A 68,747-nucleotide genomic window follows, 5' to 3' on the forward strand; every position below is an offset into this window, starting at 1 on the left:
CAAAATGTATGGAAAACTCCACTGGTCCAAACACAAGTTGTTCCATAATCCAAACGAAAGGTTCATCTTCATAGAGTTCATAGTCCATTAAATAAGAAAGTCTCATCCCTATAATCCAAAACAAACGATCATCTTCGTGAAGTTCATAAGTCATTTCAGTCAAAGAAAAGTCGTATTTAAATAGTATTTGCCTCATTTGTACTGTTCCAAGTCTTTGACGTCCCTTACCGTGATCACTCGTGCTTGTTCAGGCGTTCCATTTAGACGAATGAAAACACGACCATTCCTGGTCCATGTCGCTTGTATTTTCTTTTGTTTCCACAGAATTCGCGCATGTCTTGCAATATCTGCGTTCTTGCTGGTGAGGTGTTCATTAATGTACACCATGCTCCCCTTTAGCTTGCGTGCCTGGCGCAGCAGATCCACTTTGTGCTTTCTGTTCACAAAGCGAACCACTATCGCAGGTTTGGCATCGCTACGCTTCCGGGGAAGCAGGTGGCAGGCCGAAATCTCCTTCGGATCCACTTTAATGTCTTTAGTTGAGAGAAATGTAACTACTTGTTGCTCCAGTGTTAGCAACTCCTCCACCGGTGCGTCCGGTCCCACCATGGCACCGGCGCCAGCAGCTGCTCGTGCGTAATTGCGATGTTTTGTTTCTAGCCCATTAATAATTACGTCCTCCATTCGTGTGTATTGTTCAAGGTCATCAATACGTCTTTCCAATCCATTAATGACCCGATCTTTTTCCTCTAGACGTTCCCGTAGCTCTTTAACTTCATCCACCAGTGCCACTAGCTTCACTTGCTGCTGCGTCACGGTGGCGATATCTTTAGACAAGCCGTTTAGCGATGCCTTGATTTCGTCCAAGTCTTGGACAACTTCCATCAGAGGATCTGATTTCTTTGGTGGCATTATGGTTTTAAGTTTGTTGAGTTGAGAAATATGACACAAAAGGAACCAAATGTACTAACGTTAGTTTATATCTATCTCTTTTTTCAGAGGGAATGCAGGCATACTGATAGTTTCAGGACCCTTACATTGATACCTCTCACGGTCTCTGTGCGGCGAAGCCGCAAACTGTAGCTAGAATTTCAGAAATCTCCCATATTTAAAATTTCTGCCGTTTGCGCAGATAAAGTCCGAATTGCGTCAAATTAGAATCAGTTGTTAAACTCTTTGCCCTAAACCTACTTGAAGTGAAATAAATTCATTTGGCGCCACAGCGCCCCCTACAGATTTTATATGGAGGTTAAATGTTTAGTTTTGCGAAATTATATGAAATTTGACACACAACTCAATTTTAGCATCCCCATCAAAAAAGTCAATGACTCATGTCATAATTGTTATGGCGTTGCCGTAACGATGACCGAAACCTTTCATGTTATTCCAATGGGGAAATCGCCAGAACATGTTTACACTTTAGACTTTCACAAACTCCTCCCAGGGCGTCAGCCCTATTAACCTGAAATTTGGTGAGACTCATCTTCAAGACCATCAAAAGTTATCCACATTTTCATTCAAAGAGTCACGGTGTCTGTGCGGCAAAGCCGCACATTTTGCCAAGAATTCAAAATAAAATTGCTTTTTGATGGTAAAACAAAGGGGAGAAGATGTGACAGCGTCACAGATTCAGCAGTAGGCGTAATAAAAGGACAATTGGGGCGCGTTAGCGCCCCCTCCTCTTGCGGCGTGGCGGCGGTGTGGCGGCGGCGTGGCGGCGGCGTGGCGAGGGCCGATCATTGCCGCTTGCGGCTATATTTATTATTATTTTCTATTATTTTTTGAAGGATTCATTGTGATCTGAACAATCACAATAATCGATAAATAACCAATTGATCTTGACATCCCGTGACAAACCTCTTCTCGGTGGTGGTCAGAAAAGCAAGACACATGTGCACGTCACCCAGCCACACACCTGGATTTATTTCCCCTGTTGAAAGCAATGAGCTTGTTCATAAAAACGCTTTATCCCCTGTAACCTTCATAACTCGCACATTCTTTAAATTGACCCCAACCTTAACCCTAATCCTTGTCTCTCGTGTTTGACATTATCCGTCCATAAAGGATCTCTATTGGCGCAAGATTTACGAGCCCTGGGCACTCGTCTCTTACCTGCGCGGGGCGGAGTGTCAACGTGGAGAGGTAATTATTTGCTTGGCCAGTCTTAAGCTTCTGGACGCTCAAGGGCAGTGCTGACCATATGTGTGGGTTTGGATTTGTGTGCCATGAAGCGTTGTCGGGACGCTCGCAGAATCTATAGTAGCTTGTGATTTGTGTGTGTGTGTGTGTGTGAACAATGGCTCCGGTGACTTTGTCCCTCTGGATGTTGTGTGCACCTCAGGGAGTCATAGCCGTCCTCACACTCAAACATCTCCTTTGCATACAGAAGATAATGGCAGAAGTGAAAGAATGGTGGTATGAAAGGAGAGAAGGGAGTGAGGACAGCAAATGAAAAGTGGAAGTACAAAGATTCACTTCACTGAGAGGCATTTGATCATAGCTATTTTAAATACTGCGAAAAATGCCAGCGAAATATTCAATATATTGTTTATTATACCAAGAGCAATGCAAGTACTTTCCTCCGCTTTAACGGATGAAATGAATAGATAAGTCTGCACGGTCATGAAAACCATGATCTCATTTCCGACTAAATCATTGGGAAAAACGAACCGAAGTTTAAACCACAACCAGAACCGAAGCAGGACTGTAAACTGAGGTGGAACCAGGAACTACAGACAAAACTGTGGTAGATCAGGACAGATCAGTAGGTCCAATTTAACATATTTTGTAAACCAGGACTGACTACAAAGAACACTTAATTTAATATTCACTAGCAAGGACCACGCCGCAAAAAGGAAATATGACAGAATGCTTATTGATAATAGTAATGATGACGATGATGAATCGATAATGGACCGATGAAAGCAATGAGTTTGTTCATAAAAACAACCCAGAGTGGGCTGGGTGGAGACTCAGGATGGGGGCTCCATCTGAGGTAATCAGCCCAGCCAATTCAGACCCCCCTTTCCTCAGATGGTTATGTGTTAAGATGAAGGTGATGGGACGGTGTGGTCGAGAGAGCAGAGACAAGAAGAGATGCTGGGATAGGCCTGTATAAGTAGGGCTTCTGGGTAATTAGAGGTGTGGTTCAAGCTCGAAGGAGGAGAAGGAGGTTGAGGCGTGGTCCACAACTATAGTAGAGTATAATTTTGTATGTGGCAGCACTCACCTTTAGACACTCATCAATCCTGCGAGATCACCCAATCATCACCACAGCAGACAGATAATGTTTCTCTTTCTAGACCCATAAAAATGTTTTTCACGACTGCTCTCTGGGGCACTGCTACCTGTTTATGTTCTCCTTATTATTTGGCACTGACTTGTATCTGTAATGTGCGCGCACCCCTGCAGACTACAAAGTGGGCATAAATTGATACCATTACCGTGTGAGGCAGATCCCATATATGTTTTTTGGTTGGTGGGCGTACGTACACGATGCATTTGGAGTGCGGAGTCTGTGCAAATGCGATTTCATGGTGTCGTTTCCAGGGTGCCAAGGCGGCGCGGTCGTAAATCTGAACCAGAGGATTTTTGAGTGACGGTCTCAAGCAACTGCAGCCGAGAGAGCAATAATAAAAGCAGCCGGCTCAAGGTGGCTCCTGCCAAGTGGCCAATGATTAGACCAGAGTGAAGGAGAGTCTGTTTGAATGGCTCCTCATTTCTGCTTCATTCCCCTCCAGAGGCTCGTTTTCAGCCACCACCAGCTTCAATACGGCACTTTCATCTTGTGGCGGCCAGAGTTTAGGTTCAGAGCATTTTTTTTAGGTATTGTTGTGGTGTGTTAGGTCAGTTAAACTTAAAATGTTTAATGTAATCATTGCAATATTGTGGTAGTTTATTGTAGTGCCCACATGATAATACCCAAGTACCCACTCTTTAGTCATTATAAATCAGTTTACTACCATATACCATTATATTTTCTTGTTTTAATTATGTTAAAATATATCTTATAGAAATATTATTCAGAATATTAAATGTACCACAGAGAACATTTTAGATTAAAATGCTACTTAACTCCACCTTACTTTTATATTTAAAATAATTCCCAGTTTCCCCTTGTGCTGGGAAAACATCATTACAACTCTGATTTATTTTGGTTTCTGAATGAAGTTATGGGTTGTGTTCACATGAAAACCCTCTAGAATGATCTGTAATTATCATCATCAATAGTTTAAAAGTGGAACTGTAGCAGGTCAGAATTCTATGGTGGAATTGCAGATTTGATGACCTGTAATGACCGGACCAATTCACGCCATCTCTGACGACACAAATAAGTAATGCCATTTTACAACTCCAAAGATGTGATTGTGATCAGTTGAACAGACTTCAGGCCATGAGATTAATATAGTTTTAGAGCCAATCACTAACAAATGGATCAACATTTGTGGTATATTATTTAAAGATCAGACATTTTTGGGTTTGATTAACTATATAAAGTTCCTTCTTGAAATATGATCCCCCATTTTGTTGTTACACCTATTAATACAGCGGCTGTTCAGATTTTGATGCAGCTGCTGTTTGTGTATATGCTTTGTTTGGGGCTTTTGTGTCTATTGACCCTGTAGCATTGATCCAGCAACAGTGGGCAGGTCCTGCTCATAATCTTCATCCTGCAATGGAGCAAAGGCAGCTTGCTCTTCAGGTCTGGCAAACACAGTCTGTAAAATCAAAACGGACTGAATCATCTGCTCCCTGTGAAGCCTTATTTATGGGAGAAATTAGTCTCAGTGCTTGCCATTAGTCTGCCTGTGCCAATTTATGACGAACGCATGTCACTGGCCTCGCCTCCTTGACTTATTGATTCTACCTAAAGGGGGGGTCCTAAAACATCTCATCCCTAATGCTGGCGGGAGTCCAGGGTGAATAAACTTCAGCACGTGCAGGCTGTGGAGGTTGCATCAAGGTGAGGCCGGTTCTGGTAGACTGTCTGCTGCTGCTGAGGGAAAGGGCTCCCAGAAGACCCTCTCCCACTGGTCATTGTGTCTCTGAATAGCTGCTGCATTGCAGATGGAGGAAGTGGAAAGAAGTGGAAGAGTGGTAAAGATGTGGATGAGGAGGAGAGATATTTGTTATGAATCAGGAGTCAGAATATTCAGTATAATGGTCAGTCACTGGTCACACAGCCAGGCCTACAAATACTATACAAATCAAATGATATAAACCTGGGCCATTTCAGCTAATGTAACTATAATAATTACATTTGATGAAGAAAACACAGACAACAAATCCAGCCCTGGCGGGATATCACAGCTCACATTAGACAGGACCCTCCCTCTCTCTGCTCATACTCTCCGCTGCCTGCGCTCACCTCTTCCAGTCTCGTTTACCGTTACCGGAGAGACGCGTGCTCTGTGTGGCTTTAACGGCAGAGCGGCTCGTGCTCTCCCCGCCATTTCCTCTCCTGAGCCTGGAATGTCGAGCAGCGGCTCGACCTCGCGGAAGGAGTTTGACGTGAAGCAGATACTCCGGATCCGATGGAGGTGGTTCGGCCACACCGCCCTGTCCCCCACCCACTCTCCGCCACTGGATCACTTTACCGGGAGGAGAGCGGGCGGCAGTCCCGGAGACAGAGCGTCTGTGAGCAGCTGTAGCGCTTCTTCTGTCGGCATCAGCTCCAGCGTGAGCGGTCCAAGCGGTCTGGTGTCCAGCGGCAGCGCCGGTTCTAATCTGTGCCACGGGAACAGCAACAGAAAGTTTGGAGAAGCAGCGGGGAGTCGAGCCGCAGCTGGAGCCGCGGCAGGGAGCTCCTGTCCCCGCTCCCTGAGCCAGCCCGAGTGCAAAAGCTCCACCGCGGCTCTGTCGTGGGACTCTCCCCCACCACACCGACGACCCCGTCCGCTCTCGTGCATGGAGCCATCGGGAGATCTGCCCCCAGAGCCCTCCGCTCAGCCCGGGCTGGAGGAGGAGGCAGCGGCGACGGGTTCAGCGGCTGCGGGCGCCGAAGACAACAACAACAACCCCGCGGAAACAGACTCCAGCTCCTGCAGGTAAGAAGCCCGCAGCGGACAACCCGCGCGCCAAAAGTTTGGAGTCTTCGCGGAGGTAGAGAAGACTTATTTACCTGCGTCATGTTTTACTGTTATGATGGTGTCATAAACCTATAGTGAAGTTAGTGGCTTTCATGTGACATAAAGGCATGACTATCTGACTGGCATCTGACTTGTGGTGAACCATCACTGAATTATAACGTCTCCTAAAGACTTTTATATTTCAACATAGTCTTGGTTTAGTGTGTATGTTGGAGCATTGTTGAAGGGCAGGGCAACATCTATTGATTATTTTTGGAATGGTTCATCTGTCAATATTCCCCCCTTGATTCGTGGTTTAATCACTTAATGCCAGTGAATTTAAGAAGTTTTTTTTTTTACCTATGTCATTTTGTAATTCATTCTGAGTCGTAAAACCATTATTACCTCAATTATATCAGTAATAATTTAGTTATTTATCTGATTAGTTGTTTCAGCCATAGTGTCATATGGGTGGAGTCCGGTGCAGCAGCAAATTACTTAGTCTTAAATCAATGGACAGATTTGGAGCGTTCATAAAGACTACAGATATTACGCTATATGTAACATGAGCCTTGTACATCAGGCCTTTGCTCGGATCATTCCTGCATCATACAGCTTTGGATGCACTGGAGAGCGTGTGCAGTCATATGAGCTTGTGTCCCTCTGTTGCTATGTACAGTCTGAGCGCACACGGGTGGCTGAGTCTCAAATGGGATCATGGTGGGAGATGTGCACTGAATGCCATAGTGGATGGACAGGGATCTGAGCCCAACCCATCGCTTCCTCTCAACTCTCCCTCCCAATGCACCCTGCAGGCGTTCCATGAAAGTCTATTATTGTTGCATCTGTTAACAACCAACAGAGCAGCACAGGAACAAATGTAACCTCTTTGTCATCTGCATTTGACCCTTCTCTATTGCTGCTTGGGGAAGGGGCAGCAAGTGACCACCAGGAGACTTAGATCGAGAGGAGCAATTCATTGTTTTCTGTAGAAAACTAGAGAAACATTGGGAAAACAAACTGTAAACACAGTGTACTCATCTGCTCTAGGGATTGACTCCACCATCCATTTAAACTTAATTCATGGAATATTATCTGCTTTTTCTTTTCATGGTGGTTTAAATGCACATCAAAATCATCTAATTATTATGTGATTTCTGGACGTTTTAGATGATTTAAATGACATATAAACATCAGTCTGATGACAGTAATCAGAGGGACCACGATCAGAAAGAAATCAGATGTTTTTGTTGCTTGTCTGTCATTTTAATCTTTTATAACTCCAAAATTCGTATGATACACAGCTATTTCAAAGTGCATGATTTTTTTCGTTTTTAAACTCAAAGAACCCGATGGGAGTGTTTGTTTTGCACGCACTGACAGCTGAGTGTGCCCTTGCCTCAGTTGGCTGGCAAAACGTTTTCAAAATCTGTGGGTATGTTGTGTGCACCACCGAAAACACCCTCTGTCTCTGTTCTTTGGTCCGTGTTTGAAGTTTAAGAAAGGCTGTCTTTTCAATGCTCTTAATTGAGCCTGGCAGCCGTTCAAAGTCTTCTCCTCTGGCAGCATTTAGCCATATCTTGTCTGCTCACACACACTGGGACAAACGTGTAGGGACGCTGGCCTCGGAGATATGCACAACGATAAACACGAGGACGAGATGGAGTAATGGATGAGATTGGACAGATGAAGTGAATGAGAACAGGGACAAGAACAGGATTGCAATGTGTGCCTCGAAGGACATGTTTTACCTTAGGGTTATACCTTCTCTTTACCAATTCAGGCAAGTGTATTGGACTTTTAATATTATACAACCATTTTGGCTGGTTCAAAGATGGAGAAAAAAGTCCACGTTTACCATTTTGGTAATGTAACAATAACCAAATCTCACGGCCCTGAAATAAAGCAAAAGATCACGTCTATGTACTATCAAAAAAACAATGAATTTTGGAGAAAGAGCTCGTTATTCATATATTCTAATCACTTTTATTATGTTATGCTATTATCACTTTCCAATATTATTGAGACAGTTTTTGTAACATCCCTTGAGCCAGTAATAAACTCAAGGGAAAATGCCCACTTTATGTTTATGGGCTGCTGACATTTTAATTGGCATTTTCTTTAACCTGAGCTAAATTTATTACTCTCTTTAGTCCTGGTAATTGGACCATTAAGAGTCTTTCTCAGCTCTCAGTGAAGTACAGTGAATGAAAAAGAGATGGCAGAAGAAATACAAAAGGATTTCTTTACACAGCAGCCATGTCTTTGTCTCAAACAAAAACACTCTCTCACTTTCTGCTCATGAACTCAAGGCTCTTCTCATTGTCTGTGTCCTTTTGCACGGGTGACATGGGTGTTGTGTGCAGGACGTCCAACAGCAGCGTCACACTGTCCTCCTGTGTGTCTATGGAGCCATGTGCATGTCCAGAGGAGTGCACGTTCACTGCCCTGTCCCACGCCGACATCACCTTCCGCAAGATGGAGGGCTACCTGCGCTCGCGGCAGCTCTGTGACGTCATCCTGGTGGCGGGGGAGCGGCGGATACCTGCGCACAGGTAACGAGGCACATCATCCATCCAGTTATCGGTGTGATCCCTCATTCGTCCATGAGTGTTTCATTGTAGAATAAGAAAGGAGGAGGGCGAGAAAGCCAGGAAAGAGGAGGGAGAGAAAGCCAGGCTACAATAGGAGGCTGATGACCCATTAAAGGGCTGATGGTAAACAAAGAGGCTAGTTGGATTGTAAACAAAGAGGGTTAAGTTTCTGGTGAAACCAAAAACACCCTTAAACAGGAGGTCCCGCCCGAAACGTAGTCCAGATGACTACAACTGAATCTTTTTCTACAATCCATCCAGTTATTACTCCGAGAGCACATCCTATACAGACTACAATAACACTTACAAATATGTAAAGTGTTTATGGTAAATGATATGGTAGTGTCGCCGCTATTTGACCGCGTTTTAGCGCTGTTTTAGACCGCGCCGGGTTAAGGTTAGGGTTAAGGTTAGGGTTAGGGTTAGGGTTAAGGTTAGGGTAAGGGTTAAGGTTAGGGTTAAGGTTAAGGTTAGGGTTAGGGTTAAGGTTAAGGTTAAGGTTAAGGTTAGGGTTAGGGTTAGGGTTAAGGTTAAGGTTAGGGTTAAGGTTAGGGTTAGGGTTAGGGTTAAGGTTAGGGTTAAGGTTAAGGTTAAGGTTAGGGTTAGGGTTAGGGTTAGGGTTAGGGTTAAGGTTAAGGTTAAGGTTAAGGTTAGGGTTAGGGTTAAGGTTAAGGTTAAGGTTAAGGTTAAGGTTAAGGTTAGGGTTAGGGTTAGGGTTAGGGTTAGGGTTAGCCATGAGGCTATAAGGGAAATGCCGCGGTCCCTGAAACTGTGCGGCTATTTGACCGCGCCACGGCTCTCCAGCCACGGCCAAATGATATACTGGTATAGATGGATTCTTGATTCAGTGAAGTACTGAAAATATTATCCAACCCAAAAGACAGAAGATCAAATTAGCAAATGCATATTATAGATAACGATTCTATTATAATTCTACTGTATAAAATGTATGTACAGATAATATATTCTATTGAGATTTGTATTTTAGTTTCACCATTTCTTCAGAATATACGATTGCCTGTTGTACAATATATACAGAGTTCCTTTTATTCCATTCTGAACTGTCTACACAAAGTCTCGTGAGCCTGTGCATCATGCATCAGTCACACTTGTCATCCAGCGCACAGCGGCGGCCCTTTCCCAAATGGGCCCTTCTCCCTTGCACTAAACCCTTCCACTCCATCAGTGTTGTTGTTTTTCGATGGTGCAGCATAATGTGTTGGGCAAGGGAGAAGAGCCCGTTTGGGAAAGGGGCCGTGCTCTCTCTTCTCCCTCTTTTTCTCTCTCTCTATGTATATATTTATCTCTCTCTTGCTCTCTTTCTCCCTGTTTTCTCCATTTTTCCCTCTCTTCTCTCTATTTTCTCTTTCTCTCGCTCTTTCTTCCGCTCTCTCTTCTTGTTCTGCACAAAGATGAGGCAGGGGGAGCAGCCCAAATACACCTTCTCTCTCTCTCTGCCTTCTGCCTCGTTTGGTTCAGTCCTCCAGGCACAGATGGTGACACACAGACAAATGACCCGCTGTACAAGAATAATGTCTACGTGGGCCGGAAATATATAACTTTTTTTTTGTTGGTGTACATTTGATTTATGTGCCGTCTCGCCAGAAACACCTCCTGCACTAAAATGCTCTGTAGACCACTTATGTAACTCTTACAGTCTGACTCGAGAATGCGACCAACTTTCCCTATTGATTACATTTTATTCTCATAGGAAATTCTTGTAAGGTAAATTCACAAATGTGCAATTCCTCATTTGTCCAAGGTAGTTTTGGTAGTTTGGACAGACGTTTCAACTTCTGAACGTCTGAAGGAGCTGGTCTGAGAAACTAGACTTCATACTGCCATTCAGCTCAGAGCAGTATTCATTCCGGCTTGTCAGAGCGGCTCCTTCAGATTGAAAATGACTTTATTATTGGTGAACACGTGTACAATTGTTTAAAATGTATACATACAGAAAATACCTTAACTGGCATTTGGACAATAGTGATCTTTTCCCCCTCTGTCCTGTTTTGAGTGCTTTTCCCTCCTCACAGCGAGACAGCAACAGACTGTTTTGATTATTTGGGACTCTTTGGCCTCTTTTCCTGAGTCCCTCTCTTCTGTTTCCTGCTTTTTGTCACTGTGGCATTTTGTCAACTCGACGTTCTTTCCATTTACCCTGGGACATCTGGACTGTCATCTAGTGTCTTTCTCACGTCCATGTTTGTGTTAATAATCCTTTGCTTTTTTGTGGCTCAAACCAGTCTTAGTTTTATATATAAAAAAAAAGAATGCATCTATAATGTACCTGGGCTGAGGGATAAGAGGATCTGACTGGAATACTAGCAGAACGACATCTCGCTGACTGAAGTATACAAATATTGCACGTTGCCATTCTCTGCTTAAGGCTGTCTGTCAAGGTTCCTTTGTCACATCCAGTAATGAGCTATAAATACACACACATGAAAACCTGAGAATAAACAGACGTACACCAGAAACACCACATCGGCGCAGCATCCATTTTAACAAGCAAACATTTCGGTGTGATGTGACAGGCGAGAGCGCAGTGTAAGCACGGCCTTGTGTATTTCCAGCCGTATTTAGATGAAACGTCAGAGAGAGTGAGTCCTGCAGTGATCAGAAGCGCTGCTGCTGATGTGGCAGTTACACGCCTCATCGACCAAGTCTCTGGACTGTGTTTTTTTCTCAGATGTCTCAATATGAGTCATAAAAAACACACTGCAGGATGACTGGTAGTTTGGAAAAGGCACGTTACATCTGAAGGACACGACGGTTGAAAGTACAATAGTGAAAACGTAAAATTGTGAGAAATGTTTGTTATATTGAGAAGAGAAAACGTGTATTTATTGCATTTGTGTTGTTATGTTATGTTTTTTCAGGTATTTAGTATTTAATTATTACAGAAGCTGATCATTTAATATAGTAAGCTACTGATTTTTATTCAAGTGTTTTTATTTTCGAGAACTGGATACGTGACATTTTTAGAACCCTACATGTCTTTTCATGAGTCTTTTTCAAACAGGCTAAATACAGGATTACTCAGACATTATTTGAGTAAACCAATGACGAGGAAACACTGTTGTAACAAGGTTAAAAGCTCCTTTAAATTGATTTAGCAACTTTGAGGACCAGTCTAAACAAACCAACCAGTCGGTAAACACTCTTTAATGTGTGTCATGTTAAATAAAAACACATTTCTCATCATAATAGCGGTGTGCACGTCCTGCAGTGAAGTCTGGGTGTTTTCCCTGCAGTGCGCCGGTGTCTCGTCAGCAGAGAGGACCTCTGCAGACTAACGCTGTCCATCAAGTGACTGACGCCTGACCTGTCTCCTCACAGACTCGTCCTATCGTCCGTGTCCGACTACTTTGCTGCTATGTTCACCAGTGATGTGCGCGAGGCCAAGCAGGACGAGGTGAAACTGGAGGGCGTGGACTCTGATGCATTGTGGGTCCTGGTGCAGTATGCTTACACAGGTACACACGGTTGTATTTTATATTTACTTGGTTGTCAGTGCATTTCTTTTAATTGTCCCCGGTCAAAATTCAATCAATCAACCTAATCACTGTCTGCTGTGAGACGGTCTCCTTTAAATACGTTGAATTCATGAAGATGCATCTATTTGACATGATTTTGACCTTGACTCTTCCCTCTCTGGCTGTCAGGTCGTCTTGATCTAAGAGAAGACACCATTGAGTCGCTGTTGTCGGCCTCGTGTCTTCTGCAGTTGTCCTCAGTGGTTCAGGCCTGTTCCTCTTTCCTCGTGAAGCAGCTGCATCCATCGAATTGTCTGGGGATCCGCTCCTATGCCGACGCTCAGGGCTGTCACGAGCTGCACAGAGCTGCCCATAACTACACCATGGTAGGGCTTTTGTCCCATTTCTACCTAAAGATTTCAATATGTAGGATTTGCATGGCGTTTCATTGTTTTATTCATTCTTCAGTATTGGCAATGAGAAATGGACATGATTTACCATACGTGCCCGATGATTGCTCACGGTTGCTATGGTGACTTACAGTAATAGCAGTGTTTTTCTTTTTTTCATGCATTTTCATTGTCTTTGGTGATGCGATGTCACACGTCTGCTGTGTATTTTTAAACCATGAAATACACATATTATATTAGTATATTAGTACACTGCCATCGAACTGACATTACATTCAATGATGGAATCTTGCTCCTGATGGGTATCTTTTCTTTCAGTGTCACATGTGAATGCAGTTACATTCTGCATGACTTGCCCAAATGTGTAGATTTAACTAAATCATTTTATTTTTTCTCATCCTGCCTGTATTTTTATTTATTTTTTCAGCTTTTTTCTTATACCCATCATTTTCTGACCTTTCTCTTATTCTTATATTTATTTACTTATATTATTAGATGATGTTGTTTTTCTCATTTTACAAATTTTGAAAACCCAAGGTCAAACTCAAAAACAGACCCGATAACTCGAGCCACCAACAACTCAAAGCAAACGTCTCACTTGGTCCAAAGTTTGTCAAATTTGCCCATTTCCAAATTAAGTCAGAATGGATTTTTTTTTTCCATTTTGTGAATGTCTATTATGATTTCAGTCAGTCTCTAATCGTTGTCATCAATTCTTTTTGCTTCTGTGGTGTTTTGATTCATTTTTCTAATGGGGCTCTTTCCAAACATGTGATTTTGTGGTCCTCCGTATATTTTCCCCTTCTTTGTCAGTCAAAAAAACAAAAAAAACTGTCTTTCCCATTTATTTTGATATACCAGTATTTAGTGGCTGTCCAAATTGTTGATACATTTATTGATTTAGACATTATTCCCCTTGAAATTTCAGATTTATATACTGTAATAAAGTGTTAAAATGGTCATTGCTTTGGTTAAATTATTGGTTATAATGAGTCCTTATTTGTTTAAAAAAAAACAAAAACTGTAAAAGTCCTATTTCTCCAAGTCAAACATTTTTTAAAACATATCAAAGCTTTTCATAGCAAAAAAAAACATTTCTACCTTTTGTTGTCCAGACCTTGAATCGCAGGTCGGTGCTGTTAGTTGAAACCTCAGTCATAAGCCAAACAGTTTAACATTTTAACAGCTTTATTTAGTTTGTATCTTTTGATTATCTCCTTCCATGTTGTAAGCACATATTTGACCCAAGGATTTTTAACTCCCTCAACCGTTTGTCATCTGCCATAACCCCTGGTAATCTCAATCTTTTTCCATTGAGCTTCATATTCCGCGTCACACAAGCAACGCTTTTATTTGAGCTGAAATAAAGCACATTTTCAGACAAGGTAAACCCCAGCCTCCTTTTTCTTTTGATAGTGGTAGAGTTTTGAATGCGATGAGTTTTTTGCCGTGCCTTACAAATCTTGATCGTTTAGTTCCACTCAGCAAACAGCCGGTTCGGAATGAAAATTGGGAGAATCTGGAATAGATAGAGAAATCTGGGAAAAACTTTGTCTTTTTGACATTTCACTCATTTGCTTCCCTTTTTATCCCACTGCCATTGATCCCCTGTCAGCCTTTACTCAAATCTCCCCCCGTCTCCTTCCCCTCACCTCCGCTCTCTTTTCCTCCTTCATTATTCATACATTTTCCTCCCAATTGAGACTAATCGTCCTCTTTTGCTCTCCGCGTGACTTCCTCCTGGATCCGACAGGAACACTTTTTGGACGTGGTGGGGGGTCAGGAGTTTTTGCTGCTGCCTGTGGACGAGATGACGCGGCTGTTTACTTCGGATGACATAAACGTGCCCGACGAGGAGACCGTGGTGAACTCTCTTCTGACCTGGGTCCGCCACGACGCTTCCAGCCGACAGCGCCATCTTCCCTCTCTGCTGGCACTCATTCGGCTGCCTCTGCTTCAGCCACAAGTGAGCCTAACCCTTTTGAGTTTCACATCACACAATCGTGCAAAAAGATCGGTGTTTCCTTTCCACGACAAAAATATGAAGAGCTTTCCCTTTGCAAACTCACTGCAAAAGCCCCACAGCAAGTTTGTGGCATCCTCTTTCCTGCTTAGCTCACTTTTTCCCCCCAGTCTTTTTTCTTTCTTTCACCATCTAGTGCTGGCTCCTATCTGTCTCACTCGGTTCACTTAGATTGTTAGACAATTAGAGCCATTACATTAACCATAAATCTGCATCATTAGATGTGTTCCAGTGCGTCTTGTTTGTGTAATTGGGTGTGAGCAGCATTCTCTCTCTCTCCCTCTCGTCCTCCTCCCTTCTGGTCTTCTCCTCGGCTGCTGGTAAAGTGATTTTGAGCCGTTTGCGTGCCGCTCAGATCCTCCGCCACAGCTTTGGGCTTAAATGTGCACTCTCGCAAGCACACATTTCTAAACCGTAATTAAGTGTGATATCTCAGTTAACTGATGTCAAATTATCTGCTCCCCTCAGCGTTCTAATCTCCCTCGGTCTATATTTAAAGTTTATATGTTCAGTGATTACGTCGTTTCCGCGCGCGCAGACTTCGCACAGTCGGCTGAAAACACCAGCCCTCGCAGCAGAGGATGGATCAGACAAAACGGGGCAAACACAAAAGAGCTCTGAGGAGACGCAGGCCGCAGAAGAACATCATGTGCGACCCCTCCCCCAGTGAGCGCCCGTGCTAAACTGGTAAATGGATGAGCGTTCAAAAACCTCATGAGCTGCAAGATACACATAAAGCTCAGAATAATATCCACGTAGAGTGCAATCAATATTCATCAACCAATTAGGTGGTTTTCCATCTGGGCTTCCTTGTGATTACTCAGGATGTCAATACACCAGATTAATACCTCTAATCCCTGCCCCTTGTTGCCGCTGTCTCGCATACAGTACATGTAGACTCTGCATTAAATGAATGAAAGTGTTACACAGTGCTATTTACTACATATTCATTTGAGGTATAATCCCTTCTATTGCCTAATTAAACTATAATAAGTGTAGACAGAGAAATGGGCCTCTTTCCTCCCGACAGCCTTTGTGTGTGTGCATTTCCTGTTGCCCTTCCGAGAGCTCCTGATGTGTGATTGATGAGATTATGGACTGGTGAGGATGTTCAGGACAGAGTAGAGCTTCAGTTTACATCCCTGGCATTTGACCATGTTTGTTCTCTCTCCGTGGTTTGCAGTTCTTGGCAGATTTGGAGTCGAACCCTCTGCTCCGAGACACCGTAGAGTGTCAGCGTTTGGTGATGGAAGGAATGAAGTATCACTTACTGCCTCAGAGAAGACCTTTGATGCAAAGCGCCAGAACTCGACCACGCAAGGCCACTGTAGGGGCCATGTTTGCAGTGGGGGGCATGGATGCTACAAAAGGTGAAATTCACTGTATTTGCTTTGATATGTTGTATATTCAGTAGTTCTTTGAAACTATTAATTTGATCAAACAAATGAGTTTACTTTCTAACATTTCTTTCAGGGGCCACAAGCATCGAACATTACTGTCTGCGGAGGAACATGTGGAGGCAGGTGGCCACCATGAGCGGGCGCAGACTCCAGTTTGGAGTGGCTGTATTGGACGGCCGTCTGTATGTGGTGGGAGGTCGAGATGGACTCAAGACCCTCAACACTGTGGAGTGCTACAACCCTCACAGCAAGACATGGAGCGTCATGCCCCCAATGTCCACACACAGGCACGGCTTAGGTGAGCCTCTGACAAACAGTCACTGTGATTCTATTACAATTACTTTGACATATTGTTGCTTGTGTAACATGCTTGGAAATGTTTCAAAATAAAATTTGGTGCTGTCTGTATTTGATAAAGTATTCTCTAAAGAATTATTGTAGGAAGAGACACATCTGGCACGACATATGATTAGAGAATAATAATAAATCTTGAGTGAGAATGTGTCAACACATAACAGCCCCTTGATCTAATGATGTATTGCTTGAATCCGTCTTTGTACTGCAGGTGTTGCTGTCTTAGAGGGGCCCATGTATGCAATAGGGGGCCATGATGGCTGGAGCTACCTAAGCACAGTGGAGAGGTGAGACCAGCCTCTACTCACACTGCATATCACCACTTACTTATCTACTTAATGTTGCATTTTGACAGATGGGATCCTCAAGCTCGACAATGGAGTTTTGTTGCAAGTATGTCTACTCCCCGGAGTACTGTAGGAGTAGCTGTCCTGAATGGGAAGTAAGTACAAATACTAGGAATTGAGAAAAAAGCATTGTCACAGTTTCACTATTTTCATTGACATTTTGTCCATCTGTTTTGCCATTGTTGAGTCAAATGTGTGAGCATTGTTACGTCTGGCAGCCTGGTTGAAACGTGTATATAAATTGCAGACTTTTATTGCTTTCTGCACTAAACCCCCTGCATTACCTGAGATTCTCTAGCGTCCACCAGAGAAGAGTAAAACTGCAGCCCAGCTTCTAGTTTTTATTAGTCTGTGCCACATAGGCCCCGATGCAGGTCTTTATAGATGGTAATTAATACAGAAACAAGTGATTTGAGCTAAGCATGCCCAGCAGTCCTGTGTGTGTGTGTGTGTGTGTGCGCGTGTGTGTGTGTGTGTGTGCGTGTGTGTTGTGTGTGTGTTGTGTGTGTGTTGTGAGGGTGTGTGTTGTGTGTGTTGCGGGTGTGTGTCGCGGGTGTGTTGTGGGTGTGTGTTGTGTGTTGCGGGTGTGTTGTGTGTGTGTTGTGTGTGTTGCGGGTGTGTGTCGCGGGTGTGTTGTGTGTTGCGGGTGTGTTGTGTGTGTGTTGCGTGTGTGTTGTGTGGGTGTGTGTTGTGTGTGTGTTGCGGGTGTGTTGTGGGTGTGTGTTGTGTGTGTGTTGCGGGTGTGTGTTGTGTGTGTTGCGGGTGTGTGTTGTGTGTGTGTGTTGCGGGTGTGTGTTGTGTGTTGTGAGGGTGTGTGTTGTGTGTATTGCGGGGGTGTGTGTTGTGTGTGTTGCGGGGGTGTGTTGCGGGTGTGTTGTGGGTGTGTTGCGGGTGTGTGTTTGTGTTGTGCGGGTGTGTTGTGCGGGGATGTGTGTGCAGATGTGTGTGATGTGTGCGCGGGTGTGTGAGTGTTGAGCTGGTTCAGCTCATTACTTGCTTGGATGGTTCAGGTTCACTCCGTTTTAGCCCTCACAACCTCACATACACACACACTCACACACACACACACCGATGTGTGTTTTGTAGATTGATTTTTTGCACCTCATTTTGCCTTTCCTGCAAACCTCCCCTGCACGCACACATAGCCACGCTTGTTCCATCAGTTTCAATGTCACTGAATACAAATAAGGCTTTCAGGGCCCAGAAATGTCTCAGAGATGATACTTTGCTGTTGTGTAATGCAGGCTGTATGCAGTGGGAGGTCGTGATGGCTCGTCCTGTCTGCGTTCAGTCGAGTGCTTTGACCCTCACACCAACAGGTCAGAAAAAAAGCACATTTGTTTAAACCAGAAACAGTTTTACTATGTATTGACGGATCAAATGTGGCAGTTAATCCTCTAGTTTTAAATGTGCTGTCATGTTTGTTTTCTCTCTTCTAATAATAACTTCACGCTGACCCTGCTTTTGCAGATGGACAAATTGTGCGCCAATGGCTAAACGACGAGGGGGAGTGGGTGTTGCCACGTGGCATGGTTTCCTCTATGCCATTGGTGGCCATGATGCCCCCGCCTCGTCTTTGTCCTCGAGGCTCAGTGACTGTGTGGAAAGGTAAACTTTCATGCACATTGCTTTTTAGAACTGCATATCATATATTCTACATTTCTAAATAATCAGGTGAAGATCATTTTTGAATGCAGTATTAAATGTTCCTGTATATCTTTTTCACAGGTATGACCCTCAGACCGACGTGTGGACAGCTGTGGCCCCTATGAGTATCAGCAGAGACGCAGTTGGTGTGTGTCTTCTTGGAGACAGGCTCTTCGCAGTAGGAGGCTATGATGGTCAGGTTTACCTAAACACTGTGGAAGCGTATGACCCTCAGACAAATGAATGGACACAGGTATCTACCTTAATCTTCACTCACACGCTGAGGAGCAAGTAGCCTCCACCACATCTTGTACTGCCGTCCTTTTCAGTGTTGGTAATCAGAAAGTTTGAGCAAAATGCAGTTCGACCGTTAACTACTACTTTTTACAGTTGGAACAATGGAAACACTTGATCTGATCGGTTTCACTAAATTATTATTGAAACATTTTATAATTATTAGTTATACAAATGAACCATTCTGTTTTTAGCGTTTTGAACTCTATTTAAATATAACTTTAAAATGATCCCTTTAGTATACTGTAAATTAGCACATATATTGCCTACTGAGTTCATAAAATTAGTTTATGGAATTTCCTTAAATTATTCATGCTAGTAATAAAATAATTGCCTTTGAAATTTCCAGAGCTCACAAAGTGTGTTCTTTTTCAGGTGGCCCCTCTGTATCTGGGCAGAGCTGGAGCTTGTGTGGTGACAGTCAAACTCTGACCAACACAAGACTGTTGCCTTGAAACCCATGAAGGGAGAACATTTTAAAAAGGACATTTGTTTCATTCTGTTTACTTTAAGACAAAAAGTCACCGGATGCAGGTTTCTTTCTTAGGTCTTTTCATTTTCTAGGTAAATATTGACTTGCACGTCATGGATGCATTCAGCGAGATTCATTATTTACTGTTGAGATCTTTATTTCATTTCTTAACATAAAGATAAGTCTGACATAAAAAGTTTACACGGCTCTATTATATTGCACCTATTGTGTGGCAGTTGCTGATGTGCTCCTCATGTTCCCTCGACACGAGAGAGAAGAGCTCTGACACAATCAGGACACACTTGACCTGCAAAGCCTTTCTCCTCATGTGCCCTCGTCTTATTATTCTGACACACACATTGAGACATAGGCATATTGTACTTCTGCATTGATTTCTACTACAATGGTGAATTTATTTGTGGTCAGTTGAATTGAGGATTGTCTCATTTCCGTCTTCTTATCTTCAATTCATTGCCTCATGACTTTTCCATCAGACTGTGCAAAGAGATCTGTTTTGCAATAACACTGATGCAATCCATAATGGTATATTACGTGATATTCGGTTACTGGTATTAGACTTGAATTGGCAGACTCTTGCCTTGTAAAGACATGTGAGATCAGTGTCTGTACTGAGCTGTGTTTTTGCTCTACATTTTCTGTTTGTTCCCTGACTCCTGACTGAAGAAAGCTGTCACGGCTCTCGAAATGCACGCACACACATTTGTACACAAACTTACTGAAGAAACACAGCAGAAAGTAGCGTCACATGCGGGGTCTAAAACGAATTGAATGCAGAAGTGAAGATTTTTGCCAATGAGAAAACATTCCGAATGAAATCCTTAATGAATGTATGTGCATTTTGTAAATATGATGTCTGTTGTTTTTGTACATAAATGTGTTCATTATAAGCCATTGTGTTTTATACCATATGATTTTGTACCATCAACTGTAATGCCTTCTATTGTACATTATATATCCACCATTATTGGACATTTGTACATTAAAATCAATGTGAGATATAATGCAGCAATGATTTTTTCTGTCTGAAGCATTTATGTGCAACAGCCTGACTGTGTAGGATTTGAATCATGTTTATGATGCCATTGTTTTCACAGACACTTTCATTTTTCACTAAAACACAACGCTGTAAAATGCTGTGTAAATGTGTGTTTTATTTGTGGGTTGCGTCACTACGTCCCGATAGACATTTTTTATGTGCCTGAAAGTGCACAGTGAGTGAGTGAGTGAGTGTTGGAACAGCAACAACAAATTCATTGGTGTAGAATATAGATATAAATTGGAAACATTTTTGACATTTATAACTTGTATTGGACTAGTCAGAAATAATTCCTCAGTGGGAGTAAAAAAACAAATAAGGCCAACCGCTTCCCTACCAATAACAGTACAGGCAGAGCCTTATAAATGCAGCTAAACTGGATCTATTCTAGGCTCTACAGACATAATGGTGCAGTAGCCGGTACATGTGCTTCTTGTAGCCTTTATTATGTAATTTAAACTGACAATGAAGTTTAAAGAATGACACGCACTGACACAGAGTGCAATTCTCTTTTATCAATGCATATTCTCCAGTTTGCTGTGTTTAAGTGATAAAAGTAATCTTACAAAGCTGAGTTCAGTGCAGGCGACCTCTAGGTCCACTGACTATATCAAACGTATATAAGTCAGGAGATGCAGGAGATGTGCAGGAGAGCGTGTGTACGGTCGCTACACGGTTGCTAGGGATGTTGCTATGACATCGCTGGGCTTCCGCAGACGCTTGGAGTGAAGCATTATGGGATAACAGTTAACCAAAACATTCACTCGGAGATGCTTTGGCTGAAATAGTGTCTTTCCTTTCAGATAATAAATGCTGCAACAATGAAGGTTGGTGGAACTGGAAATATACTTAATTTATTCATGGTGCAAAAGATAAAACTCTTTTGTTGATTAAGTTTTTTCTTACTACTGGCTAACGGCAATGCTAGGTGTTTGCTAACCGCACCGACGTGGAGATCTTGTGTTTTTCTCACATTATTGGGCATTACAAACGGTTAAAAGTGTAACGTGTTATTGCACATTTCTTCCATAAGTGCTGATGGTTCTTGTAATCTCTTCCTTTGCTCAAGTGCGTGTTCATACTTTCGGACCAAGCCTGGACAGGATCCAACATACTTTACAGGTGGCAGAAAAGTCTGGGGAATTACGTTGCCGTCGCGGGGTGAGAACATTATGAACTATAAGCGTGAGATCTGTTTAACTAATGCACAAAGGCTCACATTCTTTCACTTCTTTTCTCACAGACAAGATAACACTGTGAAAATATTTGACCGCCATGGACACAAGTGGGCAGAGCTCAGTCTGCCAGGGTCAGTGCACTAACTCACTCAAACAACTGATACAAACTACACTCACTCAAACAACTGATACAAACTGCATTAACTCAAACAACTGTTACAAACTGCACTAACTCAAACAACTCTTACAAACTGCACTAACTCAAACAACTGATACAAACTGCACTAACTCAAACAACTCTTACAAACTGCACAAACTCAAACAACTGTTAAAAACTGCACTAACTCACTCAAACTCAAACAACTGTTACAAACTGCACTAACTCACTCAAACAACTGTTACAAACTGCACTAACTCACTCAAACTCAAACAACTGTTACAAACTGCACTAACTCACTCAAACAACTGTTACAAACTGCACTAACTCACTCAAACAACTGTTACAAACTGCACTAACTCACTCAAACTCAAACAACTGTTACAAACTGCACTAACTCACTCAAACAACTGTTACAAACTGCACTAACTCACTCAAACATCTGTTACTAACAGCTCTTTTGGTGTAACTGTTCTTGTGTGCAGCCGCTGTGTGGGGATGGACTGGGACAAAGACGGGGACATACTGGCTGTGATCGCGGCCAAATCCAGCTCTGTTCACCTTTGGGATGCTAGTGTTAATAAAACAACAAATATAGAGAGTGGAATGAGGTGCATTGACATACATGATATGCAACTATATATATATATATATATGTCACTTTAATAAACATGTTGTTTGTTTTAGAGATCAAATGTCCCTCATTTTGTGGTCAAAATCGAGTTCTCTGTTGGCCGTTGGCACTGTTAAAGGAAATCTACTGATTTATAATCCGCATACATCACGAAAGATTCCTGTACTTGGTAATCCTCAAACTTGTACATCGCCTTTGACATTCTTGTCTATTGCCTTAAATCTCCATATTTTGTCTTCTTTTAGGCAAACACACCAAAAAGATCACCTGTGGTTGCTGGAGTTCTCAGAATCTTCTGGCTCTGGGAAGTGAAGACAACACTCTTACCATCAGTAATCATGAAGGGGACACAATCCGACAGGTACTGGTCTTTGTAGCACACATACTAATACTAAAGACTGAGATTCAACACACATTTCTTTTGTTTGATTTTAGACAACTTTACGTGGTGAACCAGCTGAAATATACTTTTCTGTGAAAAAGACAGATGAACGATCCACGCATGGTGAGAGTACTGTAAGTGATTTTGGTTTCACTCTAGTGTTCTTTTTATTACACATTGAAAAGTTACAAGTGCTTGCTTTTTTCTTCAGGTAAGTGTCTCTGTGGACAAGAAAATACTTGTTCTGTTCAACATTAATGACCCAGAGGACAGGATAGATTTGGCTTTTCAGCGCCACTATGGACATATTGTGTCTTATCGCTGGTACATTCTTTACAGATTCAGATTTGTATCGGCCATTCCTTTGTTGTAATCATTATGTTACTTGTAGGTATGGTGATGGCTATATCCTCATTGGTTTTTCCAATGGATATTTTGTGGTGATCTCTACCCACATCAGAGAAATAGGCCATGAACTTTACCAGGCGCACAATCACAAAGAGAGTCTGAGCAGTGTGGCCATCTCTTCAGCTTTAAACAAGGCTGCTTCCTGTGGGGACAACACGTATGTACAGGGCCAAACCAATCAGCTTCACCTAATGTTTTCATTGGATGTAACTGTATCTATTGTTGCAGAATAAAGATCCATGAGCTTTCTGATCTTAAAGATATAAGCAACTTACTTCGACTGGATGATGAAACCAAAGGTGTGGTAGATTTTCTTTTTCCTTTAATAATTTGTTTTTTGTGTTCGTCCGAAATCCACACTTGTGTTCTGCAGGACTGGACCAGCTGAGCTGGACAGATGATGGTCAACTACTGGCTGTTTCCACTCAAAAAGGAACACTTCATGTCTTCCTTACCAAGCTGCCCATTCTGGGCGACAGCTTTGGAACAAGAATGGCTTTTCTTACCTCTTTGTTAGAGGTTACTGTGTTCAACCAGGTGGAAGGAGTAAGAAGACTTTTACAATGTTATTTTATATATTTTAAAAATGGTATTAGGTGCATTGCTATTTTATTGGCGTGTTTCTTTATTGCAACATTTCTGCTCTATGTTCAGGAGAGTCCTGTGGCTATTGAAGTGGAAGTTGAGCCAACCTTTATTGCAGTGGGCTCATATCATGTGGCAGTGGGAATGAACAACAGAGCCTGGTTTTATGCTGTAGAAGATCAAAAACCTGGTCTGTGCCATTACTCTTATCTAATGTTTGATATGATTTCCAAAACAATTAACTCTCTAACCTAAGTTAAAATGTTACCCAGGCTTTAAAAAGTTAAAGGATGTTGAATATCTGGGTACAATAGCAAACATGTGCCTTAATGCTGAATATGCAGCCGCTCTGTTTGAGGGGAAGGTTCAGCTGCACATGGTGAGTCAATTATCTTTATACAAACTACATTGACTTGGTTTACAGTTGATTAAAGAGGCATCTGTATTTGAGCAGATTGAAGGTAGAGACCAGGAGGAGAAGAGTCAGATGAAGTTGTTTCCAGACGACGATAGAAAAGGACGGATTTTATGCCACGCTCTGACCAGCGATTTCCTATATTATGGCACAAGTGTAAAATGATAATATTTCATAACTAGTGAATCATTTATGATATCAATTTGCAATGCAACATCAGAAGACTATCAGATGTTTGTTTTTCTTCAGTTAGGTCATATTGCGTGTTTCCTTGTGGAGGACTTGGAAAAGGTGTATAGTTACGATCACTCTGTCGGTGTGATGAAAGTCTTTCCAGATCTGAACGGATCACGAATTGTTTTTATTGATGACAAGAACGGTGGCTTCTTGCTCGCTCCTTCAAACGTATGTGAAAGTTACATCTATAATCTAAAGAAGAACATACTTACAGCGACTAAGTTCTTTTGAAAATATGTGTTATTTAGGCGACCGACTCCTGCATGGAGCTCCCAAACTTCTCACCCACCATCACGGGAGTGCTCTGGGACAACTGGCATGCGGATAGAGGGGTGTTTGTGGCATATGATGATGACAAAGTCTACACTTACGCTCTGCATAAAACCACTATATATGGTACAGTAACTGACACATTCACGTATTTGTATAATATTCTAAATAAAATATTATAGACGTTTTTATGTTTTTTATTGATGGTACAATTATAATCATATTCCATTTCCGGTCAGGTCCAAGGGTGGTGTTGGTAGGGAGCACTCCTCTTCTGTTCTCCCAGAAGCCTTTGCTCTTGTACAGTGGAGAGCTGACCTGTCAAACCGCTAGTGGGAAAACCAGTGACGTCACACTGAGCACGCACTCTTTTCTAAAACGCTCTGCTAAAAAAAACGATTCATCAGACGACGTCAACAAGCAACTGAAGGACGCGCTGATGCTTAAGAGGTGTGGTGTGGTCTAAGGCAATCGCTTCGCTTCATTCAAATGCACTACATCCAGGCCGTTTGCATGCTCTTCCTAGGTTCCATGATGCTCAGGAGCTGTGCAGAAGCTCAGGCAGTGACAAAGACTTTGATGACATGGGTAAAGCCTGCCTGGTACACATGGAGATCGAGCTGGCCATTCAGATTTATCAAATGAACTGTAATGTTGGCATGGTGATGTCGCTGAAGAGTATTCAGGTTCGAAATTTGCTGTAACCGATTTTATATTTACATGTATTGTTTTACTCACATTTGCATTATTCCAGGGCCTTGAGGACAGACATTTACTGGCAGGTCATCTGGCCATGTTTCTTGGTGACTTCAACCAGGCACAAGATCTTTACCTTTCCTCAAGCTGCCCCAATGCTGCCCTCGAGGTAAATGTCATACATGACTTCTACTTGGTTTGACGTCCTCGTTTTACAGGCTTATGTGTTGTTGCTTATGGATCAGATGAGAAGGGACCTGCTGTACTGGGACAGTGCTCTGTTGCTGGCCAAGAGATTAGCAGAAGATCAGATCCCTTTTATTTCCAAAGAATACGCAGTTCATCTTGAGTTTATGTGAGTACACGGTAAGACTTTCTGAAAGGCACATCTACTGTTTTTATGAACTCCTTAATTGTCTTTCCAGTGGAGACTACGTGAACGCTCTGGCACATTATGAAAAAGGCATGACACATGACAATAAAGTAAGATTACATATTTAGCATTGAAACATGTCACTAAAACGTAAACTCAAAGTAAACTCATACAATGTCACTTCAGGAGCATGATGAGGTTTGTCAGGCAGGCGTGGCCAGGATGTCCATTAGGATGGGGGACATAAGAAGAGGCTCTGCTCAAGCTGTGCAGCATCCAAGTCGAGTCCTGAAGAAAGAGTGTGGAGCCATCCTGGAGAGCATGAAGGTAGCAGCACTGATGACTGCAGTTATATGACTGATGTCGTTTATATTGTGTGGTAATGAGTTATACTTTGTCACACCAGCAATATGCTGAAGCTGCTCAGCTCTATGAGAAAGGACAATATTATGACAAGGCTGCATCTGTTTATATTCGCTGTAAGAACTGGTAAGAAAACAAAAATATGATTACACGAAATGGTTTTCATTATTTTTGTAGTTTAAATTTTATCTTGTTTTTTTCCTTAGGACTAAAGTGGGAGAGCTACTTCCAAATGTGTCTTCTCCAAGAATTCACTTGCAATACGCCAAAGCAAAGGAGGCAGACGGCAAGTGAGTGTTACTGTTTAGATATTCTATAGATACTTATTATAATGAATCTAGCTTGTTAAAGTCATGTCTGTACTAAGGTACAAAGAGGCGGCTCGAGCTTATGAGAGCGCCAAAGACTGGGACAATGTGATCCGTGTGCTGCTGGACCATTTGAACAATCCAGAGGACGCGGTTCGCGTCGTCCGGGAGACACAGAGCATTGATGGAGCAAAAATGGTTGCTAGGTAATAAGACACACCTATAGGCTGTAAGTCAATCTGGTTTTCTCTGTGGCTGTAACTTCTCAAATGTTCTTACCCCAGGTTTTTCCTGCGTTTAAATGACTACGCCTCGGCTATCCACTTCCTCGTACTATCCCAGTGCAACGATGAAGCGTTTCAGTTGGCGCAGCAGCACGGGCAGATGGAGGTCTATGCAGACATCATAGGTCAGTCTTTGATTAGTCTCAGTTACAATGAGTCACCATAAAACATGTAATGCTCTGTCTGGTCAGGCTCTGAAGCGACACAGGAGGACTACCAAAGCATCGCTCTCTACTTTGAGGGGGAAAAGAAACACCTACTGGCCGGAAAGTTCTTTCAGAAGTGTGGCCAATACAGCAGAGTAAGGCACTAGCCTGACGTTCAGTTTTCTACATAGTTTGAGCATATTTTCACAAGTTTGTGTTTATGTTTCAGGCTCTGAAGCACTTCCTCAAGTGTCCCAACACGGAAGACAACCTGGCTGTTGAAATGGCCATAGAGACTGTAAGAGGTGTTAAAAGTTCAAATATAAACTTGATCTTTTTTTAACCAAGTGTTTTAATGCTGTGTTTCAGGTGGGCCAAGCAAAAGACCCCTCACTGACAACACAGCTGATTGATTACCTAATGGGAGAGAGGGACGGCCTTCCCAGGGTGAGCTCATCATGTGGCTTTGATTTCAACGGCAAAATGTAAATATTTCTGTCTTCACTTCAGGATGCCAAGTACTTGTTTCGGCTCTACATGGCGCTGCAGCAGTACAGAGAGGCTGCTCGCACTGCCATCATCATCGCTAGAGAGGAGCAGTCCGCAGGTAAAGGCTCGTCCAGTGTGTTTCATATTGTTTTTACTGTCAAATTTACAAAGTGTGTATTTTCCAGGAAACTACCGAAATGCCCACGATGTACTTTTTAGTATGTATACTGAGCTGCAATCACAACAAATAAGGATACCGGCTGAGATGGCCACTAACCTAATGATCCTGCACTCCTATCTCCTGGTTAAGGTGAGGCCTGGCATAATGCACTGATGACAGTTGAAGCTAACCCCAGTGGGTGTGTCGACAGGTACATGTGAAACGAGGAGACCACCTCAAAGGGGCCCGCATGCTAATCCGTGTCAGTAATAATATCAGCAAGTTTCCGGCACGTAAGTCAAACAGAATACTTTTATCATCCCAATTAAATGCACAAAAATATCCCTGGATTCCCACCTCGTCTGTGCAGATGTCGTTCCCATCCTGACGTCCGCAGTCATCGAGTGTCACCGAGCCGGGTTAAAGAATTCAGCCTTTAGCTTTGCTGCAATGTTAATGAGGCCAGAGTACCGCAACGACATAGACCCCAAGTACAGGAAGAAGATTGAGGCCATGGTTCGGTAAGTTTGTGTTCGCCCCAGTCCAAACGAGAAGACAATCTATGTATTTTCTGTGATGTTTGAATTATTTTGAATCTAGGCGTCCAGATACATCAGAGTTGGAGGAAGAAACTACGCCTTGCCCTTTTTGCGGCTTCCAATTACCGCAGAACGACCTCCTATGTATTTCTTGCAAAAACAACTCACCATACTGCATAGCTACAGTAAGGTCCTTTATTATCTAAATTGATCTTCTGGAACATGTATGTTTTGTTTTTTAACCATTTGTTAAACTCTATCTTATGTTTCTCAGGGTCGTCATATGCTGAAAGAGGACTGGTCTGTTTGCCCTCACTGCGAGTTCCCTGCGCTCTACTCTCAATTCACCCTGTAAGTAAATTAAGACTGAATTTCACTTGAATAGTAATGTTTAATGGCAGAGTGACTTATGACTTATGTTGTATGTCATAGTAGCTCATTTGTGAGGGTTAGAGAGTTTGCCTCAGGTTTAACATTTTGTATCAAACTCATCACCTTATATCCCTGTTTCCAAGGCAAACTAGTTCACACACCCACAAATGTTTTGATGGATAAAGTCTATTATCTTCAGGTCAAGTGGCCAAATAAAATGTGCTTAATGCTGAAGTGTAATTTCTGATCATTTTGTACCACCAGGCTGTTGGAGACGGAGACTGTGTGTCCCATGTGCTCCGAGCCTTTGAGTGTCAAACTTATTAAAAAGATCACAGACTGTTCTGGATACCTCAAGACTGAAGAACCGGATCAATGAGGGACACATCTTTGAATAGTGTGAATGAAATGCATTTCCCGATGCAAAAAAGTAAGGCAAAGCCATTGAGTCATATGCCTTGAGTTTTTTTCACCCTACATTTTTGCAAAAATAAAGAATGCCTTTAGGAACTTTCAAAGGGAAAAATTAAAAACATATGAAAGAATTTAACCTCGTTTTGACAGAAAATGTGTACATCCCAGTGAAGTACCTCAAAATCACAGAACAGTGTAATTTCTTTCATGTGAATAAAGCTCATTATTCACATTATTGCCCCTCGAGGAAACTGCTGTTGTGATTTTGGACGGTAAAAAAATAAATTAAATTGAAACTGCTGGAGAAACTGGGAGCCAGGATGCAAACAACTTCCAGTGTTTTGTGACCGTCCTGTCGCTCAAATATATTGGACTGAAATTAACAACACTGCAGACTGTTTTTGACATTGCCATCCTCTGAAGTTTAGAACTATGTACTTATGGACACACTGAACCTTTGGAATGTACATTTGGCAACAAGGGGAAAAAAGCCATCACAAGAAAATGGTTGACAAAAACACCAACGATCAAGGACTGGACTTTGTAACGGGAATCAGACTGAAAAGTAAAATCACATTCAACTTCGAAATGGACTTTTTTTTAATTGATCCGTTTCATGATTGTGTTTCCTTTGTTTTTAGTTTGTGTCTATTTGTAATTTTTGTATAGTTATTTTTTTCTCTCTGCTCCCGTTTTGTGTTAATTTTGTTTTAAAATTAAATAAATAAAAATGCTTTTGGTAGATGTCTGTGTAGAGTAGACCCCCAGTGGTCCAGGTAAGCTCATTTAGGACAAAAGTTTTAAGAGTGAAGACAGAACTCTGAGACGAGGCGTGAACTGTCACCTGAGTCAGAGCGTTCAGATCCTGAACTTTTGTTTTTCAAAGTTGAAATAATTTATTGGTTTTGATTAGTTTACAGTTTTAGTTTCTCAATAATTAGTTTTAAAGATAACACACACAAACGTCTGGACATATTCTGTATTGATACAAAAGTTGAAATATACAAATTGGGATCAGAGCAAAAGAACAAAATCTACAGTTGCAGCTATTTGAAGTAAAAGGCAACAGTCCTTTATGGCCTTGTCACATTATTTACAGCCTCTTCAACACTCCACCAACTCCTAAAATGCTGCTGGACATGATAAGCGGTGGACAGATCATAATTTGCTCCATTCAGACAGTGAAAGTGGCAACTCTCATTACAGCACTTTAAGAACATATGGGGCAGGTGTTTAAGTGGAAGTGCAGAACAAAGTATGCGTGGATTTAAGTCTCTTTCAAAAGTTATTTTTTAACCTTGCCCTTTCCTCTTCCTTTGCCTTTGCCTTTACCAGACACTTCAGTCTTCTCTTTTTTAGTTTCCTTTGTGGCTTTGGCCTTCTTTTGCTGTGGGCCGACAAAACACAAACCATAAGAAGCTGTCATTATTTGATGAACACCATAAATGTGACTTACTTTGATCATGGCGTCTGTTTTGAGGTTATCTGCCTCATCTTCTGACTCTCGAACTTCTGTTTCTATGTCTTCCCCTGGCTCTGTTTCGCCACCGCCGCCGCGCCGGCCTTTCTTGACCACTTGTAGAGAGTACGGTGTGAGGTGGACCTCTTTGTTGTATGCACGTGTGAAGGCCGCCTTCACCTGTGCGTGAACACAAGAAAACTAGATGAATAGAGTACTTGTGTGTTACCATTCATTATTCATGGTCCATATTGCAAATAAAAACAGATCCTACAAATAAAACTACAATTTTGTCAAACATGGATATGGAACAAGGAGCTAAATCTCTTTTGGAGCATTTGACTTTCAGACATGTTATTTGTTCTCCATAGTGCAAATAAACACAGTTTTCATTTACGGTTCACTTAGTGGATCAAAACTAAAGCACACATGCTCGTCTGCGCAGAGGGGGCCGTAGTTTGTCATCTCTGCTGATCTAAATCGTGTGAGTCTAATAGTTCTGTGGCTGATTCTTACCTCTTGCTTCTCCTGGTCGGCTCGTGTCTTTATCGTACTGCGCGCTGTACTGTACACGCATCTGAATACTAGAATACTAGAATACGAGACGAGGTCGGGAGCACATGCCAGTGGTTTTGAGAGAATCTATCCACTGCATCTCAATCGACGTGCATGTAGAGGCAGTGGTGTGGTCTACGTGATGCGCAGGTAAAATAAAAGTGTGGCTTTTAGGAGGGGCAAGTTTATCAGTAATATATGTTTTAATGAGAAAAAAAAGTCCAGCTCTGTGTTGGGCTCTGGAATACTAAAGATAAAACCAATGTCAATATAGTTCAGATCAAACAGAAATCCTTGTTCATTAAAAAGTCAATAGAAACTTGATTTGGATTTAATAAATGTTGTGTTCCCACACATTCGATAGGACAGTGGACACTTAAATCATTGGTAATTCTGAGGCTTATGGCTTAAAGGTGGAATGGACAATTTTTTTCAGCAAATTTTTTATCACGCGCTGCCCAAAAGTAGACCCAAAACCAGCGAAAATGAGTGAAAAACAAAAGTCTGTGGAGAGCGTTTTTGCAAAGGGGAAAATGCCAAGTAAGGAGCAGACGAGGAGCCAGCGGGGATTTTGGAGGACACGTCTCCTGGGCCAACATTCTGCAACTTCTGCGCGATAACCTGTTTTTACAAGAGTTTGAGCGCTACTTCCCGCGCCGTGACGGCAACAAGACAAAATTACGGTCCTAGATGGGACCATCTCATTGCACAGAAACACGTGCAGGGCTCCCACTGATTCAGCGTGTGGTGAGTCATAATTTTTATGCACATGCTCATTTTTTTCATATTTATCTGATGAGCTTCCACCAGTCAGAAGAACAGTGAGGACACGTGTCCAATTCGGATCTTTTGGTATGGTACACTTAATAATGTACAAACGCGTCTTTTGAGAACATTTCGCCTTCCGAGCTGAATCGAATGGAAGCCTAAGCCCCGCCCACTTCCGCGCAAGTTAACCTGACCACGACAAACTGGCACACCGGTACGTGAAAAAACCTACATTGTTCCAGTCCGTGGTGCAAAAAAGGTTGGGGACCCCTGCTCTAGCTCACCTACGGGTGCAGATGGGGACGATAAAAAAACTATTTTTTCCAGTATTATTTTTACCGAACGGTTTTTTTAGCTCTGCATATGAAAGGATTTTATTTTAACGCTTCTCTTTTATGTCTTAATCAGAGATTTTAATATAACATGCATGCAATATATTAGGACATCACACTCAGTGCTGCTGAAAGTATGACACTGATTAATTAGTGCAGAAATGAGATAGATAGAGATATATAATATAATATCTATCTATCTATCTATCTTTTTTTTATACTTAACCTCTCGGTGGACATAATGTATGAATTTGTAAACTCGAGTCTGACCTTTGAGTCAAGTTTGGAGTAGAGATCAGGCTGACCGCCCCAGACACTGATTTCCATCATGCTGTCCACGTCTTCTCTGATGAGCTGGTAGTCGTCCAGGAGCTGCACAGCCTGTGCTGCACCCTCAGCCCCGAACCTCTGAAGAGGGTTCAAAAGGGCATTTCGCAAGTAGTGAAGGTAGTCCAGGTTCACGGACTGTCTGCTGCTGTACGTCCTGAGTTAGAAAGAAAAATATTTTGCTTCGATTAGTTTTATTCCTTTCTATTGGAGGGTGACTGGGCAGTAAATGTTTCACTCACTTTAAGCTCATGTGAGATGAAAGCTCCTGCACAATGCGGGAATGTTTATTGGTGGACGAGTTTTTGCCAAGCCAGCTGGGAAAAGAGGGGAACTGACCCATGTAGCCCCGCATAAGTTCTCCAGGTAACACACTGGCATAAATGGCCTTAGGACACAAAGAAAAATATTCAGTTGCGGAGGAAAAGACCAAGACCACATTTACATGTATACGATATGCGTTTTACCTGTGTAGGCAATAGTGACCAATTCTGCCGAGAGCGAATCATCCTGTCCACCAGGTCTCCGTCACAGATAGAGTCAGCTGTTTTACTGATCAACATCAAGTGAGATTTGAGATTACCACTAAAAAGGTAAAGCCAAGGTTAATTTTGGAAGCATCTTTTATCTGTGTGCTACATGTGAAAGATCAGAGGTGATACTCACGCTGCCGCTGCAGGACGAACATGGAGGTAGTTTTCCTGAACAAAGAGTGGTGCTAGTGAGTAGTCATGGAAGAAGAGGTCAGACTTGTCGATCAAGCTCATATGAGCCGTCTCCTCCCCGGAGACAAACACTTTTCTGCAAACATCAAATGGACCCAGTTTCATGTCCTTTCGGGCATTGCTTGCATCAGACTTGCACTGATCGTAAGTCATCTCTTTGCTCTTAGCAGACCACATGCTCAGGTTGTGAAGCACCTGGGAAAAGAAGAATGGAACAGTACAACAAAATGAACAAGAAATGAAAGAAAAACATGACTGATGAAACTCTTTTTACCTGTCGGACATCTTGGTTTGACGCTAGAATGATTTCGTTGAGAGCCGGGGGAGGGATTTTTATCCCCTCTTTGAAAGTTATGGACATCATTGCCCCCTGTTCAAGTCCAAGTGTTAGAGAAAAGGTTTAGTCCACATGAGATCACAGCGAGCTGATCGGCCAAAGTCGTGGTTTTCAGTTTAAAAAAAAATCTTGAATGTCTTGAATGCAACAATGTGCGTATTTACCTTTATCTGTTCCAATCGAGGTCTTTGGAAACGCAGGTCAAAACAGTAGTTGGCGAGGGATCGAATCTTCTGATGGTTGCGATCATTACACATGCAAATTATGGGCACTTTTGAAGTTTTGATTAGGCCAATCATTTCCTGTAAAAAAAGGACAATATAATTAGGAAACAAGCAGAGAAAAGACAATGGATTATATTCTCCGTCTTAACCTGTATGCCTCCTCGGTCTTCATTTCCCGCCATGCCATCGATCTCATCCATAATCAGGACATGTTTACTGCTGACTTTTTGTGATGTGCCTACAAAGTACCAGTATTATTATCTGTCAATAAACTGTTTTAAAAAATACATACATATTAATATAACTGTACCTTTATAGAACTCTTCAATGCTCGTGTTATTCAATGACTCTGCCACAACCTGCTTCAGGCTGTTTTTGCTACGAGTACAACTGGCATTCATCTCCACAAAGCTGTAGCCCAGTTCCTAAACATCATGAAAACAAATCATCACCAATAGAAATTACATACCAGACTTAATCCACTGTGAACACTCAAATACCAGACTGACCTCACAAACCAGTACTGCTGTGGTGGTCTTCCCCACTCCTGGAGGTCCAGAAAGGAGAGCCGCTTTAAATGCAGAGCCATCGTCTTTTCCTCCAAATTTACCAAACTTTGCAACTTGAAAACATAAAAGCATAACATTTAGAACCATTGCCTTAATGTTCGACCAATGTGCTATGACCTGAGTGATGGTGTTGAAAGAGTGTCTGATACCTGCCGGCTTGGATGAGCCGCCGCTGTGGTTTTTGTGCCAGTTTTTCAGCCAGCGTATTAGTTTATTTGCACAGCTTTGATCACCTTGTTGACCGATGACTGTTTTGAGAGATCGTGGGCGATACTTGTCGACCCAGAGCAAACTGGCCCCTTCTCCTGACATTGATGGTGATGAAAGATGTTTAGGAGAAGAAGAAGAGGAAAGACCCAGGTCTCTCCGGGCCGTCTGTCCAGACCCTCTCCCAGAGGGAGTGCCTGACAGGCCCACCCGAGCACTATGGGCCAGGGACAGGCTGGTCTTAGAAGGGCTGGGAGTCTGAGGAGATCTGGAGTTGCCTTTTGAAGGAGAGATCTTCTGTGATTTGGGCGTGCGCTTTGCTTGAGTGGGTGGAGTTCCAGTCTTAGATGCTTTAACCTTAAATAATTACAGTACAGTAGTAAAATGAACTATAAATTTTATATTGAATAAATATAATTTTTCAACTGTGTTCTCCTAACACTCCCTCGGAAAATGATTGTCCACCATAATTGACATTTTTTCTTTGGCTACATCAACACAATCAGTATAAAAACAAAGCTGATGCATTTGTGTTCTGCCCAAACACACAACTTTCAATATGTAATCAGTGCAGCTTTACAAATGTACTGCATTCGGCACAAATGACCCTTTGTTGCTAAAGGCATTCTGTATCCACGCCCTGATGGCATCAACTTAAACTGATCACAAAGATGCTCATCATCACTGGTGACACACCTGGCCATTTTGTACAGACGGAAGCTACAGGATTTTCTGTTCTTTGCCAATTATCTTTCCTGCATTTTTTACAATTCTCTTCAGCTTGTTCTTGTTAACCATTGTCAGAGATGTTAAAAACAACACTTTAAATCAGGTTGACATAAACTCAAGAATGTGCAAACTCACTCCAAAACCTCCGATATTTCTGACACTATTAAGTCTTTGGTAATATTTCTAATAAATCACATACTTTTTAATTTGCATAAATCTACATTGTGTGTCAAGTTTATCTTTTCATGCAAGTACATTCCCCATTACCTATCCACAACCTCAATGAACTGATCAGATAGAGAGGGAGTGAACAGGATTGTTTAAGATGAGGTTTTTGGTTTTGTCTTCATTAATAAACAGGGAATACGATCGACAGCTCCATTGTTACAGTTGACATTCTTGTCAAAAAGACCACGTGTGGCCATTTCATGAATTACATGGTGTTCCATTAAAGATGACTGACCTCAGCCTCTGCAGCAATTTCATACTTTGACTTCTTCCCAGGTTTTGTCCTGATTAGCTCAAGCAAACCATCTTCATCCAAGATCTTAGTGCCAAAACTCTCAGCCTAAAAAATAACACAATCATTTCATAACTACAGTACATAAATAAAATGAAGATACATCACTATGTCAAATATAAAAATGCTTATTCCCCCTTAAGGCTGGCAATAGCCTGTTAATCCCTCCAGTTTGATTTTAGCAAAAGAACAAACCTTCTCGAGCTTTGAGACCCCACCGTCTCGCCCGTGGACCAGGTAGTTGGTCTTCTTGCTAATGTTGCCCATCACCTTCCCACCGTAACGCTCGATGAGTCCTTTGGCATCGTCCCTCTCCATGGACTCCAGCACCCCGGTTATTACAAAAGCAAAACCTTCCAGACAATTCTCTGCTCCCTGCAAAGTCCATCACAATCACCGGTAAGTTCAGATAAACAAACCAAGAGCAGAAATATGCCCTGCTCAATAAAATTTTCACCTGTGGGATTTCTTTGGAGCCAAGAGCCCTTGGACCGTCTCGGTTGAGGTAGTTTCTGTACGCTGACACATTGGCCTTCTTCTTCTCTTCAGAGTCTTCAGGGCTTGTATTCTAGTACAAACATTTTAAAGTAATATAGTTTATACAGCAAATTTAACAAATCAATCACTTTTTCTCACCTCCGTTTTCTTTGGAGATGGATGAAGAGAAATTGGAGTTGTTCCTGCTGTGGGTATTTTTGTTTTCTCAGGACTCGGCGAAGGTGCTCTTTCTTTTTTGGGAGAGATTTTTTTGAGGGGTGATAGAACGATTTTATTCTTTGACATTTCCCTATTATCGTCCTTCTTCTTCATCATTGCAAGTTTAAAGCTAGATTTGACAGGGCTTTTCTTCGGTGAGGGAGCGATGACATCCTCCGACAAGCTTTCTGTCTGTCGTCGTCTCAAACCAGAAGCCGTTTCTGTGGCATTCTTGGAGCTCGCGTCATCAGGGCCTTTACGAGCCTGGAATAATAAACAGAAAGAGAAAAACAAGCTGTTCTTAGCACCTTTATTGGTAATGTGTAAATTACTTTTTTAGCCGATGGCTCCTCATCCAACATAGCGAGGGTTCGGGCAAACTCTTCATCCTCGTGGACCTGCTTTTCTAGCTGTATAAAGACATCAAAAGTAATGTCAGCTTTGAAATTAGCATAATGCACATAATTCACAGTTCAAACCTGCTGGTATTTAACCTTGCAATAATTTCACTGAACCATACCTCCATGTCTTCATCCATCTGTAGCTGTCTGGCAAGTTGCTCATCACTAAGATCGTCTGCATCTTCGATAGGCTAAACACACGAGACTTCATGTCAAAATGTAACAAAACTAAAGAAAAAAGAAAATTGTATTAAAACAAGCACTCACAGTCTTTCGCTTGTTACTTGCCACGAGCTTCTTATCTGAGCGCTGAATAGTCCCGCTGCCAAAGTAGTCAAAGACAGATGTTGGGGTGTGTTTAGGTTTTGGAGGTGGAGCCACTTTGGGGGTGACAGGAGACTTTAGGACCACTTTCCCCGGATTTGAAGGTTTTACGGGAGATTTGCTGCTCTCTTTGGTCCCCAACGATTTATTTTTGGAATTTCCAATGCCATTCTGTTTAGCTTTAGATGCCCTTTTCAAGCTCTGAAAGTTGTCACTATCTGAATCTGCAGAGAACAGGTATTAGACCCTCTTAATCAGTAATGTATACACAACGTAGACACTTAAAGTTATTAGCCTTTCTTTAGTCAAAAACATGTACCTGTTTCTGAGACATACTGGACAGGATCCTTTTTGAAAGGTTGCTCTTCCTTCTGTTTCACTTTAGGAGACTTCTTTGACTTCACAGGTTTCTCATCTTCTGAGTCTAAAAGGGAAACATGAAGGGGGCATTTATTAATAATAATAATAACAAAATATGACTTTGAATATGACTTTGCATTGAATAGCAGCACTTGCCAGAATCTATTACTGCACGTTTCTTCCGTTTTTTCCCAACATCTTTACGCTTCTCTCCTGATCTGGAAACCTGAAATAAATACATTTTTAAAAAGTCGAAATGGCAATGTTGATAGAAAGGCACAAACGTATGGGTACCTTTGTCTTTTTTTTACCCTTCACGTCCTCGTCTGAAGACAAGGTGATTGTTTTCTTCTTCTCATCTGACCTGATCTTAGTGTGATCACTGGAGGATGGTTTCTGCACAGCGGGTTTAGAAGATGTGGGAGCGAAGAAGCGCCTGATGTCCTGTTGTGCACAGAGAGCTGTCAGTGTCACAAAGGCTCTGAACAAGAACAAGCACGGCATCTGGACAAAACACAGTCCTGTGCAGTATTAAGCGCAGGGCATCAGCAAGTTACTTTAGAAAGACTCTTGTTTTTACATAGCACGATCTTAGCTTGAGCTAATTCAGAGAAAGTTTGGCGCAACAACAGTTCAACAAGAGAATGCATGAAAATCACTTAATAAAATGGCTAGGTTAAATCTTTTACATGTATTTCAATATTCGCACGTGCCTCTTTTTCACTTACCATTGCTAGTGGGACTTTTATTCCTTCACTTTACAGCCTGTTGTTGTCATAAGAAAATCCACAGCTTGGCGCGAATCAGTCCTGTTGTCGCTTGGAGATGACGCATAACCGGTACGTACCTACTACGTCACTGTACGTGCACCAAAAATAAATATTATGTTTTTATTTAGTTTTTTGTTATGCTTTTTTACGTTTCTTGCAACTATAGGCCTACATCTGCCTTCATCAGTGATCACATGGGACCAAAGCTTCACATGAGGGCACTTTCAATTAACCCTAACCCATCCAATTTGACACATAATTAGCAGTGGTTGGTCAGAGATGTGATATATTGCTTTATAGTTTTTATCAGAATCGGAGGGTCCAGTGTCAAAAGCCTTCGACAAACGAGGAGCTTGTAAGAAACAATTTAGGACCGGACAAGGTTTCTTTTTAAAAACCAGGCTGAAAGTTTGATCAAATATAATTAGTCTAAAAGGTCTTTCAACTGGATGCTGATCAGAGTTTAGAAATAAGCTTGTATTTACGTATTTGATTTGGATCATCACCTTTTGACAAAGGATTTACACAGTTAGAAAATGGGAATTGTCTCACTTTTTAAGCTTAAATTCAAAATGACAGTTAAGAGGCAAATAGTCTGCAGCCAGTTTCAAGAGGAAATATTCAAGATGATCCTTATGTGTCCTGGTACTTCAACTCACGAGGACCCAGTGCACAGTGAAGTAAAGTTAAATGAGCAATGATCCAGACAATTGTTTCCTAAAGGAATTTCAGAAATGGCATCTGATTTTGTCCCTCATTGACCAGGCAATATAGAAACAATAAGCAAACCAGCTGATACACTGTTCAAAACTAAGCATTTTAGATTTGTCATTCAAATCAGAGCTTCTTGGAACCGTTTAAGTTTTGTCATTTGAGAGATAATCGTCAGATCTGGGTTTAATAGTTGAGGTATATTTGTTCAGTAGTCACCCTCAGTCTCATCACTACACACAGGATTTAAGAAAGTTTAATACTTTTGAAATCCATCCAATTTCAAAGTCATGACCCAAGTCAGGTGAAAAGTCCAAAATAAATCAATGGGTTGAGCAAGATTCACATTAGAATATCAATAGATTACACAACTTCACAATAGCAATTATCCAGTAGTGTTCAAGTAAATAATGCAAATAAACAAATGAAGTAATTTGATTACTTCACTGATCTCACCGGACCATTATGTCTTTTCTGGTCCAGAGCAGTGATTCTCACTGAATAAACTGCATTTCTGATTCCCCCTAGTTTTACTGAGGGATGACAAAGCTCCATTGAATTACTTTTATATTCAGGTGACATTTATGGGCAACTGTCAAATGTACATTATTGTATGACTACATTTGTTCCAATTATCTAGTACTAGATCTACTCATCCAAGTACTTTGTGCCTAGTCTAGATATTTTTCACCTACATCTGTGATCACATTAAGAGCGCACTCTCGTAAGAGCCCACGTGATGCATTTAAATGCTTGAAGCTGACCTGGTAACAAATGGATTCAATTTGAAATCAAGCATATTAAAAAAAAAACATTTATGGAAAGTGGGTTTTATTGAGTATTTATTGGGAATCATTGCCAAGTTCTTTATTTTTGACTGTCCACTACAGTTCCCTTCTCAGAAACGTAAATACCATCCAAGAACTTTCTGATGTCCTTATTTTTTACGGTTGTGGCTTGCTGGATCAGAGCAGCTGAAAAAACAAAAATCATTCAATAAAGTTGCACACAATGAAATTTAAACAATTTAAATTGCACACCTGAATTTGACACCAGTTCAATGTCATTACCCTCGAGCACAATCTCATCCTTCTGAGCAGCAGAGGTGGCACACAGCACACCTGCAGGAAAAACAAATGCAAATGGGCAAGGTTAATTTCAAAGCTACATATAAAAAGGGTTTAGAAAGCAAGCAATACATTAAAAAAGGTACTCTACATAAAGTAAAGGTGGACCACTTAATTACACCAAAATGAGAGCTGCACTCATGTCAAACCAAGGACAGGCGCTCAGGGTTTCTCACTCACCAGCCCTCATGCCGACTCTGCGGATGTACTTCTCTCCCAGGAAGTTTCTGATCTCCACCATTGTTCCACTCTCCTGGATGACGATGTTGATGGGGAAATGGGCATAAACGGAGCGCATTTTATAGCGGAAACCCTAAAGAAAGGAATACATAATTTAGGAAAAGGCTTTTAGAAAGAACAGTCTCATTTTCATTGTGGCTACAAGTATTTACAATCAATCACAAGGTACTCCAGAAACAAAAGAGCCAATATCAATAGTTTTGATGAAGACGCCTCCTCCGTTGCTGAGGCGAGTTTGAGGAGCCGAGGCACGCAGGATTATTGTACACTTTAAAAGTAGTGACATTTAAGATGAGTTAATCCTCGAAAATGCTGGGGAGCAGGGAATGAGATGGGAGATTAAAAAAAATATAAGAGGCGTAGGCTGGATTAGATTGGAAAGGACAGTGAAATGGGGATGAGAGAAGGGAGGACATGCAGTAAACCAGGCATGTTTAAACTATGGCTCAGGGGCTAAATGCCCTCCGGCTTCCAGCAAAGTTGGTCCAAACAAAGTAGTACTTTATATAGTAAAATTTGAAACATCCAAGCATTGATGTTATAAAAACCTATCATTAATGGTCTAAGTTTTTGTGGAGGCATCGTAACTATGACAAATGCAAATGTAAAAAAAGGGTTCACTTTGTCATTGACAAATTCAACATAGTCAGGTTCTGTAGCCCTCTGCTCTTTATAAGTTTCAAAACATGGTCCTCTGAAAGAAGTTTAGGCATCCCTGCAGTAATCTGTCAGGATTCAAACTCGCTGCAGCTGACTGCACTTGGAGCCCGTCAAACGTGACCTGCGCCTTAACAACTCGAACACCGGGCAAAGAATTAACTTTCTAATCACAACGCGATTGTGACATGAGCGCACGTTATGCTACACATTCTCTCCCTATTACCTCAGGTCGGGTTCAGAAAGTCTCATTTCATTCCAAAGTGGATTATAAAATGCAGACTGTGGCCTCATACGACACCACATGTAACTTTGCATTGAGACGCGTCTAAATTCAGTTAATTTCTCAGTGATTGAGTCAGATTGTTATAAAAGCTTAACCGAACTGATGCACGCTTAGTACTTGATTTCTCCGAGCTGATTAGCCCGTCTCCACATCCGGCTCTGCTCCTATCAAGATGCACGGTTCAAGATGTGTGAAAAAAGCAGATTATTGTTTGAAGTTCACAGTACTTCAACACTGTTGTAAACTGGTAATGCTCTTTACTGTCAAAATGAGTAGGAATACAGATGGTAAATTTTAATTTCAAGCACTTTGCCAAGCTTAAAAGGATTCAAGCCTGATGAAATCATAGAATGTATGACCAAGTTTCTTACCAAAGTGACTCCCTTGATCATGTTCTGGACATGACTGCAGATGGTGCGGACTGTGGCAAGCTCCTTTCTGTTACCCCACCATTTATCCACACGCAGCTGAAAACAGAATGTCGTGTTAAAAACTAAACTTAAGTTTACATTTGCATTGTAAACCACGATATTGTTCTAAAAAGAGATCGACAGAAGTGTCTGATATCCTGTTCAAAACGGTCCACTCAAGTATAAAAACTATACATTTTTCATTATTGAAATATGGTTACAGTGAGTGAACCCACCAGCAATACTCTGAACAGTCTGAATTGTCTTAAGAGGATAAGAGTACAATAAACACCATTACATTAAAACTTCATAAGTTGCTTTAACTTAATGTCCACTTAAAAAGACTGAACTAAAGGGATCTTATTTTGTAATCAGGATGAATGAGTGACTAGATCAGTGTAGGAGCAAACATTACAATCAATGCTCAAGGCAATCAAGGCATCTTTTTCACACAGCACATTTACCTTCTTGTGTTTTTTGCCCAGAAGACAGAGCTCCAGGTTTATGTGGTTGAACTCCCTGACAAGTTTCCCACGGGGCCCCTTGACAGTCACTGTCCGCCCCTTCAACTTGATATCCACTGCAAAATAAAATTAACATTAGATACATTTATAAACAACCCTCGCGGAATTAACTTACACTTACCATTATCAGGGATATCCACAACCTGACTGCTGAGAATGGTCTTCATTCTGCTACACAAACATAAAACGGGATAAACTCACTGACTTTTACACTACGATTAACCAGAGGAAACCGCAATTTAAGGCTCCAGCAGGAAAACACCAAGAGCAGGGTGACAGTTCCTGATAAATCCCGTAGCTCTGGTAATAACTAAGATCGCAGACGCAGTGTGACACACTTAACAGCTTTAAACGTCAATTTAGTGGTGAAGTGAGACAAAAAACAATGTTTAATACTAGAAACAGCCTCTGAACAGGATTAGCATGTAGCTACACTGCAGGCCTCTGAGTAAACGTATGGGGGAAGTGTTAATAAAACTCACTGTGTGCAATGCAAACTGTTAATATAGGGCCTGAAGGGATTGCCAACTCTTAACGTATACAAAAGAGCCGAATACACGAAGATAATCACTTCAATGCCAGAGATGAATTTAGATAATGTTAGGGCATATGCATTTCAGATTCCCTCACCTCGCCGGTAGTAGAGGAAAGGAAGACGGAAGTACGTCATGACGCAAATGTAGTGCGCGTGCGTGTCGTCATCAGGCATTGTAATCAACTAACTATCTATTTTTCAGATTGTTTTAGTTTGAGATGGGGATTTTTGCGTTCATACTTAACCTTAACACACTTACACTTACAGAACACGAGTATATTAAAACTTTTGTAACAGTACTTTATATTTTGTTAATAATTTTGTTAAATAAATGAGCATAAGATCTCTGCTCTCTCTGTTTGTTGATGTTCCCTGGACGCAGCACAAGGCTAAAGCAGTTGATCTTTTGAATCACTGTTACAGTCCAATGACATTAAGCTAGCCATGGCGTCGTTTATGCAGAAGTGTTGTTTGGCCGGTCGTTTTTCCTCCAGCCATTTATTACGGAGTTCAAATGTCAGTCCTGCAGTAAGTATCTTCTGTCTTTGATTTGCTAAGGTCTTTCTGTAAAGGTTTATTTGCCTCGTATTGGAAACTCGTGTCAGTTTGACAAGTGAGCCATTAACTCAACTAACGTTATCGCAACCGACAACCGTAAACATTTAACGTTCATTTTGAATCATGAATGCCTATGGTCTCTACAACGTGCTTCAGAAAGATTGCAGCAGTTCTGTGACGTTAAGTGTTAAATTGCATAATAATGTGATTGTCCAACATGGAAGTTAATTTTCTTCCCTAGTCCCTAATAATACCAACAAGATGATCAACAATAAATTATATAACAAATGATACTTTTATACATCTAGCTATGCCTATGCTAACTAACGTTACAACGATGGAAAAGAGAACAGATTGTATGCTGTAAATACCATAATTTACTAACATAGTTTCTGTGACACATGTTTAAACTGCCTCTTTCATGTGTAAAGGTTTACACAAGTCATATGTCAACTGTGGTGAAGTCCTCCCCACAGCGCGCTGACAGAAAGAAGGACCTCCTGGATGATGATGGGCTAAGTCTTCAAGACTTTATTTCTGGAGATTTGTCAGAGAAAAGCAAATGGGTCGAATATAGAGGCAATCTGAAGAGACAGAAAGGAGAAAGGTAACACGTTTCATGGACTATTGTGTACGTTGATAGTATATGTATAGACTGTTATTTTTTTATGTACTGTATCAGCAAAACTACAATATGTGACATTTTTTCTGTATTTGTTATTTCCATACAGATTACGGCTTCCTCCTTGGCTCAAGACTGAGATTCCCATCGGAAAGAACTTTAACAAACTCAAAAACACTTTGCGAGACCTCAACCTGCACACAGTAAGTTTAGTATCTGTGCAGATGATGCCAGTGTTTGCCTGGATGCTTTTCAACACTTTCTGTTATGCCTAGGTATGTGAAGAGGCCAGGTGTCCTAACATTGGGGAATGCTGGGGAGGAGGAGAGTATTCTACTGCAACAGCAACAATTATGGTAAAATTACCACTCCCTAAAGAGTTCTACTTACAAGCAATGTGCCAATATTAATTATGACATATCTGATTACGACACAATGTATGTACAATTTGATTTGTTTTTCCATCCATCCATTTTCTACCGCTTGTTCCCTTTTTAAAAATAAATTACTTGTTGAGAATAAGAAGATGCTAAATTGGTTAAACTTACAAAAGTGACATACGCTCATGTATATTTACTATACTTACTACTTACTATACTATAGCTCATAACTTTTAACATTTAACCACAACAATGTTTAATTTGTGACTCTTTCATAATTGCATATATTTTTAAAAAACATCCTCCTTCTAATTATCTTATTTATGATCTTTTTTCCTTGTTTAGCTGATGGGGGATACATGCACTCGTGGCTGCAGGTTCTGCTCGGTAAAAACGGCCCGTCTTCCGCCTCCTCTTGATCCCAACGAACCCTACAACACGGCCAAGGCCATTGTTGCCTGGGGCCTCGATTATGTAGTTCTAACATCGGTGGACAGAGATGGTAATGCCTTTAAAAGATGAATCCGGTGTTGTGTAATACATTCATGGTGTTTGTTTCTCAGACCTTGCAGATGGAGGGGCGGAGCACTTTGCCAAAACAGTTTCCAATATAAAGGAAAGGTAAACATGTGACTTTTTTTTTTCTTCTTCTTGTTTTTAAATCAAAGTCGTGCGTAATCTTTCCTGTCATCTGCATTTAGGGAGGAAAAAATCTTAGTTGAATGCCTCACACCTGACTTTCGTGGAGACCTGTCATCAGTGGAGAAAATCGCGTTGTCAGGATTGGATGTATACGCTCACAATGTTGAAACCGTACGCGAGCTGCAAAGGTATTGAGCACTGCGTCTTCATACTCAAAAACTACTGAACGCATGTAAGATTTTGCATATTTATGTCTGTGTGCCCATCTGTTTGTCAGATTTGTCCGTGACCCCAGGGCAAACATTGACCAGTCTTTGAAGGTTTTGCGACATGCCAAGAAAGTCAAATCTACTCTGCTCACCAAGACGTCAATCATGCTGGGATTGGGGGAAACGGATGAACAGGTTGAAAATACTTTGAAAGGTTTGTGCGTAAACAACTTTAATGCTTTTTTGGAACAATGTCAGTAAAATGTGTTCTGATTTATTTGCAGAGCTGCGAGAAGCTGGTGTGGACTGTTTGACACTAGGGCAGTACATGCAACCAACCAAACGTCATCTTAAGGTGCACAGAACGCACAAAAAACTGTTCACATCACATGCCATTTTTGTCCCTGAAGACTCACCAGTCGACGTTTGCATTTAGGTGGACGAGTACATCACGCCAGAGAAGTTTGCCCATTGGGAGAAAGTTGGGAATGACATGGGGTTTCTTTACACTGCCAGTGGCCCCTTGGTGCGATCCTCCTATAAAGCAGGTATGACTAGAGAAATAGTACTGTTTTATCAAATTAGTTGAAGTCCATAGTTTCAGTTAAAAGTATTTATAGGGCTTACGGAACTATAATATCATGGTACTTTAATGTTTCTTTACTATGAATTACAGGTGAATTCTTTCTGAAAAACTTGCTGGACAAAAAAAAAGCTGAAGGATCAGAATGAAACAAAGAAAGAAGGTTTGAAGACTAAGATTGACCATTTCCACTATATTTTAATACCTCAATACCAATATTTACATTAAAAAACCTTTTAAATCAGGACATAGTCAAGTCTCTGTACCGTATTTTCCGAACTATAAGTCGCTCCTTTTTTCATAGTTTTGGCCGGGGTGCGACTTATACTTATATTTATACTTATACTTCGGAGTGACTTATATCTGATATTATTTATTCTTTTCACACTTGCAACCGCATTTCATACTCCAGTGCAACTTATCCATGTTTTTTTCTTCTCAATTATGCATTTTTTGGCTGGTGCGACTTAAACTCCGGTGCAACTTATAGTCCGGAAAATACGGTAAATTAGACAGCGTGCACATGTGACAACTACTATTTGACAAACTTTGGTTAAGAATGATGTGTAGCCTCCAGCTGCCTCTGGGATTTCCTGATCTGTTATTATCTTATCAATGCCCAAACCCTTAGGTGCTCAACTTGTAAAATTACTCTTTTTGACAACTGAGTCCGTTTGAACCTTTTGATGTTTTCAGTGAGTGAGTGCAGGGACATCTTTTTATGACCTACAAGCTATTCTAGAGGCAAGGGCAGACTTGAAAAGGTGAATAACAGTGTGGAGAATTCACTATATGAATGTGACAATGTTTAGAAATCCATCGCTAGCTGAATTATTTTATGCAGTTAAAATTTGAATTAAGATCAATACGATTCTCCACTTTTGACAAAACTAAATGGTCCTTTTAATTCTTCTGATAAGTTGATCAAAAAGATAAACATGGACAAGCTTAATACATTTATTTTATTGCATTGGCCCTTGCAAAATCAGTATTACAGTAGCATTGAATTATACACAGGAGGATTTATAAAAATATTTTAAAATGTATATTGTTTTTTAACAGCAATAAAACATGATCAGTTCATTGTAAAAAAACAGATTATTGTTAATATAATGTATAGCTTCATGATTTAATGAGATTAAAATGAAATGTTAATAAACCGTATAACAAAGCCTTTTCTGACAGGAATGTCTTTTTTTTTGCAATTAGTCACTGTTAAGTGTCTTAATGACCAGGTCCAACAGAAGGGACTGTAGTGGATGACAAGGAATAATTGGTTGAGTCAGGAATGTGCGAGAAATTTAGACTTTGGCCTTTTTAGGAGGAGGCTCACTGGGGACAATGCGGGGCCCGACCGCTGCAGGGGTGTAGGGGATCCTGGAAGCCGCCACCTTTTTGCCTATGGTCTCAATCTGCAGAGAAATTATGTTAATATTTTCTAACGTGTGCTCTAAAATCTATGGTTTGGGTCAGAATATTATCTTTGTTCGAGCATTTCTGTCTCACCTGAAAACCGATGTTCTGGAGCAGAGGGTGGAGATGGTCCAACACTCTTCGACCATCAAATATAAAAGCAGGCTTTAACATCTTCTTATGAATTTTTTCATAGTCAAGCTCCTGTAAAAAGAGGAAGCATTCTAATTAACCCAGTTTCTCCTGACGTTTGCTACATTTGCGCGTGATGCGTTTCTTTACCTTAAACATGTCCCATTCAGTGCAGATGACCAGCGCGTGGGCACTTTTGCACGCTTCATAGGGATCAGTGGTTACCGTCACCAGCTGGGACACTAGATCAATGTGAGAAATGAGCACACGTCATTGGTCAACACTATCGTCATTATACTGTATGAGAGTTGGAGTTTACCTCTCTCTGGATTGTCTTCCGAAATGTTGGGCTGGGAGAGGTCATGGATGATTTGTTCCTTCAGGACTTTGGGGTCGTAGATAAACAGCTTGGCACCTTCATCCATAAGATACTTTGAAATGTAAATACTGGAAGACTCCCTTTGGTAAAGAGACACAGGATGGACGGTCTAGTTAAGACATCGTTTTTAATATCGTAAATGTAACACCGAATCGAATCCCATTTACCTCGTGTCTCCGGTGTCTTTTTTAAAGGAGAAACCGAGCAGAGCTATTTTCTTATCAGTCACAGTGTTGAAGAGGCAGTCTATGATTCGACAAGCAAAGCGCCTTCTCTGGTATTCATTCATGTCAATCACCTACAGTGTAACGCAAACAAGTTAGCAAGTGTGTGCAGTTGTACAATCTAATATAAAATGCAGTTGTCACCTGTTGCCAGTAGGAGGCGACTTCGGGGAGGTTGAGCGCCTCGCACAAGTACACCAGATTGAGCACGTCCTTCTGAAAACAGCTTCCTCCAAAGCCTTAGAAACAGACAGCGGTTGATTGACACACTCGATGAGACGTAAACCCGTTTGACTCGAGTCTCTTACCGACACTGGCTTTAAGGAACTTGCTGCCTATTCTCTGGTCCATGCCGATGGCCTTGGCCACCTCCTCCACGTCGGCTCCAGTGGCCTCACAAAGTGCACTGATGCTGTTTATGCTGCTGATTCTTTGAGCCAAAAACGCATTGGCAGCCTAGAATTGTTAAAATAAATAATAATGACAGCATACAATGATACGGCAGAGGAAAATAATACACAAGCTCAGTCATCCCAACCATAAAGTGATGACAGCAGTAATTACCAGTTTGGACAGCTCGGAGGACCATGTATTTGTGGTGATGATCCGCGCCTTAGGGACCCAGTTCTCATAAACGGCGCAGAGAGCCTTGATTGCCCTTTGACCCTCTGGCGTTTCATCTCCACCAATGAGGACGCGGTCTGGGTCCTTCAGATCTCGCACAGCTGTTCCTTCTGCAAGAAACTCCGGGTTGGACAGCACCTAAAGCAGAACATGGGACGTTCAGGAAAGTGCAGACGGGTCTTAAGAGTTGGAGACCGAAGACCACCCATACATGTAGATTCAGGCTCGGCTTCGTGTTGGCGTCAAATATCCGGCGAATGCTCTCCGCAGCACGAACGGGGACGGTGCTCTTCTCCGTGACGATCTTGTAGCCGTCAGACACCTCGACGATCCTCCGAGCGCAGGATTCGATGAACTTCAAGTCAGCTGCCCGGCCTTTCCCCATCCCGTAGGTCTTGGTGGGAGTGTTCACCTGGAAACTTTCATTTTTAGAACCGCTTCCCAAACAGAGAAAATACTTGACGCGCAATAATGTGCAGAACTCACAGAGATAAAGACCAGGTCCGCGGTCCGGATGGCTGAGTCGATGTCGGTGGAGAAAAACAAATTTCTCCCCCGGCATGATTCAACAACCTCCTTCAGACCGGGCTGAAAAAGGAAATAATTATCAGTCAAGAAATATCTGTGTGTTGCAGCTCAAAATGCCTGAGAGATGAGGCAGAGTTGCAACACATACCAGTCTGGAATTAATTATCAGGCCTTCGAGGTCACTCGGAGCAAGAGTGGTGACTAAAGCAAACACAAAGGTTACCTCGTATATGGGAAGGGTGTCTGAATTCCAGGCTTTGATACGGGACTCATTGACGTCGACGACGGTCACGGTTATCCCCGGGCACATCTCAGCGATGACACTGCACGTAGGACCACCCACGTACCCCGCACCAATGCAGCAGATCCTCTTAATCTGGAACATCTGAAAAAACAAAAGGAGGAGGTCATTTTAGAAGAGCAAGGGTCACTTCCACAGTTTTATTTTCTGATACCTCTAGTTAAAAAGTTGCACTATTAGGTTCACGTTAATGCCCACTGTCCCTGATAAAGGACGAATTGGGGTTATGTTCCATTGGAGAAAGACTTTTTTTAAGCTTCAGAGACATGCTATATATTGTTGGACAGCTTAATGTTCACACTAAAACTTGGGAAAACATGTATTTGTAAAATTACAATTGAATTACACTAGGTAAGGATGGGGAAATGGCTGAGCCTTAAGATATTGTTCTTGGGCAGTTATTAACTTAAGATTTGTTTTTGTTTTATGCTCCTTTTGAAGCACACATGGAAACAGTCCAACAATACAATCACCAAAGATATTTTAATATAGAACACAGTCTTAAGGAGGTTTACATGGAGATAAAGTTCAATCAAGAGGATACAAACAAAAGGGCAGTTGTTTTTATGTCCACTATCCACAGCCTCATTCTGACTCGATCCAGGACCAGCACCAGTCGCGCCGTTACATCCTGCTATAGGAGGAATAAAGAGCTATTCATCGCGCTCACCTGCACCTACTTCTGCTGCTGCTGCACCCATCAACAGGACCTTTTATCCCACAGACCTGTCACCCAGTTTGCACAGCTCTACTGCAGCTCTACTGCAGATACGGTCTGAGGGGTGTGATTTAGATCAACCTCAGTTTAACCATTGCATTACATTACATTACTCCTGATCACAACCGGGCATTTGTTCTGCAAAATGCTCCAATACAATGTTGACATTAGGGGCGTGGGGGGGGGGGGGAGTGAGCAGCTAGCTAGCTTTGACAGAGAGAAACCGTACATCACCTTTGCCAACTCGACACAGACCAAACTTCTTCTTCTGGCGCTCTCCGCTCGCGCTGCTCTGGAGACGACGAAACGCTTCTCAAAATTAAAAAAAATGCAAGTTAAAGGGGGGAAAAAGTAGCGTAGTCAAAGTAGCCGGAGGAGTCCAAATCAAACGCAAAGGACAAGCCCGAGGACTCTGCGTGGGTTTAGTCTGAGTTGAACATTTACTCTGATCTTTAAGGGTGTCTGTGGGACTACTTATATTGCCCCCGGCGGCTTCCGCTACGGACCGTTTCAAAATAATGGTTTGTTCTAGTTGACCTGACGCGTGGATCTATTACAACGTCGCACCGCGGTGGTAATGGCGGTGTGGCAAGTAGTAAAGTAAAGTAGTAACGCAGGCCTTCGTCGCGATCAGTGGTTTTGTTGTACAGCAGGTCAAGTGTGTCGATTTAAAAAACTGAATGAAAGCGCCACACTCCGGTCGACACGCCGCGTACTACGGCTTCCGCTGCCTCCCACTCTACTCGACACACATGGATCTATTAGACACACGTACACACTATGGTACACATTTATACACTATGGTACACACGTACACACTATGGTACACATTTATACACTATGGTACACACGTACACACTATGGTACACATTTATACACTATGGTACACACGTACACACTATGGTACACATTTATACACTATGGTACACACGTACACACTATGGTACACACGTATACACTATGGTACACACGTACACACTATGGTACACACGTATACGCTATGGTACACACGTACACACTATGGTACACACGTACACGCTATGGTACACATGTATACACTATGGTACACACGTACACACTATGGTACACACGTATACGCTATGGTACACACGTACACACTATGGTACACACGTACACGCTATGGTACACACGTATACACTATGGTACACACGTACACACTATGGTACACACGTATACGCTATGGTACACACGTACACACTATGGTACACACGTACACGCTATGGTACACATGTATACACTATGGTACACACGTATACGCTATGGTACACATGTATACACTATGGTACACACGTACACACTATGGTACACACGTACACGCTATGGTACACACATACACGCTATGGTACACACGTATACACTATGGTACACACGTACACACTATGGTACACATGTATACACTATGGTACACACTATGGTACACATGTATACACTATGGTACGCATGTATACACTATGGTACACACGTATACGCTATGGTACACACGTACACACTATGGTACACACGTACACGCTATGGTACACACGTATACGCTATGGTACACACGTACACACTATGGTACACACGTATACGCTATGGTACACACGTACACACTATGGTACACATGTATACACCATGTTACACACGTATACACACTTACGCACACTTACACAGGGGCGTGTTCGCTTATGTCTGCGCTGAATGAGACAGAGACCCCAGTTGTTCAGGCAGAGAAGGGACATAAACTCTTTCTGAGAGGTTTAAACATTGGTGAATTTTCCTCTGAGCTATTATATGGCAAAATGAAATGGGTTTATGACATGGTCGAATTTTCCAGCACATGTATACATAGAAAATAATTAAAATGGAAATATTTTACTTTCCATTATGTACTTAGTAAGCAGTGAGCTCGTCTGAACCTGGGACTGCACCTGGATTAAACCAGGATTAACCTAGGACTAAACCAAGATTGAACCAGGATACGACTTAACCAGGACAGGACTAAAACATGACTAAACCATGACTAAACCATGATTCCGCCATGATTTGATAGAAAACAAATATTCAGCTACAAAAGTTTAAAAGAACATTGCAATCTAGAGATGCACCGATCGGCCGCCGATTTAAAAAGCCGGTTTTATGCTGAATCGGCCAGAATCGGTGACCGGCCGGTCCATGTCGTAATTGCCGGTTTTCGGCCGATCCAAACTGACCCGCATGCGCGCATGCGCGGTGCGTAGCAGCTCAACGCGCCCAGCGCAAAACAGCTAAAAACTACAAGAGTCTTTCAGAGCGCGGCGGCCAAAGTGTCCAGTTTACATTAAAGTCTATGTAAACGTGTGTCGAACACCTCCTGCGTTTCCCGCGGCGCGATTCCTGCTTTTTCGCCGCGGCGCGCGGAGCGGAGGGTGCGTTTTGCCGTTTTCCGCACCGCGGTGAAGATAGTTTCACGTTGGACGTTGGACATTCGCCTCCGCAACGAGAGCGGGAGCTTCCTCTGAGTGTGCCCCGCCTGCAGTAGCTCGAGGCGGGGAGCTGCGCGCTGAAGTGCCGCTTGGTGCGCCAGTTAGGGACCGACTCTAAAGTACCGTTTGTTTAAAAATGTGTTATATTAAAAAATATCAAACGTATTTATATTTAAAAAAAAAAAACAATATAGAGGATGAATCCAAGTTGCTAATATTAGATGCAATAGTCCTTTTGGGCTGAAAAATTAACCCTTTGTAGATTTTTAAATAATGTTTTTCGTCAAAAAACAAGGATTCTTTTCAATAGCTCCTAAATCAGCTAGTCTAGATAGTAAACGCTAAGTGATTATAGTAGTTGTGGTCTCCAGGTATCACGCACACCTTTTACTTTTTCAAATTGACCCTTTGTTGATTTTTAAGGAATATTTTTCGTCAAAAAACATGGATTATTTTCAATAGCTCCTAAATCAGCTAGCCTAGATAGTAAAAGCTAAGTGATTATAGTAGTTGTGGTCTCCAGGTATAACGCACACCTTTTACTTTTTCAATTTAACCCTTTATAGATTTTTAAGGAATATTTTTCATCAAAAAACAAGGATTCTTTTCAATAGCTACTAAATCAGCTAGCCTAGATAGTAAACGCTAAGTGATTATAGTAGTTGAGTCTCCAGGTATCACGCACACCTTTTACTTTTTCAAATTGACCCTTTGTTGATTTTTAAAGGATATTTTTCGTTAAAAAACAAGGATTCTTTTCAATAGCTACTAAGTCAGCAAACCTAGAAAGTCAAAACCAAGTGATTATAGTAGTTGTGGTCTCCAGGTATCAAGCACACCTTTTACTTTTTCAATTTAACCCTTTGTAGATTTTTAAGGAATATTTTTCATCAAAAAACAAGGATTCTTTTCAATAGCTCCTAAATTAGCAAACCTAGATAGTAAAAGCTAAGTGATTATAGTAGTTGTGGTCTCCAGGTATCACGCACACCTTTTACTTTTTCAATTTAACCCTTTGTAGATTTTTAAGGAATATTTTTCATCAAAAAACAAGGATTCTCTTCAATAGCTCCTAAGTCAGCTGACCTAGAAAGTCAAACCCAAGTGATTATAGTAGTTGTGGTCTCCAGGTATCACGCACACCTTTTACTTTTTCAAATTGACCCTTTGTTGATTTTTAAGGAATATTTTTCGTCAAAAAACAAGGATTCTTTTCAATAGCTCCTAAATCAGCTAGCCTAGATAGTAAACGCTAAGTGATTATAGTAGTTGTGGTCTCCAGGTATCACGCACACCTTTTACTTTTTCAAATTAACCCTTTGTAGATTTTTAAGGAATATTTTTCGTCAAAAAACAAGGATTCTTTTCAATAGCTCCTAAGTTGGCAAACATAGATAGTAAAAGCTAAGTGATTATAGTAGTTGTGGTCTCCAGGTATCACGCACACCTTTTACTTTTTCAATTCCAATCTGGGCGATATAACAGGCCTTTCATTGTCATTCAGCATAAAGGGCTTCTCCCAGGACCTCTTTGCCTTGGGTGACCTTAACGGGGGCTTCAAGCCCCTGACAATGTAGCTTCTCCATAGGTTCATTTGGGCTCAGCCTCTCATAACCCTCTTTACTTTCTCCACTGCTCTTCTCCCTGTACACAAACTGCTGCTCCTTCTGCCGCTGCCATCTCTGCAAGACTTGTACGTCTTCAGGGCTCTTGGACGAGCAGGTCGGATCACCACCGACCCTTCTCACCCTGGACTATTTGAGTAGTCCTTAGGCAGGAGACCACTCCCCTCAGGCAGGAGGCTACGGTCCATCCGGACCAGAACCTCCCACCACAAGAAGTTTCTTTCCCTCTGTTGTTGGACTCATGGAACACTTCTTAAACACTGTCATTTTAACCATGATTTAATCAATCACTGCACTTGTAAAGTAAAGTCAACTGTAAATCTTGTGTCTTTTTTATCTTATATTAAATTTAAATTGTTTTTCTTTCATGCATGGCCTATTTAATTTTATAAATCCTGTTTGTATTATTGTTCTTGGTTGTATGTTGCACCAAAATCACCAAAAGAAGTTCCTGGCCTTTTAATTTGTCCATTTACAATGGCAATAAACCTTTTCTTATTCTGATTTCTGATTCTGATAATCCCTGAAAGTACATTAGAATAAAATTGCACTGGATGAAATATACATATTTATTAATGTGTTTGCAACAGGTAAGAAATAAATAAATAGAAAATATGTGTCCAGCAGAATAACAACATTCTGAAACAAAATGAGAAAGACAAGTTTGTTGGCGTTGTGTGGTTGTCTCAGTTGCAGACAAGGCATTTCCATGCTTTTTCGTCTGCGTTGTTGATGTCAACTTCTGACATTCCAACGCATTCCCCGTGAAACCAACGGTCACAATCATCACATTGAATCTGTCATAATAAAATTAAATAAGAAACATTATTATGTGGTATTTTAGGAATGCAGTATGTTAATACATAATTACAACTAAATTAAATCACTCTTACCCAGCCTGCTGGTGGCTGACCAGGAAGTTTAGGTGTTTTTTTGTGTGCACACATCACGCAATTAGATTCTGTTTGAAATACTACCAAAAAAGTAGTTTTAGTCTTATTAGTTTATTTACTGTACAAAAAATGTTTTTAACTTTGCATACTACTGACCTGAACCCTGCAAGAGGTCAACAGCCATTGCCTTTCTCTCTTTGTACATACTACCTCTCGTAGTAGAGAACTCGATGTTGGGGATCGCCGGGAAAGCCTGCATTATCTGCTTTGCCATCTAAAAATACACATTTACAAACAAAAACAATTACAATATGCGATACAATAATAGTGAATCCTTTTAATTGATAATGTCAATAAGCCTCTTTTTTATTCTAATTCTGAAAGAGAAAATTCTGGGCCCTAATATAGACCATATTTTTAACCATAGGGCCCAAAGTAGAGGCGTGAGCACCTTATTGAGGACAGCATGATCAGTTAAATACAATACAGATATGGGCACAGTCTGGTTACTTTGCAGACAACATCTCTGTTTCACTGTCAGCAGGTGAATGTGGGCCAGTGGATTCACTCTGTCACTGCATCCAACAGATCAGTGTGTGGACCGGCCTCCTGCTGGTGCAACAGATCAGTGTGTGGATGCAAAACAACTTTCTCTTGCTGAACTCAGACAAGACCTAAATCATCGTCTTTGGCCCAAAGAAACAAAAAGAAAGTGTTCACCTCCAGAGTCTCACTCTAAAACCTACAAACCTGGGGGCAATAATGGACTCAGACTTGAATTTTAAAAGCCATGTCATTTCAATCAGTAGCTTTTTAAAAAACATTGCCAAAATCAAAAGTATAGTGTCTAAACTTGGACAGACTTATCTGTGCATTTGTCTCCAGTAGATTAGACTACTGTAACGGCCGCTCATTGGCCTCTCCAAACGAGCTGTAAAACAGCTGCAGTACATCCAGAACGCTGCTGCTCGGGTCCTGACTAGAACCAGGAAGTATGAGCACATTAGTCCTGTTCTCAGGTCTCTGCACTGGCTCCTGTGGCTCAGAGAAGAGACTTTAAAGCAGCTCTGCTTGTGTACAAGTCTCTTCATGGCCTAGCACCAAAGTACATCTCTGACATGTTAGTTTCATATGAACCACGGACTCTGAGGACCTCAAGGACCTGCCTCCTGCTGGTTCCCAGAGTCAGGACTAAACATGGATCGCCCTCCTGCTGGTGCCAGAGTCAGGACTAAACATGGGGAATCTGCGTTTCAGTTTTATGCAGCTAAAATCTGGAACAGTCTTCCTGAAGATGTGAGACAGATTCTGCTCTGACAATGTTGAAAACCTAAGCTAAAAACAGTTTTGTTTAGCTGTGTTTGACTGAAAGGATTTTTTCTTTGCACTCTTCTCTTTTATTTCTTAAACTGTTTTGTGTTTTCTGTCATTTCTTTGTGATTTTAATTCATTTTTCCTGTTGTGTGAACCACTTTGAATGGCATTGTGTATGAAATGTGCTCTACAAATAAACTTGCCTTCACTTACCGAAAAAGTAGGGGTTTGAGGTAATAAATGTTAAGTAACACTGCTCTATGATAAATGCACATTACAGAATTTTTTAGGTCTTTTTTAGATCTCTTTCTCACAGTCGACCCTGTCTAAACAAGTGCCCTTTATATCTCCCATGCCCCATATAATACATGATACCTTAGCCACTATTACACCACAGCTGAATCCATCCTTCTGCAAAGGGTGTTGTAGTGTCCCACCCTTCCAGTTAATGTTTCTCCACTCTCGTTTCTGGTGATGAAGGTGTCTCAGATTGAGATATACCCTGTGCACACATATTTTGTTTAAATTTTTACATTTCCCATGTAATATCAATCAACTTATGTACATACTTCAATTTCTCTGCTGCCTGACTTGAAGACTCCATCTCCAAAGCACTTTTGGCGGGGTCAATCAAATATACTGTCCCGTTTCCAGCATGAATGAACTGAAAGAACAAGGCATTATTCTGTTGTTGTATTGTAGTGCAGTATTGGGTGAACATTACACTTTTTGTCAAAAACAAACCAGTAGGTTCCAATGGTTGTCATTATCAAGCACAGGTGAAAGGATGGCATCATACTTGGTCAGTTTTACCTGCCAATAAAAAACACATTTATTTAGTCAAATTCTTCTCTCGCTCACTTCCTCCCTCTCGCTCTTTCTTCATAGCCGCGTTCTCTTCCCCTTTCCTCTCTTTCTTTCTCTCCATCTCTCCCTTCTGTTTCTCTCTCCCACCCCCCCTCTCTCTTCCTCCCTCCTCTCTTTTGAGGGTTTTCCTGGGCAGTGACAGTCTCAAAAACAACTGGGCTCAGTACATCTTGGACATGTTAGTGCCATATGAACCATCTCGGACTCTGAGGATCTCAGACCGTCAAGGCTCAGGCAGTCAAAGATGTTCAGGGCCTTTCGAACAGGTGTTCTCTGTTAAGGTACACTTTGGTCTCCCCGTAGTGATATCTGGGCATTTGACCCATCCTCTTGAGCTCGGCTTAGTCAGGACTACCTTCACTTGTTATCTCTCCATTAAGCCATTCATGGGGTTTCAGTGTATTCAAATCAAAGTGACGGATGAGTATGCTACTCCCAGGATTTTGTGCCGCAATGGCACATACCACCATTTCTGTCTGCGGCCTTCTCCATAATGAAGCCACCTGTGGAAAATTAGAAAATGTTAAAGTAGCCTTAATACTGCACTGAATAGTATACATTATACAAAGAGATGAGCTGTCACTGTAGAATAAAACAAACATATTCTTAAAGATGTGAACGTTACCTTTTTCTCTTCATCTTGTTTCTCTGCATTAATTTTCTTTGGCCTTGGCAGTGTTGTTGGAGGGTGTAAATATTTTGACTTGGAGGTAGTAGTTGAACGGATTCTCTTGTTCCACGCCTCCTGGTGATCATCCTTTGGCCTAACCGCTCTACTGGATGTGTACAAAATTTTCAATGGGAAGTTGTTCTCGTTGATGTGCTCAACATACCGTCCCTGCAGAGATGTGAACAAGACCCTAATGAAATCAGCTGGTCTCAAATGTAGTTTCTGTTGAAGAATGGAATTTTTGACCAGTCCAAACCACAGTTCAACGTGACAGTTGGTGTCTCTGTTTTTTTTTGTCACAGTAGTCAATGCATCGGAGCCAGTATACCGTTTTAGGTCCCCCAGTAAAATGCCACTCCACAGAGGGAATAGTCCCATATATAGTTTCAGGAGCACCTCAACCGCAAAAATACCCATTTGCCCTGCCTGTTTTTTCCTCAGAGAGTATGTCACACAGAGCCTGTTCTCTTTGAAGGGCAAACGCTGCGGTAAAGGGGGAATAAGCCACAATATTTTTTTGCGTCCCCTCTTTTGTGACTTCATCCGCTGAGCACCTCTCGAGTATTGGCTCCATTTTATGACGTAAGATGAAACCATCCAAAACCCTTCGACTCTGTTTGACCCTGCTGTTCTCTTCTTCAGAAATGAAGATACACACATGTGTTTAAAAATGTTGAGTGCTCTCTTCAGGCTCGTAGTGTTTTGGAGAGCAGCAAAACAGTACAGGACAAACTCCTTCATGGCCTTGTCTTTTGTTTTTAAGCCTATGGCCTGGCTAACAGCTTTTATTATATGGGCTGCACAAAGATGAACTACGGTGAATGAAATATTTCCAGAGTTATTGTGGACAATTGAATGTGCTCTTTCAAGGTAGCTGTTAATATTTTCTTTGTTGAAGGCAAGCAACACGCTATGGATTTGTGCCCAACTGAAATCAGTTTCTATTTGGCTTATTTTCCTTTTTGTTATGAAAGAGAGATGCCTTTGGAACTCCATGAGCCAGTTTGTGATGGACGGGATGGCATGATTATTTGTGATCATCTCTGTCACCGGTAAGGGGGGTTTATTTTTTCCCATCCCTGGCAAAACCAAAGCATAATATAAAATGCGTTTACCTTGGTCCATTTTTTTCACGACACCACCAGTTGCATCCAGATATAAAGCCACCTTCCCTCTTTTTAGATGCTCCGTCAGTATTTTCATTCCGGCCTCAGTCTCCGGGACAGATAGCCTTTTGAAGTGGGGTAACTGCCACTCTCTTTTATGATTTTGTATGTTAGCATTAATTCCAAAAGTGAATCAGCATGAACGCGCCTTGTTTTTCTAAACTCAGAACTGATTGTCTTAAGGACATCTTTGGTCAGACTTTTTGTCACATTGCCAGCAAATATTTCGTCTCTTGGTGTGTTTTTGAGTTGTGAATAATAATAATTACTTATAATTACTTATTCCATTTTTTATAGCTTTGGCAATTGCTCCACGCCTGGAATATTTTACAGGTCGGACTTGCATTATTTTGCCCCTTCTTGTAACCCTGAATGCTACTGCTTTCAAACTGGAAGACGGTTCATGAGCCCTGGTGAAGTGATAGCTTGCCTTACAGTTGTCAAAAGTACAAATTGCTGTAGCAGAAAAGAACAAACTTTTTTGTTTCCGACTGTCTTTTTTGCGGAGATGTTGATAAGTAAATTTAAGTGGGCAACTTGGACTCATTTTTACAAATTCGTTGTAAAATATAGTTGTCCACGGGGCTCTCAATTTGTTTTCCCCACAATTTGGTTTTATTTCATTCCACTGTTCTTTGCCAATATATATTTTGAATTTCTGTGGCCCCGTGTTGCAGAGTCTCATTTTCTTTTTGGATTTTTGCTGATGGGGCAAAGATGACTGTGGCTCTGGAGACTGTGGCTCTGGAGACTGTGGCTCTGGAGAGTGTGGCTCTGGTGACTGTGGCTCTGGTGACTGGGTCTTGAGACTGTGTCTCTGGTGATTGTGGCTCTGGCGACTGTGGCTCTGGAGACTGTGGCTCTGGAGACTGTGGCTCTGGAGAGTGTGGCTCTGGAGAGTGTGGCTCTTGAGAGTGTGTCTCTGGAGAGTGTGTCTCTGGAGACTGTGGCTCTGGAGACTGTGGTTCTGGTGACTGTGGCTCTGGAGACTGTGGTTCTGGTGACTGTGGCTCTTGAGAGTGTGTCTGTGTGACTGTGGCACTGGGTCATCTTTGTTTGTTTTTGCCTCCACTTGTGTAGATTTTCTTTTTCCTAAAAAAAAAAAACAGGTGAGTTTATTCAAGAAATTAATTAAAAAACAACAACAAATATTTTGATGATGATCACCTGAGGATGACTGTGGCTCTGGTGATTGTGGCTCTGGAGACTGTGGCTCTGGTGACTGTGGCTTTGGAGAGTGTGGGTCTTGAGACTGTGGCTTTGGTGACTGTGGCTCTGGAGACTGTGGCTCTTGAGCGTGTGTCTCTGGTGATTGTGGCTCTGGAGACTGTGGCTCTGGTGACTGTGGCTCTGGAGACTGTGGCTCTGGTGACTGTGGCTCTGGAGAGTGTGGCTCTGGTGACTGTGGCTCTGGAGAGTGTGGCTCTGGTGACTGTGGCTCTGGAGAGTGTGGGTCTTGAGACTGTGGCTCTGGTGACTGTGGCTCTGGAGACTGTGGCTCTTGAGCGTGTGTCTCTGGTGATTGTGGCTCTGGAGACTGTGGCTCTGGTGACTGTGGCTCTGGAGACTGTGGCTCTGGTGACTGTGGCTCTGGAGAGTGTGGCTCTGGTGACTGTGGCTCTGGAGAGTGTGGCTCTGGTGACTGTGGCTCTGGAGAGTGTGGGTCTTGAGACTGTGGCTCTGGTGACTGTGGCTCTGGAGACTGTGGCTCTTGAGCGTGTGTCTCTGGTGATTGTGGCTCTGGAGACTGTGGCTCTGGCGGCTGTGGCTCTGGCGACTGTGGCTCTGGTGATAGTGGCTCTGGTGATAGTGGCTCTGGAGACTGTGGCTCTGGAGACTGTGGCTCTGGAGACTGTGGCTCTGGTGATAGTGGCTCTGGTGATAGTGGCTCTGGAGACTGTGGCTCTGGAGACTGTGGCTCTGGAGACTGTGGCACCGGGTCCTCTTTGTTTGTTTTTGCCTCCACTTGTGTACACTTTCTTTTTCCTAAAAAAGGGTGAGTTTATTGAAGAAATTAATCAAAAAACAAAAACCAAAAATGTAGGATGATAACTTGCTAGCCATTTGGGTTCCCTTAGCAAAACTGCTCAGTGGTGCCCCCATGCACCCTACCCACAACGTGTAAAATGAACTAGGGGTTTGATGTCTTTAATCTAAACTTAAGGTAACTACATCTGAAGTTGTTTTTTTATCAATTTAATTTGGTAAATATAGAATAGATGACAATCCTACGTGGCATCAACTAAGAAGTTTTCTACAAAAATAATTACATTTTCTGTATTTTAGTGCATTTTAGATACAATGTTAATAGCAACTCAATACTCTGTTTATATATGAGGGCCCCTCACAGTCCCTAAATGCCCTTCTTCTTCTCTTTTGCAGAACAGATCGTGGCTCACAGACTGTAAACTATTTATTTTAAATTTATAAAAACATGACTTCGACATTTGTAACAAGTTGAGTCAATTTGACTTTGCGCACGCGCGGTGTCAGCTCCGCGGTTTGCCGCACCAGCTGGAGGCATCGCACGTCTTGTTTTCGTGGTTTCTGTTAGAATATGAGGCCAATTTTCATCATCTAAAGACTGTATTGATACTTGTAGTTGATAGAATATGTACCAACATTGTTTCTAGCAATGCCCCTGATCTCTCTGTGTCTGTTTAAACAGTGGCTTGCGGAGCTGCCCGTGCACATCTCCAATTTGGAGAGGGGCGCAACTCAAGTATTGGATTGATTTAGAACTAAAGACAGACTAGGCCTCAAATGAAAGACAACACTCAGGGCCGGCCCAGCCTATAAGCGAACTAAGCAGCCGCGTAGGGCCCCGAGGCTTTAATAGGGCCCCCAATCTGGCAACCCGTTTTATGCGAAGTGCAAGCGCAGCGTGCGCCACTAGTGTAGTAGCGCTGCTGGCGCGGCAGCGCACACAGCGGTAACATATAACGCACAAACCGCATTTATTTGTAATGACAATCTGGCAACCAAGGCACGCTGATTGGGCAACTTCATTGTGCGCGAGCAGAACGAGAGCAAAACACAAACACAACAGAACATGGTCCCTGCGTGGTCCTCATGTCCAGAGGAATATATCTCCTGGTGCCGAAAAACGAAAGAAGAAACTTCTTGAGATGTAAAGAAACTGCAAACTCAACAACACTTTCCAGGTATTGAACTTCTCTTACAAAGAGACGGTTAATGCTGCTGTTTGAAACAACACGATTCTGTCACGTTAGTTCGCTCAGGCTGGAGGCGACGAGAGCTCTGCCCCGCGCATAATAATATGTGTGAATGAAAGATAATAAGCTTCACATTTACACCAGCCCGGTAGTGTGAGCTGCAGGTGAGGCCGGTGAGAGGCGTCTATGCCCCGGGTCACTAAGAGACGGAGATCCGGTCCGGACGAGCGCCGTCTCGTCCAGAACCTCTGACGTGAGACTTTGGAGTGAACAGTGTGCGCCCCTGTCCCGGGCCCCTGTCCCGGGCCCCTGTGCAGCCTCAGTCAGAGATGAGCGGTTTGCGTCTCTCTCTCTCACATCACCATGTGTGAGATCAATCGTGACTCGTGATGTCTGTTTTACTTTGACTTCTTAACGTGGAATGAGAGGAATGTAAAGGTTTATGCACGTAAGGTCCATCAGCCAATCACATCGCAGCATTATTTCATGCAGGAGTCCAGTGTGTGGTGTTCTGATCAGAACAAACATTTATATTGTAATTAACTTTAAATAGAGCAATAAAACATTTAAATTTATTTAAAAAGCATCATTAGACTATTTGTTATAAATTATAATAAATTGATAGTGAAAAATAACCAGACATATTATAATTACGTCTGTTATAGAATAATACTATATATTTTTATACAAAAGTGGCAAAGTTGCAGAAACGCAGTCTCTTCACAATAGCTAGGTTTGGACCTTCACTTCTCGTTCTGTTCATTCTCTGGGAAAAAACATGTTTGCATTGTTTTATCAGTGTTAATTGTTAATCAAGCAATGCTTATGCCATTTGTTTAATTTAATATAACTTGTTTTGTCACTTTGGCAAGAAGGAACAGTTGGGAGCAGTAAAAGATAAATTAGTAAGGATAACTATTACTTTTACATTTTCAGTTAAAATGAATCAATTTGACCATAATTATTTTCATAGCCAATATTGTATTGAGTAATTAAGTACACTAATGTATTAATTACTGGCTTTAGTCATTTTCTCCTGGCACAGTTTCATCACATCATCATTTTATAGCATTACAACCTCAACATTTTACTCTTACTTTAGCCGGCTGGACCACATTAAAATGCACCAGAAGACCCAAAAAAGGTCTGAAAATTTCTGGGGGAGGGCCCCCAGACCCCCCCTGTTCATTAATTTAAACTAATGTGCTAATGTGGCTGTCGACCCTTAACGCTCACAAATACGCCCAAAAACATATCTGGGATGTGTGTTATTTGTACAGGGAGTAGAGGTGATGTCAGCGGAATACCAAGTTGCATTGTGGGATTTAAGTTATCAATATTTGAATTTGTGAGGTGTTGAGAATAAACTAACTGGCAAACGGATGCCCTGGAGTTTTGTTGCGCTTTGTTTGCGTTGAAGAAAGTTCCCATATGTGAATTGTTCACTGACAATGGCAATAAAACTGATTCTGATGACGTGGTGAGGGCCCCCCAAAAATGTTTTCGCTTAGGGCCCCCTGAAGGCTTGGGCCGGCCCTGACAACACTACCCAGCATGCCAGATCCCTGTGCCAAGAACACAATTATCAAATAATTAGGCCTGATTATTTAGGCTACTGGGCCCGTCACCGTGGAAATCCACCGGTGTGCTGAATGCGCATGGAGATGGTCAAAACGAAACGATGTAAAAAAATACAAATAAAAAGAGAATAAGTTTACAAAAGCCGTGGCACAGCTTCTAAAACGGCTGAGTCACTACTGGTAATACATTTATCAATCTAAACTTTAAAGAAGTTATCACTAGGCTTCCCCCGTATTATAACTTTCAGAATAGCCTTTGATATAATTAATTGATATAATCTGATTAAGAAACATACCTCGCTGAAGAACTTCTTCTCGGATTCCTCTTCTGTTTTCCATCCAAATTGTTTTCAACCATTTTTCTAAATTAGGTTTATTGTCGACGAAAACCACATGCGTAATGGCGCTCCATTTTCCAGGTGTAATTACACCACTAAACCCGCTATCCTTGAATGCATTTATCAATGCATCTCTCCCTCCTGCTTCTTCCCAGAGGTCGTTATGCTTCGTTTTTTTTCCTTTTTTAACACGTCCCATGTTTCAAATGGCATACTTCGATATTTAAATTTGTACAATTACTTTGACCTTCCTTGCATCCGGGACAGACTATGGAAATAATGACTTGCGCAGGAGAAGACAGCATGAGTGACGTCAAAATTGGTATACTAGCCAATGAAAATTACCATATCCTTTGCATTTTATATTATAATAATAATAATAATAATAATAATAATAATTTAAAAATGTATAAATTATAATTGTAGTAAGACCAATAAGAATAATTCAGAATAGGAATAATATTGCTTGGGTCTACAATTATTGAATAGGCAAAGAGGAGAATTATGGATATTCTATTGAATAATCAAAATGCTCCAATTTCACTTTTTTCGAGTAAGAGTGTTTTTTTTAAAAGCTTTCCATAAGTTATCTGTTCTTTTACTTCTGTACCTACTTGTGTTGCAACACTTAAATTTCCCAATTGTGTGGACAAATAAAGGCTTATCTTACCTTAGACTATGATACGGCTGGAGAAGATGAGGCTAAATGTATTACTTCTTTAAACATGGTCTTTAGCCAGGTTTGGCCCTGATTTGAGGTTCTGGGCACATATGTTTGATATGGATCAGTAGTCTGTTGGTGCAGTTTACAATAAAAGAAAATTGATGGACTATATGTTTTTGTCACCTAATATCACCAACATCAGAAGGCTAAAATACATTAATACAAATTTTCCAGATTTTTTCTCAAATAAAATTACCGTTAGGCCATCCTATTAGATTTATCGTTTGAATAATAATGATACTAATAATAATACTAAAACTACTACTACTACTACTACTGCCCAGGTATCTCTGCACCAGCCCCTTACAGATCCTCCTGCAGGTAGAAAAAGGTGGTTTGCCCTCTCCAGGTCGGTGGAGAGTCCTTGCCACAAGTGGAGGAGTTCAAATATCTCGGGGTCTTGTTCACGAGTGAAGGAAGGATGGAGCGTGAGATTGACAGTTGGACCGGTGCAGCGGCTGCAGTGATGCAGTCACTGCATCGGACTGTTGTGGTGAAGAAAGAGCTGAAGCTCAACGTTCCTACCCTCACCCGGTCATGAGCTTTGGGTAATGACCGAAAGGACAAGATTGTGGATACAAGCGGTCGAAATGTATTCCCTCCACAGTGTGGCTGGGCGCTCCCTTAGAGATAGGGTGAGGAGCTCAGTCACATGAGAGGAGCTCAGAGTAAAGCCGCTTCTCTTCCATGTCGAGAGGAGCTAGCTGAGGGAGATGGATTGGAGGGATTATGTCTCTCGGCTGGCCTAGGAATGCCTCAGGATCCCCCTAGAGGAGCTGCAGTGAGTGTCTGGGAGCCCTTGATTAGACTGCTGCCCCTACAACCTGGCCCCGGAGAAGCGGAAGATGGATCATAATAAATAAACAAAATCACGAGCCAAAAGAGCACCTAATCAGGGGTTGAATTGTAATATTTATTCAATTTACAAAAGCACTGCAGATGTCTGAAAATCTCAGAACTCCTTAAGAAATTCCAGGCAGTGATGTAGTAACGTCAAAATGTGTGGGCTGAAATTTCACATTTCATTCTCTGGAGAAGACCCTGGTTGTCATTATTGTCAAAGTCAAATGAAATGTTATAATATTTCTTGATCCTGTAATTGCTGATAAAAGAATTGAGAAAGAGAGAATGGAAAAGAATTAATGACCTAATTTGTGATATGTCACTTTTAGGAACAAATATAGTGCATTACCTGTGGAGGTCCTGGTCAGAAATTTTTTGGCTGTTTTCTTCAAATGTTGCGTCATAGCAAATGCAGTTCAATTTTATCCATGGCAGAGAATTTATCTCTGCTAAAATTATGCAGTGTATACAACCTGTAACATACAGTAGCACGTATAAAATGTAGGTATATTCCTGAAATAAATTGGTAAATTTCCACCAATTCAAAGGAAATCAGTAAACTTATGTTAAAATTGTGAATACTCACCTGTATGTGATTTGTGCATTGGAAATAATGTTGATTGCAAGATGATATTATATTATGATTCATGGAGACAGAACCTGATTTAAGTAAAAGGCAACTTAAGACTCAAACTACTATAATCACTTAGCTTTTACTATCTAGGTTTGCTAACTTAGGAGCTATTGAAAAGAATCCTTGTTTTTTGATGAAAAATATTCCTTAAAAATCTACAAAGGGTTAAATTGAAAAAGTAAAAGGTGTGCGTGATACCTGGAGACCACAACTACTATAATCACTTAGCTTTTACTATCTAGGCTAGCTGATTTAGGAGCTATTGAAAAGAATCCTTGTTTTTTGATGAAAAATATTCCTTAAAAATCAACAAAGGGTTAATTTGAAAAAGTAAAAGGTGTGCGTGATACCTGGAGACCACAACTACTATAATCACTTAGCTTTTACTATCTAGGCTAGCTGATTTAGGAGCTATTGAAAAGATTCCTTGATTTTAGACGAAAAATATTCCTTAGAAATCTATAAAGGGTTAATTTGAAAAAGTAAAAGGTGTGCGTGATACCTGGAGACTCAAACTACTATAATCACTTAGCTTTTACCATCTAGGTTTGCTAACTTAGGAGCTATTGAAAAGAATCCTTGATTTTTGACGAAAAATATTCCTTAAAAATCTACAAAGAGTAAATTTGAAAAAGTAAAAGGTGTGCGTGATACCTGGAGACCACAACTACTATAATCACTTAGCTTTTACTATCTAGGCTAGCTGATTTAGGAGCTATTGAAAAGAATCCTTGTTTTTTGACTAAAAATATTCCTTAAAAATCTACAAAGGGTTAATTTGAAAAAGTAAAAGGTGTGCGTGATACCTGGAGACCACAACTACTATAATCACTTAGCTTTTACTATCTAGGTTTGCTAACTTAGGAGCTATTGAAAAGAATCCTTGTTTTTTGATGAAAATGATTCCTTAAAAATCTACAAAGGGTTAAATTGAAAAAGTAAAAGGTGTGCGTGATACCTGGAGACCACAACTACTATAATCACTTGGGTTTGACTTTCTAGGTTTGCTAACTTAGGAGCTATTGAAAAGAATCCTTGTTTTTTGACGAAAAATATTCCTTAAAAATCTACAAAGGGTTAATTTGAAAAAGTAAAAGGTGTGCGTTGTACCTGGAGACTCAAACTACTATAATCACTTAACGTTTACTATCTAGGTTCGCTCATTTAGGAGCTATTGAAAAGAATCATTGTTTTTTGACTAAAAATATTCTTTAAAAATCTACAAAGGGTTAATTTTTTAGCCCAAAAGGACTATGACATTTAGGATTAGCAACTTGGATTCATGCTCAATGTTGTTGTTTTTTTTTATAAATATGTTTATATTTTTTAAGATAACAAACGGTACTTTAGAGACGGTTCCTAACTGGCGCACCAAGCGGCACTTCAGCGCGCAGCTCCCTGTGTCGAGCTACTGCAGGCGGGGCACACTCAGAGGAAGCTCCCGCTCTAGTTGCGGAGGCGAATATCCAACGTCCAACGTGAAACTAACTTCACCGCGGTGTTTTCCGCTCTAGACAAAAGCTTTGACAGGCGTAAGCTTCAAAGCGTTAAAATCGTTCGTGGCAGAAAAGTTCAGGTTTGTTCAACTTTGGTGGAACACAAGAAGGAGCGAGCCTGGAGGAGGATCAGAGGAGACTGGACTGTGGGGTAAGTTATTATAACTTTGAGACGATTAAAATCTACGTGTTGATAGTTGATGCGGTCCAAATAATTTGCTCTGATTTGTGTTTGACGAGTTAATGTGTTTATTCAGAGGAATCTGCAGAAGAGTAAGGACACATGAAGGAGCCAGAAGAAGCAGCAGGGCTGTCTGAAGAGTTAGTTGTTGTTGTTGTTGTAGGCTACGAGCTAATGCTAACAAGAGATCTCAGCCACCTGAAATGAGACTTTAAAAAAGTACTTTGATGCATTTGAGATCACATTACGTATATACAAAACTTAAATTACTGACTCGAACAGCGAAATGAGTGACTGCAATCTAATGTCAGGACTATTTAATTGTCCCACAGCCTCAAAGAAATGTTCACACAATGAGCTGTGCACTAGAATCTATAGTGCTCAGCTCATTGTGCTTCTAGTGAGAGTGTGAAGTTATCAAATAGCTGATGCAACACAAATGTGCCCCATTTAATATACTGTATTATAATCGTAAAAGTTTGAATAATATTGCAGTAAATGTACTGGGCTCAAATATAACTGCTGTACAATGTTCTTTAAGATCTGGATTTTCCTTCAGCCCTCCCTGTTGCTCCTGCCCCTGCTGCTCCTGCTCCTGTTGCTCCTGCTCCTGTTGCTCCTGCTCCTGTTGCTCCTGCCCCTGCCCCTGTTGCCCCTGCTGCTCCTGCTCCTTCAAGGGATGCTGGCCCTTCTGCTGCACCCACAGGTGTGTAAAAGCATTTGGTTGGATTACAATTTGATTTTTAGCCTGTGTCATCTAAATTGCAATGTGTGTTTTTTTTGTAGGCCCACGAGGAAGAGGACCTGGAGCCAGAGTCCTCCAGCTTTGAGAGGGAGGTGCTGGCAGCGCTCTGGGACTGACCCTCCTCATGTTCCATCTGCTTCCTCTCCTGCAGAGGGTTCCAGCTCATTCAAAAGAATGTGTAAAATTACAAATGTATAAATTACTATATGAAAATAGTTCATTTGATTTCAATCTGGAACCATTGGAGCTGCATCTTCTGCAGGAGAAATGGACTCCTTTTTCCTCTGTGTCCCCCACTCTTCTCCAGGCCATATTAGTTAGTATATAGTTCTGTATTTATATATTATTTTTATATATAGTTATTTATTTTATTTT

At 41.5% G+C, this 68,747-nt stretch overlaps 6 protein-coding genes across 8 annotated transcripts in view; 3 read left to right on the forward strand and 3 right to left on the reverse strand.

Annotated features, from left to right (window-relative positions):
- klhl5 (kelch-like family member 5) overlaps positions 1-20,237 on the forward strand; it is a 37,233-nt gene extending 16,996 nt beyond the window's left edge. The window contains exons 1-13 of one of the 3 annotated variants that reach the window (XM_072463947.1): positions 5,375-6,047; positions 8,435-8,623; positions 12,002-12,138; positions 12,328-12,524; positions 14,302-14,514; positions 15,755-15,941; positions 16,045-16,269; positions 16,537-16,612; positions 16,681-16,767; positions 17,917-17,991; positions 18,143-18,280; positions 18,401-18,572; positions 18,989-20,237. In XM_072463947.1, the coding sequence (XP_072320048.1) occupies positions 5,473-6,047; positions 8,435-8,623; positions 12,002-12,138; positions 12,328-12,524; positions 14,302-14,514; positions 15,755-15,941; positions 16,045-16,269; positions 16,537-16,612; positions 16,681-16,767; positions 17,917-17,991; positions 18,143-18,280; positions 18,401-18,572; positions 18,989-19,045 (2,328 nt within the window). In that variant the 5' untranslated portion in view covers positions 5,375-5,472 and the 3' untranslated portion in view covers positions 19,046-20,237. Of the gene's footprint in view, positions 1-5,374; positions 6,048-8,434; positions 8,624-12,001; positions 12,139-12,327; positions 12,525-14,301; positions 14,515-15,754; positions 15,942-16,044; positions 16,270-16,536; positions 16,613-16,680; positions 16,768-17,916; positions 17,992-18,142; positions 18,281-18,400; positions 18,573-18,988 lie in introns of those variants that run through there. The other 2 variants (XM_072463948.1, XM_072463950.1) reach the window with 2 other exon arrangements.
- Positions 20,238-21,214: 977 nt separating this feature from the next.
- Positions 21,215-28,598, forward strand: wdr19 (WD repeat domain 19). The gene is made up of 35 exons (XM_072463230.1): positions 21,215-21,303; positions 21,386-21,451; positions 21,963-22,088; positions 22,165-22,280; positions 22,357-22,472; positions 22,547-22,627; positions 22,705-22,817; positions 22,885-23,058; positions 23,130-23,200; positions 23,275-23,447; positions 23,556-23,676; positions 23,759-23,865; positions 23,941-24,057; positions 24,151-24,306; positions 24,387-24,534; positions 24,648-24,858; positions 24,935-25,094; positions 25,163-25,273; positions 25,350-25,459; positions 25,530-25,587; positions 25,664-25,804; positions 25,884-25,966; positions 26,047-26,130; positions 26,208-26,354; positions 26,433-26,557; positions 26,624-26,733; positions 26,808-26,876; positions 26,948-27,025; positions 27,089-27,185; positions 27,253-27,377; positions 27,439-27,520; positions 27,598-27,748; positions 27,828-27,951; positions 28,041-28,117; positions 28,403-28,598. The coding sequence occupies exons 3-35, from the start codon at positions 21,976-21,978 to the stop codon at positions 28,515-28,517; spliced, it is 3,864 nt and encodes a 1,287-aa protein (XP_072319331.1). The 5' UTR covers positions 21,215-21,303; positions 21,386-21,451; positions 21,963-21,975; the 3' UTR covers positions 28,518-28,598.
- Positions 28,599-29,521: 923 nt separating this feature from the next.
- Positions 29,522-37,920, reverse strand: rfc1 (replication factor C (activator 1) 1). The gene is made up of 23 exons (XM_072462267.1): positions 37,814-37,920; positions 37,380-37,529; positions 37,242-37,311; positions 37,045-37,149; positions 36,669-36,949; positions 36,521-36,592; positions 36,333-36,410; positions 35,941-36,264; positions 35,762-35,872; positions 35,500-35,679; positions 35,248-35,352; positions 33,998-34,412; positions 33,789-33,901; positions 33,590-33,704; positions 33,429-33,517; positions 33,220-33,357; positions 32,993-33,088; positions 32,660-32,913; positions 32,461-32,578; positions 32,236-32,381; positions 31,937-32,150; positions 30,009-30,191; positions 29,522-29,939 (listed from the first exon to the last, which is right to left on the reverse strand). The coding sequence occupies exons 1-23, from the start codon at positions 37,814-37,816 to the stop codon at positions 29,838-29,840; spliced, it is 3,462 nt and encodes a 1,153-aa protein (XP_072318368.1). The 5' UTR covers positions 37,817-37,920; the 3' UTR covers positions 29,522-29,837.
- A 1,460-nt stretch (positions 37,921-39,380) lies between these two features.
- Positions 39,381-42,508, reverse strand: rpl9 (ribosomal protein L9). The gene is made up of 7 exons (XM_072462268.1): positions 42,441-42,508; positions 41,932-41,978; positions 41,751-41,866; positions 41,248-41,343; positions 39,874-40,006; positions 39,607-39,687; positions 39,381-39,540 (listed from the first exon to the last, which is right to left on the reverse strand). Exons 2-7 carry the CDS (start codon positions 41,975-41,977, stop codon positions 39,434-39,436), a joined length of 579 nt encoding a protein of 192 aa, XP_072318369.1. The 5' UTR covers position 41,978; positions 42,441-42,508; the 3' UTR covers positions 39,381-39,433.
- Positions 42,509-42,692: 184 nt separating this feature from the next.
- On the forward strand, positions 42,693-45,552 carry lias (lipoic acid synthetase). The gene is made up of 11 exons (XM_072463951.1): positions 42,693-42,873; positions 43,335-43,510; positions 43,635-43,728; positions 43,801-43,881; positions 44,251-44,407; positions 44,469-44,526; positions 44,607-44,735; positions 44,825-44,970; positions 45,041-45,111; positions 45,193-45,304; positions 45,433-45,552. Exons 1-11 carry the CDS (start codon positions 42,790-42,792, stop codon positions 45,486-45,488), a joined length of 1,164 nt encoding a protein of 387 aa, XP_072320052.1. The 5' UTR covers positions 42,693-42,789; the 3' UTR covers positions 45,489-45,552.
- A 947-nt stretch (positions 45,553-46,499) lies between these two features.
- On the reverse strand, positions 46,500-49,985 carry ugdh (UDP-glucose 6-dehydrogenase). The gene is made up of 12 exons (XM_072463952.1): positions 49,893-49,985; positions 48,863-49,024; positions 48,598-48,699; positions 48,323-48,523; positions 48,052-48,249; positions 47,796-47,943; positions 47,632-47,726; positions 47,431-47,561; positions 47,204-47,343; positions 47,035-47,126; positions 46,846-46,956; positions 46,500-46,751 (listed from the first exon to the last, which is right to left on the reverse strand). Exons 2-12 carry the CDS (start codon positions 49,022-49,024, stop codon positions 46,641-46,643), a joined length of 1,491 nt encoding a protein of 496 aa, XP_072320053.1. The 5' UTR covers positions 49,893-49,985; the 3' UTR covers positions 46,500-46,640.
- Positions 49,986-68,747: the final 18,762 nt, after the last annotated feature.

The sequence above is a fragment of the Eucyclogobius newberryi genome, unplaced genomic scaffold, assembly GCF_026437365.1.
Source record: "Eucyclogobius newberryi isolate DKJ021-1_F unplaced genomic scaffold, fEucNew1.0.hap1 SCAF_4, whole genome shotgun sequence".
In the NCBI taxonomy this organism is placed as follows: domain Eukaryota; kingdom Metazoa; phylum Chordata; class Actinopteri; order Gobiiformes; family Gobiidae; genus Eucyclogobius; species Eucyclogobius newberryi.

Bases quoted from the DNA above. Each gene is read 5' to 3' on its own strand.
- wdr19 (XM_072463230.1), top strand. From the start codon at position 21,976: ATGGACTGGGACAAAGACGGGGACATACTGGCTGTGATCGCGGCCAAA. The intron at 24,058-24,150 runs GTAAAATGATAA...GTTTTTCTTCAG, and splicing joins TCCTATATTATGGCACAAGT to TTAGGTCATATTGCGTGTTT. The intron at 24,535-24,647 runs GTACAGTAACTG...ATTTCCGGTCAG, and splicing joins GCATAAAACCACTATATATG to GTCCAAGGGTGGTGTTGGTA.
- ugdh (XM_072463952.1), bottom strand. From the start codon at position 49,024: ATGTTCCAGATTAAGAGGATCTGCTGCATTGGTGCGGGGTACGTGGGT. The intron at 47,944-48,051 runs GTAATTACTGCT...TAACAATTCTAG, and splicing joins CCTCCGAGCTGTCCAAACTG to GCTGCCAATGCGTTTTTGGC. The intron at 47,344-47,430 runs GTAAATGGGATT...TCTTTACCAAAG, and splicing joins AAAGACACCGGAGACACGAG to GGAGTCTTCCAGTATTTACA.
- lias (XM_072463951.1), top strand. From the start codon at position 42,790: ATGGCGTCGTTTATGCAGAAGTGTTGTTTGGCCGGTCGTTTTTCCTCC. The intron at 44,408-44,468 runs GTAATGCCTTTA...TTTGTTTCTCAG, and splicing joins AACATCGGTGGACAGAGATG to ACCTTGCAGATGGAGGGGCG. The intron at 44,971-45,040 runs GTTTGTGCGTAA...ATTTATTTGCAG, and splicing joins GGTTGAAAATACTTTGAAAG to AGCTGCGAGAAGCTGGTGTG.
- rfc1 (XM_072462267.1), bottom strand. The intron at 36,950-37,044 runs GTACATGTTTTT...TGTTCTCTGCAG, and splicing joins CCAGTATGTCTCAGAAACAG to ATTCAGATAGTGACAACTTT. The intron at 30,192-31,936 runs GTCAGACTCGAG...GTTCACGCACAG, and splicing joins ACTCCAAACTTGACTCAAAG to GTGAAGGCGGCCTTCACACG.
- rpl9 (XM_072462268.1), bottom strand. From the start codon at position 41,977: ATGAAGACCATTCTCAGCAGTCAGGTTGTGGATATCCCTGATAATG. The intron at 41,344-41,750 runs GTAAATGTGCTG...TTCTGTTTTCAG, and splicing joins TGGGCAAAAAACACAAGAAG to CTGCGTGTGGATAAATGGTG. The intron at 39,541-39,606 runs GTGTGCAATTTA...TTGTTTTTTCAG, and splicing joins TGAACTGGTGTCAAATTCAG to CTGCTCTGATCCAGCAAGCC.